Raw genomic sequence first — 57,467 nt, 5'->3', positions numbered from 1 at the left:
TAATCCTCTGCTGTCATTTTCCCCTGGAATGCGTCAAAATCGTCCATCAGTTCTTCATTCAAAACGTAATGCCCATTGACCTTTTCCAGTGTGATTCCTCTCGTCTGTGCATCTCTGGCCCACAGCATGCTCGCACCCGTTATGCCAAAGAGCCAGTGATTTTCTGGGATAGCATCCCATTCCGTTAAATTTTCACCCCTTTCCGCTCTTACAGCCTGTCTTATTTCATCATCATCCAAAGGCCATTCAGCATCCAGAGGTAAAGTATCTGATGGGTCATCGGGTCCTTCATGGGGTTTTCCTATCGACACCGTTGGGGACTGCAAGTCTACGGAACCACGCACATTATCTGAGGTATTCTCGGTACTCTCAAACACACTTTCGTTTGTAAATGCATCATTTGGGTTCAAGTGTGCAGCACCGATACTGGGACTGTCTGCCTGATGCTGGGCTTCTTCAAGGCTCGTGTAATGTAGTTCAAAGAGGTGTCCTAGTAGGAGTCTTGGGCACTGAGTAGTTTCAGCAGAAGGGTGGATGGTAACAGGACGATCAGATACGCTCGAAATTACCACAATTTGCATTTTCAACATCTCTGAAGCAGCGCGCAGAACTAAGTGGTCTCCCCATGTACCTTGGCGGCTCATTCGACTCAGGTACTCCTCCCAACTGTTGTCACCACTCACAAACGAGAATAATTCGGTGCCATCTGACATCCTTGGGTTGCGTCGTAAAAACTCTACGATGTTTAGTCTTAGCGTTCCTCGGGTTAAAATCGTTTATGCCGACGCGTTCCAACTGGTCGACGAGAGCTGCGAACATGCAGTTCCCATCGCCTTCAATTTCTCGTCTAACCTGGAGACCATGGTTGGTGATGGTTGCGAAGAATCGCTCTTGCATGCTATTTCTTGACTGGTGTTCCAATCTTGAGCATTCAATTGCTTGGTTGAGTTCAATGAATTCCAACATTGCCTCCACAGATGAGAAAGACGCTGTATTCTTTATATACTCCTCAAATAGATATTCCTCTGTTGTCTTTGCAGTTCTCGGTCGGCGTTTCGCTTCTTCTTCACGCGTCATAGACGTGATATCGCTCACCGAAAACCATCCTTCATTTTCGGCATCATCTAGGATGTATTTTACCCTGTAACGGTACTTTTGTTTCCGAGCCTTTGTAACGACCCCCTCGACTGCCTTTGGTGCCTTCACCTTCTTTCCACTTTTCCGCTGTTCTGTACCTTGAATCCGCACCAACACTTTATCCCCAACTGCGTATACACTTGGAGGTGATTTGCCAAGCTTTTTGTTAACCATCTTCTGTGCGTATTTCTTCGAAGTCTTTCTGACCTCTTCTCTAATTTCATCGGCAGCTGCTTTGAAAGCTTGAACATCTTCCAGGGTTGCACTGTTCTCTTTTGTATCCACCTGAAAAAGACGGGAAAACATTGAGAGTATGAGACAAACAACGGGAGAGATTTTACTTTCCATGTGCGGGTCATTCTATGCCAAAACAACACCCCCCTTCCAATTTGGCTCATCTTCAGCACACATAGGGCCCATCGAGGAAAATATCACATAGAAATATTCGAACCTACCACCTTCGTTTTTTTCGGAGCATTAAGTCGTGATTTCTCGCTCAGGTGTTCAACTATCTTGGAAGCTCAACACAGAAATTTCACCAGAACCTCTTTACTGATTTGTCACATGAAAGAGGAGCAAGCAAAAATAAACCCGCTTGACGAAGGATGACTGCATCCCGCATCTAGGAATTATCTATAAAGGATAATCACCCCCATTTCTTCTTCGTCCTCCTCCTCATGTTCGTCTTCGTCCTCGGTTGTTGTTCCATCGTCGCTCTTATTCTTTTCTTTACTGACAGGCAACCAAGGCGCTCGGGCGAAGTACGACTCAAAAGGACAATATTTATCTGAAAAAAGGTACACATGAAAAGTCGCCGGGCAATTTTCCATTGCTTTGTGGTACATGTACCTGACTTTTGTCTTCCCCAAAATATTTTTCTGTCCATCTGATCACAGACGAAAACTTTCATGTCCTAATAGGAATTCCTAGGGGTAATAATTCAGAGGTGGGTATCAGGAGGGGGCAAGATTTGATGGCGGATCCTGAAGATCTCCAAGTACTGTAGTCTCCTCGGATCATAAAAACCTTTAGATGTGTACTTACTCTTAAAAGCTTCGTGCGGGGAGTTGTTGTACAGTCTTGCGTAGGACGGCAATCCTCCAACCCAATTATGAGCCTTGCCCGTTTGCACAAATTGTGAAATGTCAAACGCGAGTTTCTCTTTCCACGTTCTTTGTACCCTTTCAACCTGAAAACAAAGAACAGGATTATTATTGTCCGTTAAGATTTATTCACAAGCACGAATTTCATATCTGCGGGACGTATAATTTTATGGAGGAGTTCATGGGTTGCAGTAACAACAGGCGATAAATATAAAGTGACGATTTGGATATAAATTTATTCACTGACAGTCGGACCTACCATTGGAACTACATATGTCTCCAAGACCCTGAGTTAAATTCATTTTCCCGGGGGTCCATTGAAACAAATTCCAATCTGTCCTACTGTACCTGCATTTTTTTAACATTTAAGCGCATTGAAACTAACCCTTCCTTGGGTCTGGGGATGATACGGCCGACCCTTGATGATTTTTACGTTTAACCTCTCTGCTAGTCCGCTAACCATCTTTTTGAATTCTCCGCCGTTATCGCAATGGATTATTTTGGGGCAGCCGTGTTCCATAAATATTTCACACAGCTTTTCAGCCACCCCAGGCGACCCTTTGTCGCAAAGTGGCCTCAGCCAAAGATATCTTGAGAAGATGTCGAGCACTGAGAGAACGTAACAGTACTTCATGTCGTCTATTTCTACGGGCATGTTTAAGAAGTTCACAAGGTCCATTTGGATCCGGGCCATCACTGATTTTGCCAGAACAGGCCGAAGCGGAGCTTTGTTGGAGAAGAGAGGTTTTCGGCTCTGACTCTCTTTCATTCTTGCAAGATATCGACGCACAAGCTTTTCTCCCATCGCACAGTATTGCCTGGATATAACGGCGGATAGTTTCTTGGCAGCGAGTCCTTTATATTGGCCAAAGAAATACCTGACTATAGGCTCAATTTCTGATACCCTCGGAACTATCCTATGTCCACCGACTTCCACAATTCTTTCCTCGTCGTTCCCATTTAGCGGATTGGTTTTTCTCATGATTCGGTACCTGCCAGAAATCTTCTTCTGGTATGCTTTCATTTCCACAGGCATTGAAAGTTCCCGCCATCGTACGTCTTCCGACAGAAAACGATACAACTCCTTGTAAACGTCATCATCGATCAGGTAAACAGACGAACTCCGAGGCTGCTTTGCACTGTCCTGAAAAAGCGATGAAAAAGCTAAAGCAGTTGAAAATGCTCCGTGAAAGGAAAACTTCCCATCCATCTCATCATTGAGCTGTATCTGCCCTGCAAATTAAGGGGTCGGATGTATTGGTTATGGCAGTGTAAAGTGCCGTATTCGAATGAAATGGACAGGGCCATTGTGCATACCACTCGTCAGACAGACACATCAGCGAAGTATTTGACCACGGTGGCCTTGGAAAGTAGGTCAAATTGGTCAAAATTGGACTGAGGTGATGTGTAGCCTTATTACATACCGATGATGAAAGTTTTGCAAAGATCCAGCCATACTTATTAGTTCAGCAGATATAGCCCTTTTTACCGTTTTCGGTTTAAACCACCTGGTGGCCAAACGAATAATCAGACCACACCGAAATTTGGTGTCCAAGGTCATTTCACTAAGAGGTACAATTGTACCAAGTTTCAAGTCAATAGCATCATTAGTTGCGAAATGTGCCAATAACGGTTATTTTACGCTATTTGACCTCAGCTGTGACCTTGAAAAGTAGGTCAACTCAAAAACCCGTGTGATATGTCATGTATCGTCATTAGATGTACCTTTGATAAAAATTTGGCGATGATCGAGCCCTCATTTAAGGAGATATAGCACTTTTTGTGTTTTCGGTTTAAGCCACCTTGTGGCCAAACGAAGAATCAGACCGGACCGAAATTTTGTCTTTAAGGTCCCATTACATAGGGGTACAGATGTACCAAGTCAATGGCTCCAGTAGTTACGAAACGTGCCCTGCTAAGAGACGACGGACGACGACGGACGACGGACGCTTCGCCAATGCAAAAGCTTACCTCTCTGAGAGGTAAGAAAATGCATCTCGGTTGTTTAGGCCTCAGGATCAACCTTAGGCCTATAGAGCCTAAGGGCCGAACTTATAAAGCGTGTTTTTCTTTTGTTTAACTTGGACCTGTTTAAGCCTAAACATTTGTAAGACTAGAGGTAGACATGTCCTACAAAACACTGGTGTTCATCGGAAATTTGAACCACAGAAGGACGTCTGTCCAGCTAGACTAGTCCAGCTGGTGATGCAATGTGAAGCATAGATCGCATTTCCTTTGTTCAGACGATCATGTAATACTTGGTGAATGGGGTTGACCTTAACTGAACTCCTTTGCACAGCATTCAGCCCATAGGCCGTAAAGTGACGTACATCGCTCGGCAATGTTGGGAAGAAAGAGAAGTGAGAATTTCACTCCGGACCAGCGGAGAGCTCTAATTGAGCTGGTAAGAGCTCATGAAGATATCGTTGAAGACAAGCGAACGGATGTCCAGGCAAACAAGAGAAAACAGGCAGCATGGGAGAAGATAGCAGGGGAAATGAATGCCTCATTTCCCGAACGTCCACAGGACCTGAAAGACCTTTGGAGACGAATGAAGATCAAGGCCAAGGCCGTAGCCCGTGAGAAAAAGATCGACCTTGGTAAAACTGGAGGGGGGACGGCCACTGTAGGGGAGGTGGATGACGAAATCCTTGCCATTCTGAATATCACACCTGGGGATCTGCAACAACTACATAATCCTGTGGATGACGATGCCCCTTCCGTTCCTGTAGTTGCTGATGACGTCATTGATGAACCCTTACCATCAACAAGCGCTGACGATCTGGGAAGGTAAATATTGGTCATCTGTTTGAATTAACTTTCATAAAAAACAGGCAAAGGTATATGCAGCAAAAACGAAGTGAGATTTACTTATACTGAAATACTATCCAAATGACATCAACTCATCCCTTGAAAAATAAACTACTTTCCGAAATAGAAAAGAAATAAAATAACAATGCGAAAAGTGATTAGTTATCATGATACTTTATTATGACATTCTATTGGGTTGTTATTAGGCCCGCCATTCTCCACAGTCGTTATAAAAATAAAAGATATCCTTCATTATTTTTCAGCTGCACTCCAGCCGCGGAAACATTCCTGAAAGATGTGGATGGGGAAGTTGAATATACTGGAGGTAACTACGATCTTCACAACAGCTCTGCCGCAACCCCCAGGAAACCACGTTCTAGTAAAAGGTAAGCAGTGAATGGAATACAACGATGTATCAGTCAAATCTAATCACTTTACACTATGGACCTCCAACACTTTGGAGTTCCTGACCACACGCGTTGCTAAATTACTTTGCATTCTTCTTTCCAGCCTTGAGAAGAGGGCTACCATGTCCGATGAATCTCCTGTCTTAAAGAAGGCCGACCAAACACTTGCCTACCTGAAAGATGAACATGAACAAAAAATGAGTTTGCTTAATTTGCAGCAGGAGGCAGCAAAATTTAAGAAGCGTGCCTACGAGGCGAAGATGGACTACTACAAGGAAAAAATTCGAAAACTCCGCATTGACCTGTAGCCTATGGATGTATCCTATATGACATGATGAATGAAATAAAGGTTATAAAAACTTACTGGAAGTGTTGTCTTATGAATCTTTGGCGAAATAAGTTGCCTCGTAGGTTAGCTTCATGATGATGCGCTTCCTCTGCTGGCTCTCGGCGCATCAGTATTGGCATCACCATGATAATCATCTGGAAGTGGATCGTTTCTGCGAATGGCCAAGGTGTGGAGACATGCTGTAGCGATGATTATGGCCATATTGTGCTGCAACTAAAAAAATCATGCCAGTTAGTATAACCGATCGCGAACTGGTATCCAAGCAGATAAAAAGGTTCATCCCCATTTCGCCTACACCCATTTCGCCTACAAAATTTACCCGTTTCGCCTACTCACCATTTCGCCTACTCACCGTTTCGCCTACACCCATTTCGCCTACTCACTGTTTCGCCTACACCCATTTCGCCTATTCACCATTTCGCCTATTACCCATTTTGCCTACATCATTTCAAATGTTTTATGATAGTGACTTCAAATTCAAAAGATGTTTCAGCCTTCTAGTCTAATTTGAAATGTCTATTGGTGCCAGAATTTTGTAACGCTTTTAGAAATATGCAGTTTATCCAACTAAATACCAACTAAATACTATCAGACGAACTGAGTAGGGTCATGAGTAGGGTCATGATTTGGCTGAAAACAGTGGAAATATCATGGTCTCTCAAATTTGTCCAATTTGAAGAAAAAACATTTGTGGACAACCACCAGTTTTAATAAAATTTCACCATTTACTCGCCTGACTGTCTGGAATGTCATATCCAAATTTCAGATTCACAACCCGAAGCATTATTTGATGCAAGGCGGTCAAACTGTGACAATTTAACTGGAAAAAGGCTTAAAAAATCAATTGTGGTCTTGTCTCAAGAGGCCGGGTTGGAATGATAAAGTATGGTAAAGTTTAACTGGGAAATATGCTATAATATGAAGGAAAAAAACCAAGCTCAACAATTCGTAAAATTGTTCAAATGTCCAGCGCACACCACTCTTTTCCTTTTTAGTAGGCGAAATGGTGAGTAGGCGTAATGGTGAGTAGGCGAAATGGGTGTAGGCGAAATGGTGAATAGGCGAAATGGGGGTAGGCGAAATGGGGGTAGGCGAAATGGGGGTAGGCGAAATGGGTAATAGGCGAAATGGGTGTAGGCGAAATGGGTGTAGGCGAAATGGGGGTACACCGATAAAAATTCAGGGTTCACCATTCTGTTGGAAGCCATTACACTGTAAAAAAACGGTATTAGCCCGGCACCGAAAAATTGTATTGACCAGGTCTGAATATCGTAATTTGGTATTCCAAAATGGTACCGGAAATTCTGAATACCATTTATTTGTATTCACTCAAATGTCAATACCAGTTTTTGGTACTGACAGATTCAATACCATTTAATGGTACCAGCTCAGTACCAAATTATAGTATCGCCCCAGTACCAAATTATGGTGTTGAGGAAGTCAACACCAAAAAACGGTATAGGTCCTTAATGAATACAAAATTTTGGTGTTGAACCCAGCACCATTTTTTAGTATTCAGACGGTACCGTTTTTTCAACAATGTAGGCCAATCGGAGTCCTATGGTGTGGTTCAGGTTAGGTGAGGCTTGTAAGCATGAGGTCGATGTCAAATATAGGTGAGTGGTGGGGTGAAATTTTTTAAATCTCCTGGATTTACTTACTGAACATCGAAGGGTATTTCCCCTACCAACAGCGTGGAATCGTCTTTTCCAAACCCCAAACGCTCTCTCGATGACCCCTCTTGTCCTCCTTTGGGCTTGAATGTAATTCCGCTCTGCAACGTTTCTTGGTTCACGAACCGGAGTCAACATATATCTGGTGCACGTGTATGCTGGGTCACCCAGCAAAATACCCTGGAGCTCTCCTGCTCTGAATCTTTGGCAAAGTCGTGATTCCTCAAAGATTCTGGAATCGTGCGCAGAGCCGTACCATCTGGAGACGACATTGGTGAAGCATAACTCATGGTCACAAACAAGTTGGCAGTTCAGGCTATAGTAACCCTTTCGATTCATGAAACGCTGGGCATTAATTCCTCTTGGGTTTGCGATGGGAACGTGCGAACCATCGAGAGCACCAATTACACCTGGGAATTGCGCAATATCGCGGAATCCTTGCTGCACCCTTAGTCGTTCCGCCTGGGTTTCGGGAAAAGTTATAAAATTTCCCTTTCTATCACATATTTCCCTTGTGACTCGATGGATAGCTTCGCCGCAGGCCCATTGTGACACACCACAGGTATCTCCAGTGACATGTTGAAATGCACCATTTGCATAAAAACGAAGAGCAATCGCCAGTTGCAAAAGTGGTGTAAGTGCTTGGTTTCGCCGAGTTGGCCGACGTAGGTCTTCACTGATGAGATCGAGTAGCCATCGAAATGTTTCTTTAGAAATTCGAAAGCGCCTCAAGAACTTCGGGTCTGACAGTTCCTCTAAAGGATTTTCTCTGTCCCTGAACACCCTCATGCGTCTTCTCTGAATTTCATTTTCATGCTCCTCTCGTTCGTCTTGTGCAAATTCAAGTATAGCAAGAGCATCCATTCTGCCGACCACACGCCGTAACCTCCTCTACATGTATGAATCATAAGCTTAAACAGCTGCAAAACAAGCCCCCAGGTATGTTTTTCAATTCCTTTGTTATTTAGACACCCTAGTCTATCTTGGATGACAGTTTTAGACACGTCCAAACTAAACATCCTTCTGTAGTAGCTGTTCATGCTAAACGATAGATTAAGACTTGTCTAGGCGATTTAGACTTGTCTAAGAGAAAAACACCTTTTATAAGTTCGGGCCTAAATGTTTAGAGAAATTAAAAAGACTCCTTCCCCGGAGAACCTTTGCGGGTGGCTCTTTTCAGGTGAATTTCAGCCCTCCCCTTTCCAGGCAGACTTTTTTAATAGAATTTTTGAAAATACATGTAGGCCTATGTACCCTCTCCCGTGACAAGTGTCTGAAGATGACTACCTTTTTTTCCAGGAGGCCCAGCGTCGATTTATTAACATCAACCTCTAGCAGTAGGCCTAGGCCGGGGCTTGGACTGCTCCAACACTGCCTATCCAGCCTAGCATGGGATAGCGCATTTACCTTCGGCCCTATCTGCTGTCAAAAAGCGTGTATTTTGTGCCACCTTGCACGAGCACAGAGACTGTGCAGAGTACACCTTACCCGGTTACAGGTACAGATCAATGTATGTCACTGACCCAAGCACATCAATGTGGCCATTGAGGGTATCATCAGCAACTCATTTTGCTAAGTCAACGAACTTCTTAGAACAGACGCATTAGATTAATCAGTGAACCAATGCATGTACGTACCGTGTCGGAACCGGCCAACCCCAATTCACAATGACAAAAGATAACCGGAGAAAGTATAAGGAATGATCGCAACATCTTGACTCGCACGTGTATCGAAACTGTATACAAAGTTTCGCTTTCAAAGTTGGCATATTAGACTTGGAACAAACCGTTCACCCGGTAGAGACATCTTGCGGCTGAATACTTATCTATCTCCATCAGAGTTGGCATATTGAAGTTGGAATCATGTCCATCAGAGTTGGCACTATTATAGAGTTGGAGCGTAACAACCACCACCAAGCGATCTCGCTATCCAGCGGCGGCCTGTACTGACAACGCTGTTGACCTGGAGTCGAGGTTTCTAGTGTTGAATGTACAGGTTCTGAAGACTTCTAAGGTAAATGGGGTCAAGGTTTCAAGCTTTTGTCACATGATTTAGCTAGAAAATGGTGGCGGCAAGCAAACTTGACATGCTTGATGAAAAAAGGCAAAAAACGTCGGATTTTCATGGATTTTTAATATCAACAACTCGTTCCCAGTGGGAATAACGTCATTCTGAGTGAGTAATTTTGTCTCTTTTTGATAGAAAAAGTGCACAAAGGTCTTATATCGTTCGTAGTAGCTAATTTGATACATAAATCCTGGAGTATTTCAACTTTGAAAATTGATCTGGGGATGCTAATGACTTTGCTCTGATTTCGAGAAGAGAGGTGATTTTCGACCTTAGGTCAGCCCACTATACACAGTTAATTCCTTGGTTGTATGCAGCTCGGTGGTCTTGCCAAACTGTTAAAAGTGCACAAAACTCACAAATAATTTCAACAAAATAAGTTGTATCAATCAAAAAATATTGGCTATTTTATGCAATTTAAGGCTCCATACGATCTGGATCTTTAAAAAAAAGTGGTTGTGGACGCAATTTGATACTATTTTTGTAATGCTGTAATGAGTTTTCCATTACCAATCGGCTCCATATTCTCCTTACTGTATTCAGCCAATGGGAAGCAATGTCGCTCATTTCCAGTGATGTATACGCCCGAAATTACAACAATAGCATAGGCCGCCTATGATATTGCAGAGAGCAAAATTGTGTGTGTAGGCCTATGGTGGTGGTGGTGGTGGTGGGGGGGGGGGTCAGGAGTAGCCAACGCAACAACAGGAGAGGAGTTTTGGGATCCACGGGAATCATTATTTTACGCCGAGCCGGTGCGGCATATTTACGATCTGAGAGCATCTCATGGTTCCTAGCGAGTCCCCTTACCACTCCTTGACCCTCATTGTTGTATTGCTCAGCAGCTTGGCTAGCCGACTGAATAAAGAAATAAACAAACACATTTTTAATTTTAATATTGCTGATTTTTCTAAGAGTAGGCTACCCCCGGGAGGCTACCGTAGTCGACTGGTTAGCACGGCCACGGGCACTGCCTTACTCTTTGTTTTCACAAATTGGCCCCTGGATTTGTGCGTAAATTACTTTGCCAATTTCTTCAAAGATTGGGGGGGGGGCCGACGATTTGGCTCATTTCAGTAGCCATGGTTACGAAATAGGCCCGGCCAGCTCCAGTGTAGCCTAGACCTCATACACGATAGGCCTACTCGACGTGCGCGGCCCTAATCGAGTTGCATTGCTTATGATGCCTCCCCGCTGTATCATGCTGTAGTGTAGGCCCTAGCCCGGTGTCTAGGCCTTCTACGAAAGACCTACTGCTTATTTTGACTTTGTCTCGATTACTTTCGATGGAATCTGGTTACCTAGTTTTATCTACCGGTAGGGCCTAGGCCCTGTTAATTTCGATGGAATCTGAGAGGGTAGGCCCTACCTAGTTTTATATCGGTATAAGGCCCTGTAATGTCGCCTATCGTAGGCATGTCTCTCGGCAACGTCCAAATTTCATTGGAACGTCTAAAAACGGCAGTGGTCTTCATCACTTTAAGCGCTGGCGAAGACTATAATAATTCAAACTTCCCGCACAACACATCCCGCTGACGATGCCTGAGCTAAAAATAGCCACATACAATTCATCGACACTGTCAATGAAACTTCAGGTAAATTGCCAAATCGTTGAGCGTGCTGCGCGGTTCGCGGGTCCAGGAGGATGAGCTGATGAACAGAATGTCTCAATCATGTGGTTATTGTGAAGAAAATGAGAGTGCCATTGAACTCAGTAAAAAAAGAAAACCCGTTAGCCCTATCAAATTGCCGCACTGTGGCTCTTGGTGGAAAGAAAGGCATGTAAATTCTATACTGCTTTTTTATACTTTGGCTCCGGCCATTTCTGAAAGCACACCAACAGTGCATGTCCAGCAGCCTCGTGTATTTCCTGGACATGGCCGTCCTGCGCCGGATGATGATACACATGTATGCAGCCGCACTGCCAGTGCCAGTAATATCGCTTCATGTAGTACTAGCAGGCCTAGTACCGGTGCTATTAGTGTTTTGAAAAGTGCGACCACTGGACATAATGCTGGACGTCTAACTCTGCTGCTGTATCCGACGGCAAATGTGTCCCTGATGATTTTTGTAAACTGAAGGATTTTTCACATGTTTTGAACTAATACGCTTATATATTTTTCAAAGTTGCGGATATTAATGCCGATGAAATGGGAATGTTTATGTCACCAAACCTTAGAAACTGAAAGATGTTTTCTCGTCGCAGTTTCTGTTCGACATGAGGCATGCTGGGAACTCCTTTAAAACTGCAATGGAAACTTTAGAGAGTCCGAACTTGAAGAAGATGAGAAGTCCATCCTGGATCAAGTTGAAAAGTCTCTATCGGAACAACTGCATAGTGTGACTCATAAGCACTCAATGCTTCGATCAGGTTCACTTGGCCCGGATAGCCCAACAACATATAGATATACATGGTAAGGGGCCTTGTCCAAATTATTCGCCGAAATTCACCGGCGAATTTCTGGCGAATTTACGGCGAATTTTTACAAGTTCGCCAAAATTCGCCAAAAACCTCCTCAAAAATCGTCAAAAATTCGCCGGAAAGTTCAACAAAAAACCGCCTAGAATTCGCCATAAAATCGCCATAAATTCGCCGAGAATTCGCCATAAAATCGCCACAAATTCGCCGGAAAATTGCCACAAATTCGCCGGAAAGTTCAACAGAAATCGCCTATAATTTGCCATAAAATCGCCATAAATTCGCCGAGAATTCGCCATAAAATTGCCACAAATTCGTCAGAAAATCGCCAAAAATTCGCCGATAATTCGCCATAAATTCGCCGAAATTCGCCTTCAAAATCGCCCAAACTTCGCCAAACATCGTCAGAACTTCGCCAAAATTCGCCGGAGACTTTCGGCGAATTTAAGGCGAATTTGTGGCGTTTTTGGGGCGAATTACGGCGAATTTCGGCGAATAATTTGGACAAGGCCCCTAAGTTCTACACTTTTGTCGGTTTTGAACGGTCATCCTAAACAGCATCCACCAATGTCCAGTAGCGTCCACCAAGGTTAAAGTTGGATATAAAGTCATCCAAATTAATCACAAACGAAATAAATAAACCATAAGACGCCTTTCTTGAAAATTTCATGACATTTGGGTGTATAAAGATAAGGGAGACTTTGTTAATAAAAACTGATCGGTCATTTTTCGTACTTTGCAGTTCACTGAAAAGTGAGTAATCTAGACCACACCAACATGACCAATGATCATGAGGATAATGGAAAGCATGTTACCAATAAGAGATAGATCATGAATTTTAAAAAGAATTTTTTTTTCTTTCAGCATGGGCGGAATCATAAAATTTTTGGATCAAATGAAGAAGATGCTGCGGAGATGCTCAGAGATGGGTATTGCACCCAATGAACGAAATTTTGTTAGTTTATTCCAGTCGTTGCTGATATCTTTGGAATACAATTTGAGTAAGTACATTCTAGAATTCTAAGAAGATCTATCTGAATGTGATCTATTGTACTGACATTTTACTGTACGTGGGGATTCAGACAGTGTCAACTAGCAACGATTCTGCGTCATGTCTGGCTCCTGACGTTTTTTTCTTTTGCGTCTTTTGCATTGTGGTGCTGATCCGGTGACTCGGACTGATCACTCAGTCGGTTTTCTTATTGTATCAACTGTTCTGATTGTATGAGAATGAGAATGAAGGCATTTTTAAAAAGTGTCATATTGCTTGTTTATTGCAGTGAAGGAAGATCAACTACAAGTACGATATGTGGGCAGAAGGTTGAAAGTATCCCTGATCTACTCTGTGAAAAGACACAGAAAACTAACAACCAGCCTGGTATATCAGTTGTGACTGTGGCAGAGGTAAGATGACAATGAGACCAGAGACTGATACATGTAGCGGGATATAGGCATACATTTGTTGCCTGTATGAACAGGTCAAACTGACAACATCCTTTCATCAAACTATATACTTTGATTGTTAACGTAATAAGTCTGGTCAACATATCCTAATGCAAAATGTCTCCTGTTAGTTGAGGCAGCAGGATTCCACATGTTCATGGAGTCTTGGATTTGGTGGATGAAACACATCCGGGGCAGTTTCGATGAGGTTGATCATGACAAGGTTTTAGGATAAGCTAACCGCAGTTGTAAATGTTTGAATGGTAATAGACCAATAAAGAAGCTGGTAATGCATGAAGTCAAGTGTTAAAAAAGCTGTTCACTGCTAAATCTTAACCCTTTTGCTGGCAAATTCGGACCATCTTGATCTCCCGTCCACTTGTGGAGTATCGACTCCCTCATTCAGAAGCTCTGACATATACATGTAATCAGAAAGAGCTGGGCATACAATCTTGAAAGATTGGCTGTGAGTACGTTCATCCTTAGCAGAATTCTTATCCATGGAAATGGGCTTAAAGTGTAAATGCAAATTCCATTTTCCTGAAACTCTGGACATATTTTTAGGTTAAAAAGAGAGGGTTCAAGGAAAAAGAGGAGGTAGACAATAAGCCATGGACACGTGCATACAGCAAACGTCGTCGTATAGCACATTTAGAAAATGATAAAGAAGTTACTGACCTCAGCAGACATTGTCGGAGAGGTTATGTTGATGATGTGAAAGATAAGGATGAAGAGTCGGAGGAGGAAAAAGAAGATAAAGATAGCGAGTCAGACGTTGCCAATGATAATGACCTCCCTTCTGAATTAAAAGGACAACATGCCTCCCAGCTGCTCAGGAAGCTGCCATATTCATGTCTTGGGAAAAACATATTCGATCGACAGAGAATCATGGGACTTATTATCCAAGGAACCCATGTATGTATACAGCTCTTTAGCTCTCCTATAATATGATACTGCATCCTAAACCTTATGGTATTATACTGCCTTTGAACATATGACGATACGGTGGCTTCCGTCTTTTGTTAGCAAAACACAATATGTAACAGCTGGGGCTAGATGGCTGAAATATGGCATGGTGGTAGCTATGGGCAGAATACCGAAACCCTAGTATTGATCTTTTTTTGCAATTTGACTGACTTTTTCCCTCTAGTACAAGTAGCCATCTTGTATGTCCTTAGTTATTCTTACCAAGTCTAGCATTGTGCAAGAAGCATTTTGACCAGACCTAATTTTCATGGTGAAGGAGGCCAACTCTACAATTTAAAAGCTTCACAAACGTTTTGGTCAATGTGACGGAAGAAACATTCACTCAATCACTGTGCTTATCCAATGCACCTCTCATTGAGTACTTGTAACCCAATCACGGCTTACATTGGGTGAGGTCAAATATCAAAGAAAGCTGTGGCAAGCCAAGTTGTTAACAATAGTTCCATTAATCCCTGAATTGACCTCCCACTGTGAGTTGAGTTAACCCTGAAGTTTACACTTTTAAACTCTTTTCCCTTTGGAATATGTTCCGCAAAACACATTAAAAACAGATTTGATTGAGAAAAAAAACTTCAAGACATCAAATATGACCCAGGCAAGCACCCCATTGCATTGGTCACCAAATTTATGTGTATTGTTTTCCCGTACAGTATAAAACAGAAAACATTTGGGCACCTTTGCGGTTTGACTGTAAACAGATTGCGTAAACGGAGAGCGAAGTGTCCAATCCGATGTTGTCCGTTCGCATGTATTTCCTGATTGTTGGATGAATGTGTTCCTTTTCAGGCAAGGTTGAGAGAGGACTGCTCCATCCCGGCGAAAAAGGAAAGTTTTTTGCATGCGGAGTCCATCGGTCGGACCGTCGCACCCGCCGGTTGAATATTTTTTTTTTTGCTGGGCATGCGTTTTGTTCAGAAATCGTGCATTCTTCCTCCTGTACTTGTTCGTTCATGTTCATAGATATCCTATGGACATGGATTGAGGCTTGACCACTACCAGACCTGCAGCGGACGAACAGGACAAGTACCGCATCTGCCTCGGTTGATTACTTGATTAGGAATGAAGGGAACTGACGATTAGTGAATGTGTGACGGGTCCACTGGGCAAAACGGACGACTTCAGGATTTGTGCTCAAACTGCATAAGTGCAAGTAATTGTCCGAGGAAGATGTAACGCATCTTCACCGGGTCTGAGGCAGACACCAAAAAACATCCTTGACCCTGATTATAAAATTTCTGTGGGCCAACGTTTTATTTGCGAAATACTTCGTTTTGTTCTTCACGTGACCTTTATCAATCAATACATTCAGAAAAATTTCATCAGTTTCTTTCCCACGGTGATGTGCATTACACTCTTATAGTATGGCGGTGATTGTGCGATTTGTCCATTAAGTATAAGTTAGTCATCCTTCCGAAGTGCCTTGAGTACCTAGTACCACCTAGTACCCTTCTTTCACTCTAGCGTCCATTAACACAATCCGCAATAGTGGTACCATCCAGAAAATCCCGCCCTCGAAAGTCTTTCAGAGACAACATGAATTTACTGACTGGACCGTTTGTAGAAATTCCATCAGGAAAAAAAAGCTCTGTTCCTAGTCGGATAATGTCTGACCTTTGAGCTTGTTTTCTTATTCTAGTGTGTCTCGTGCCCCCACCATTACTACTCCGAACCTGTCTGTACACATCATCAGAGTGTCTGTAGTGCGTCCAACCCAACTCAATTGCCCGGTCCGGCTTGCCATGGCAAGTTGATGTCGTATCGTATTCGGCATCTGCCGAGGTCTTCATTTTCTTTCTTAATTTGGTGAGTAGTTTCCACCTTCTTGTGTTTGAAGATTTCGTAGGCTTAGTGTTGGATGCTGATGTGGACGACGTCTCCATCAGCTTGTTGCAGAAGGCGATTGTACTATTTGTAGCAAGTCTATCACCAAATATTGGGATGTACACCCCGAGCTGTTCACTGACCATCAGTAGTATGGTGTGGGCGTCGATCTGGAAAGAATTGTTTTCAAAATCTTATAAGATTCCACATCAACCAGGATAATCGAGTGGACTTGGTGCAATTGGGAACTGTTGACATGGCCGCGATAAAAGCACTGAACTTAGCTGTCCTAACGCATCTTCAAATGGAGAAAAAAATTGACCACCTTGCTGCATGTATCTGTTATCGTTATGACATCAATGCACCCCTGATACTATAGTGACCAATGTATATTTCCGAGGGGATCGTCACTGAAAGTATCTGATTTGGAGATACTACTCTGTAAATATCAGTGAGTGGCGGCCGTGAGTTTTTTCAACACACTCTGTCTTTAAACATGTCGTCATTGATGCAATAAAAAGTACATACCTTCTCGTTCCGAATCTTTTCCACCATTACTTCTTCCATCAGCCGGTCATTGAGGAGGAAGTCATAGAGCTTCTTTTCCTGAAATAAAATCAATAATATTATTATCGTATCAGACGCAGACCTGCCAACCCTAAATTTTGGCAAGTAGTATTTTCCACCCAATTTATAGTATTTTGAGAGTGTCAAATAGTATTTTTTAGAGGGGGTAGGTTTTCATTAAATAATGCTCGTAATGACCTTAAATAAAGCTTATACATTTCGCTGGTGGTTCCCGAATATCTCCCTCGAATTCATCTTCGCTGTCCGTTTCATGAACCCGCCTCATTTTGTCAATTGAACATGGAATTGGCATGCAAACATGACAAAAAACATGAAAAATTTCGCAGCAAAAATTTTCAGTTTGACAGCGCCATCTTGCATCACGTGATATCGAACTGACTGACTCGGGTAAGCGAACGCATACATGTTCAGTCGCAAACTTCACTAGTACGCTGATCGCTCACTCGGGTATATTGGTTTACCCGAGTACGTAGAACGGATTCTTCGAACGGTGAAATGACGACGCGGGGAATTATACAGGGTGCCGAAAAAAATAAACACATTTTTTCAAAAATCGTATTTTAATGATCTAAGTCGCAAACTTCACTAGTACGCTGATCGCTCACTCGGGTATATTGGTTTACCCGAGTACGTAGAACGGATTCTTCGAACGGTGAAATGACGACGCGGGGAATTATACAGGGTGCCGAAAAAAATAAACACATTTTTTCAAAAATCGTATTTTAATGATCTAAGATCGTATTATCGTATTGGACCCGGAATTTCGACAAAAAATCGTATGAATACGCCAAAATCGTACTTGTTGGCAGCCCTGCAGATGGTAGTAACAGAACTTATACGAATTAAGAAATTGATACCAAACTGGAGGTTCTGACCACCCTCTGACTGCAGTCAAAATTAAATCAAATGACGAAGCATGCATGGCCATCTACAGCAATATGGCTGGGATAGATATAATTGTTTATTCCTCCTATTACAGAAGACAAAAGAACAGATTAATATTTACAAGTCTCTAAACAGCAACAGAATCCTGGAAAAACACAACATAAGCGATTTTGAGTCCAAACTAACCGAATTAATGCTCTGGAACCATTATAACGTTCTGCACTAATCATCATTGTCACATCTTAAACAATGTCACATCCTAAACTAGTGGCGCCTCCTGGCATAACGAATATCAATTAAAAGACCGCATCCTAAAACTGGTGGCGCTTACTGGCGTACTGAGTACCAACTAAAATATTGCAAAAGTCATCAAGTCATTAAAACGTGCCAAACACAGGCCTAATTAATAGCCCAACTATTAATCAACGCATTTCAATTATCTGTATGCTTTATACTGCATAATTACCTCTCTCCTCATTACAATAAGCCACATTTGGCTTAGAATTTCCAGTTTGAGACGAGGATTAATTTGCAAATCGATTAAAGAAGAAATATCTCATGTTGGCGTGTGCGACCGATTCCGCCTATGCCGGGTGAGGTGCCGAAGACAAACTAGCCGCAGTATATGGCGGCAACATTCTCCCCCCTAAATGCGACACTTCTCAGGTATAGCATTTACCAACACATATCATACACATCCTATAGAATGAGTAGCCGACAAGAGTAAGAGTCCAAACGAGTACATGTAAGGTCCATAAGAACAACGTATCAGTCCTTTGCAAAGTTCTCAGAAACTGCTTCCAATAAGCAGAGTTTATCCACTGGCCGAACTACACTGTCTGACCGAGCAGTCTTTAACTGCACCGAACGAACCAAACCATCCTTGGCAGTGTTAACTCTGACAACACAACCTAATGGCCAATGGGCACGAGGAAGAGAGTCATCTAGAATCAGCACAACGTATACAAGGTATAAAGCATATATTGGTAGGTGTTTCCACGAGATGGAAGATATTTCACTTATGAATTCAATACATTAAGGCACATTTCATGAGAACTAAATCTCTAGTCACACAATATTATGTATTCTTTGCATAGAAGAAACTCAATCACTGCTTCACTAAATGTAAACAAAACACAGCTGATCTACGGTTGTTATGACAATGCATGTCACAGTGACATTGACCGGGGCCACGGGGACGTAGTTATTGATTAATGTTCACCTGTTGATGATTCAGAATCGAATAATCTTACGTCATTACTTGACGCCTTTTATACTGAAACGCGACATCGCGTCGTGCTCTCTGAACCAATGACACATTTCGTAACAAAATGTAACGCCACAGAGTGTGCCGCTGATTGGCGCGTCAAGACGGCGATCAAAACTTCGGTAAATTTACAACATGTCAAGTTCTCCTAACTTTGGATTACAAAATCTTTGGAAATATACAAGCTTTCGTAAAACCATGAATACAGTTTCTTTATAAGGTAATCAGGCATCATTATTAAAACTTTCAGTTGATTTCATAAACATTTAGTAGGCGCGCGGCCCGAAGTTTCAAAAAAATACCCCTTCGCCTCGTGTTTTCAAGAATCTCACAGCTGATTCAGCGTTACGAAAGTTCGGACCAAAGTCATTTTGGAGGTAGATAGATGGCTCAAAGGTCCATATATACATTATATTTGATTAGATACATTTGGGAAAATACCTTGACTCTCATACACATTAATTTTTGAATAGTTTGGTTCGTATATCTTTTCAATACGAGACGTTGATGCACCAGAGCAAACACGATATCGCAACAAATTCCCGATCACAAATGCGATGACGTCATCACGAAACAGGCAGTATCGTGTCAAACTCTTTTCAAAAGCATCTTATGGAAATGATAAAGCACCTGTATGTGGATAACGGATTTATATGAAAGATTGACCCAATGCCGAAAACCGCACTTGTAAGATCGAAATCAACGACGGCCCGCTCGATCGCAAGGTCGTTGACCTCACACAAAAATGTACGTGAAGCGCGCCACAGTATTACGGGCATAGCGCAAAGTAAAAGGTAAACAACTTTGTACAGGACCATAGCCCATGTATTTGTACAGAAATGTACAGCGTACATTCCAACGGCGAAACCAGCTGAGATCAAAGGATTTTGAGCAAACTTGTTATGATCATTTAAGCTGACCCTAGATCGTTTTCTGAGATAACTTGTTTTGAAACAAGTTCTTGAACATACTTCTTTTTACCTAACTTACTTTTTGAACTATATAAATCCTCAATTCTTTGCTAAATTGTCAAAATACTATCTTCTTAACGATCCCACGACGATACAGAGTATTGAAGAGGTGATGGAAAGACCAGGTTTCAAATTTTGAAGATGATGATAGGTTGTCATCGAAAAATATAACTCAAACAATTTTGATCATAAAAACTCTAGGCAAAATCTCCACAAAGCCCCCAACCAAAATTCAAACCAGTTTGAATTTGAAACACGAGATTTTGATAGAAGTCAAATTTTACAACAGGATTCTCCCATCTACGACACCAAAGTTACTATACCCATGAGTAAACTTACTCTTTTCCGATCCCTTTTAAATTTTGAAACCTTTTTACAAACATATGTACATTAAACATGAAACACCAATATAAATTTTCTTTAATATATAACAGTTCAAGAGTTCTGTTCATCTGTACTTTCAAATTCTTCTCCAGGATTAACCCTCTACAGTTTTTCCATTCCATCTAACAGGAGACTTGGTTTTATCCATTATATTCTAGTTCATAACATATCTCACATAACGCTAGACGTCACAGAATGATCACGTTGATATTCGAAACCGATCCCCTATGAGTGGCGAGCGCCGTAAATTTTGTTTAGATATCGTAACGGCCAAATTTTATAAACACATAGTATTTTGATATGTATACAGTAACAATGTCACGACGTCACGAGGTCGTAGTATGGGCGATACTCATTCTGATTTTATATAATTCTTAATTTCCAGGCATTTTACAACATGGAGTAATCCGATGATTAATAACGTCATGACGTGATTCGATGACGATGTCGTAGCATGGGCGATATACATTCTGATTTTATTATTTTACGTAACGGCCGGGCCTTTCACAAATACAGAGTCATCCGATTTCACTCTTCGTTACTTGGTTTTCCGTACCTCCATATTCTGATTTCCGTTATCGTAGTACCGTCCGGCTTTGTTGTGATTGTAACTTTCTTAAACTCCCAGGGTATGAAATTGTCTAGTGAGGGCAGGTGATTCTGTGTTGTAATTTTCTTCGAGTTCAATGTGGTATGTCTGGGGTCCTTCGGCTCCTCACCAGGTACGGGTTCGAGAGGTATCATTTTCGGTGGCGATGTTGTTGCTGCCTTAATTGGCGTCGGCGTATACGAAACTGGCGTAACTAAAGATGCAATCGGCGCGGGAACATATTCTTCGTCAGCGGTTTTACTATGAAGATATTCTTCGTTCACAGGTACTGAGAGTGCATTCACCGCCTGTACATATTCCTCTTCTGCGGGTACATAAGTACCAAGGCCGGGATTAGAGTTCACAGTCATATTAGCTATCATTTGTGCCGACTCATATCCATTTGACATTTCAGTGTTCTCATCATCAGAGATAGGTGACAGTTTCATATTTGCAATGTATGACGAGCACAGTTCGTCTTGCACGGGTGTCGAGTTAGTTGTATCCATCGACTCGTGCGGGTTCGTTTCAGTCATAAATTCTGTGTCAAAAATATGGTCGCGGAATACATCAGCAAGTAATTGCCGATGTCTCTTGCTGTTTGCTTGAAATCGTAAAGGGGACTCCTTGAAGCTGTCCTCGCTTGATTCGATCACTGTGACGACGGGTGATTGGGACATTTTCTCTCTTTTAACTACCAGTGGCTTATCTGTTACATTCATCTTTGTTAAACAACTCAATGCGTGTTTTTCCGCTTTCTTATCAGTCGTAAAAACTTTCCCACAGCCGTATATACAGAATGCTGTTCGATCAAACTTCGCGATTCGTTTACACTTCGATAGATGTTTCCTTAGCAGGGATTCTTTTTTGGTAAACTGTCTCTGGCATCTCTCACATACACTAAACTTCTTCATAGCAAATGGCATCTATGTAAATGTAAAGAAGATAATATGAGTGAACATATAACGTAATCATTTTTTATAATTTTTGTTTTATAGAGGCGTAGAGCGCATTTAACAACTTTCGATCAGTCGTTTCGGTTTTCGTGGTTGTCTCTTTTCCGTTTCGGTTACAGCGTTCCAATTGTGGTCGACATTGGTCTTCTCATCTGGATGGTGGCTTTCGTCACCGTTCGTGACATTTGGGCCCGTATGCACCAGAGAGGATCAACCCAAGTTGTAGCTCAGATCAACGTTGATCTGGATTAAGTTTGAGATCAAATAAATTTTGGTATGCACCACTGAGGATCAACTTCACTTTCTGCTCAAACAGATCCAAAACTCAAACCTGGTCACTGGCAGGTTTAACTTTCGGATCAAGCTTGATCAGAGTTGTTCACCATGGCGGAGTGGCTAGACATGCTTGATATCATGGAGGTTTTAGAAGAAAATAATCCAATAATGCCTGTTCCCAGACTTATACGAGATCGTAAAAATCCGTTCCAGGAATATCGTGATGAGGAATTTCGCATAAGGTACCGTTTCAGGAAGGATAGCGTGTTGAATTTCCTTGATTTAATAACGGCCGATATTGAACACCCGACAGACAAGAATAGTGCAATACCTGCATATCTCCAGTTGCTAGTAGCACTGCGTTTCTTTGCCACTGGTAAATTCCAAGGAGAAGATGGAGACCTGGTAGGAGTTCACCAGTCATCAGTAAGCCGGATAGTGAACAGAGTATCCAGAGCTATTGCAAGCAGGCGTCCTGAGTTCATTGCATTTCCTGATGCTGATGCTGCCCAAGATGTCCACCGCCAGTTTTATGAAGTCGCTGGGTTTCCAGGTGTGATTGGATTAATTGATGGTATACACGTACCGATTTCTTGTCCGAGTATAGAAGATGCCGAGATTTTCAGGAACAGGAAGCGTATATTTTCAATAAACGTTCAAGGAATTTCAGGTCCAGACATGGAATTCACTAATATTGTTGCTAGATGGCCAGGGTCCACACACGATAGTAGAATCTTTGAAAATAGTGCAGTATGCATGAAATACGAGAACGGACAAATCGGGAATGGCTTGCTTCTTGGCGACAGAGGATATCCATGCATACGGTATTTGTTGACCCCATTCCACAATCCAGTTGATGCTGCCAGCATACGATACAATGACGCCCATATAGCGACACGATCTGCAGTCGAACGGGTGTGTGGTATTTGGAAAAGATTTCCTTGCTTGAAAATGGGTCTTCGTGTCAAGCTTGAAAGAAGTTTGGTGATAGCCACAGCAGCCACAATAGCCACAGCAGTTCTTCACAACTACGCAAGGAGACAACAGGAGGTGCCATTCGATGGTGATGATGTAGACGACGATGACGAAATAGAGGAACTGCCGCCAGAGCGCCAAGGCCTAGTTTTCCGAACAGCCTTCGTACGACAGCATTTTGGAGGAGATGTCTAAAGGAAGGGGATGATACTCAAAACAGCCCAGATAGCAAGCCAACGTTTGGCCAATGTTGGAACAACGTCGGCTTGGACGTTCGCCCAACGTTGGCAGCTGACGTTGGGCCTTCATCAAAGCTTGAACCAAAAAAATATTTGAAATAAAAAAATCGTCGAAAAAGTTGGTCATACAAATTAATGGGCTTTGGACACCAGGTTCACCAATGCATTCTGCAATGCTGAATCTGGCATGCACAGGGACACTAGACCATTATTTTCATAAAATCCATGTAGACAGCAATAACAATGTGTAAAACATTCATGATAATGAATCGAAAATTTTAATAACAATCAATACTTCTTTCAATAGGTCAGACTTTACCATTTTTGGGATTTTCTACCATCTTGCATCAAATAAGTCCTACAAATTTTCCCGCCGTTTGATTGTTTAAATTTTTGACCATCCAGCACAGTTATTTATGCATGGTCTCCGATCACTCGATGACAAATAACAATGATCACTGATATGAATACATAAAAGAAAAATAGCAGGATTTCAATTTTAGGATAGGATATCCCAAAACGTAAACAACCAAACGGCGGGACACTCCCTTTAAAATACAAGACAAATGTAAGGACAAATGAAGAGCAAGTCCAGGATGGGTTGTCTTTTTCAGATACAACCTACATTTTGACACACTGGTCCAGAATGTAAACAAGTTTTCTCTTTTGCTGTAGGGTTTGGATAAAAAACTAATCAGTGCAATTCCACGTAAAAATAAGCGAGTAATGAAATACATGTATTTAAATAAAGTCTTGCTTTTAGCCAACTGGCACAAAACATCGGCGAAAATCATGGATGGATGTCCATACTCCGATTAACAGTTAACAAGTGCACCTCACTATCGGCCTATAATCAGTAGCCGACAACATCATCTGTCAAAATTTTATTTAACATTCAACCAAGATACCACTGGCGATAAATGCAAACGGGTATGCTTATCGTGTCTCCCATCAATGAGTTCCGTACTTTGGTCGACACACTCATTTCCCTGAACCCTGTCAAACATATCAGTCTGTTTCTTCTACGTTTCCATTTTGGCATCATGCTCTTTTTGGGCGAAATCGATTTTCATCCTCCAGTATTTCATCTTTAGCTCGTGCTCTGCTTTGGCAAATGTAATCAGTTGCTCTTTCCCAGTTGAACGTATTTCAGAGGTACAGGCATCATCCGTAACAGTTGCTTCACTGTTGTTCCTTCTGTTATAATTGCAGGCCGTGGAGTTTGACACCCTCGAACTAGTGGCAGATAATGCGTCGGACAATTGAAGTAACGATTTAGCACTCCCGAACGCAGCTGACGGTAATGTACGTTGTGTTGCAGGAGAATCCGAGGACGAAATTCTGGATGCAGCTTTTCCCCCAGTAGTTCCGGATTGCAGAGAAAGCGTTTGGAGGCTATGTGATGATGGGTGTGATGAGGTAGAAGAGTTTTCAACTCTTTCAGGAATGTCGAAATTATCATCATCATCCATTTCAACATCATCATCGAATGGGTTCAGAAGCGGCCGTATCTGCTGAGGAATCATCGACGAGACTCGTTCCGTCATGCTGTCAACAGTTGAGGGATCTTTCCCACCCCCTTTTGCCATCCTTTCACGCTTTTCTTCAGCAATGTCCTTCTTTGCTCTCATTTTAACATTTTTCCAAAACGTCTTGAGCTGTGCTTTATCTCGATGGTGTACATTTGTTCCGAGTTGTACTTTCTAGTAACACTGTCCCACGCAAGTTCCTTTTTCTTTGAAACCTTGGAATCATGCTTTTTGTTTTCAATAATGTCTTTGTAATCGTCGATAAGTTCCAATAAAACAGCTTTTTCCACTTCAGAATACGGTTTGCTTCGTTTTTTACTCATTGTAGATGGAGCCTGATCTGCCATGATGTACGCACAGCGGCATCAAACTAACAACTAGCAGTTTAACACAGGGACATAGGCCTTCCCCAAACGAGTTCATCATTACCAATCCTATTCAAACCAGGAAATTGACAACTAGGTCACTGCCCTGAAGGATCAAGTTCCAGCTCAGCTCCACTGAGCCGGATCAGTAAAACTAAAGCTGATCTTCTCAGGTGCATACCAGTTATGGCTCAGAATTTGAGACTGACTTAATGGAGTCGTACTCAAGCCTTGATCTGATCTTCTCTGGTGCATACGGGCCAATGGGTCATACACTGAGCTGGTGATCTTCAGCACACCACGTCTTGTTATGATCGGATCCCTTGGACGAATCTTGATGCCAAACGTGTCGGGTTGGGTGTTCCAACTAACACCAAGAGCTCTCTCTGTTGGCAGTATTGCAGAATCAAGGTTCCCCAGCAATCTCACTTCCTTAGCACGATCCTCAGGAGCAACAGGTTGTATCACTTTCTTGCTATTCGAAGTCCACTTGGTGAGTCTGAATCCTCCCTTCGCCAGCAGGCTGCAAAGTCCTTTCACAAGGTTAATGGCAGCTGGAACTGTATTCAGCGATCGTAAGGCATCATCTACGTAAAACGATTTCATAACGGTGTCTACTGCATCTAGGCTGTGTCCACTCTTGTTATCTTCTGCTGTATGGCGTAAGGCGAACCCAGCACAGCTTGGGCTCCAGATTCCCCCAAAGGGATGGGTGGTGATTCTATACACATCCCGACCATAGGAAACGTAATGCATCACGATGAGGAGGAGAGACTTTCACCTGGTGGAACATAGGTTCTATGTCTCCCATAACAGCAATCTGTCCCTCACGGAATCGAAGGAGGACCCCAATGAGGTCGTTCGTTGTATCTGGCCCTTGAAGCACCTGTTTGTTGAGGGATGTGTTGGGGAACTCAGCAGCACAGTCAAATAATATACGAAATTTTTTAGGCTTTTTTGGATTCTTAACATTGTGGTGTGGTAGGTACCATTCGGGCATCATGGCTGGCTGTTCTGTCATCTCAGGTACAGGCTCGGCAAAGCCTTTCTGGATGAAGTCTTCCATGCAGGCCACATACTTCTGGTGCAAGTCTGGATCCTTGGAAAGCTTCCTCCCTAGGTACTGTAGACGCTTTTCAGCCAATAATCTATTGTTCGGAAGGTTTGGTTGGTTCTCTTTAACCTTCCATCTTGATGGACTTTTCCCAAATGTTGAAAACTTGTTTATCATCTCTGGACATCATTGGTAAACCATCTGCAATCGCTGGACTGGAGTCGAGTTTCCAAAACCTCTCAACTTGAGCCTCCAACCGTTGGTCAGCATCGGAATAGACAAAATTACAGACAGCAGTATATGGCGGCAACAGCACTCATCCACCACCCGCTCCCAAAACTGTTCGCGGTTCGCACTAAATCCGCTGCACTCACCAAAGAAATGGACGTGCGGATCATTGAAAGACTTTAGACAGCGTGAGCACTCAGCACTTATTGCTGTAGGGGTGCTTAGTGTGTTAAGGGGGGAGACTGGTCGAAAATGTTAAAAAAATTATTTCTAGATAGTTATTGGGAGGGTAGGAATGAAACTTACAGGTTATGTTTCGGGCCTTGAGAGGATTATCCTGGCAAATTTTTTTGGAGTTCCGCCAATGGTAATTATGGTAACGGCGGCCATCTTGAATTTCCATATATGGGCAATTTGGTAAAAATGATTCTCACAGATCAGAAGTCAAAATTACCTTTTTATTGAACAGAATAACCTAGGAAACAAAGTTATATCCCATGTTTTGTGAAGTTACAAAGAATTATCATGGAGGGTGACTAGACCCCCCCCCCCGCCCCCGAAAAACAGATCATCAGACGTTGTTTCACCTCACCAAAAGAGAACTTCTGGTTTACCTAGAGCAGTGAAACTTGGTATTATTGTAGATTACTTTGTCCTAAACAAGCCCTGAAAATGTCAGCCCATTATCCTCAATAGTTACTGAGAACCATTTGTTCAAGTTTCATAAAACGTGAAAAATTTTCATTTTCAGAAAACGCAACCTAAAGTTTATCTTTACCAAAGTAGCCTCAATAACATCTAGAACTGTCCAGATTTGTACCCTTGCTTTTCTTTTTGTTCCACCCTGTCCTTCTTCTTTTCACGCTTTCTGGCCTTTTTGGCTGCTTTTGAGAGTGTCTGTGCCTCCTTTTGGGCTTTTTTGATGCGGAAAGTGTCAGTCTTTTGAGCAGAATGTGCTGCTATTGAACCGGGAGCTATCCCAAGATGTTCCAAGGTATCTAAGATACTGGAGGCCCCTTTGTTCCACTGTCCTACACCAAGGGACACACCAGACTACAGTTTTTCTTCTTGCAAATTTGACCTTGGGAACTCGACTCCAAATGACAGCATGAAGGGATTCATTCGCATTTTGCGTCTGATTCCCCGTGCACCTTTTCAACAACTCCGGATCAGAAAGGCGTTTGAAGAGAGGTAGAACCAACTCCCCTATTTCTGTAGGCAATGGAGGATCAATCTCCTTCTTCTTGCTCACTTCATCAAAAGGTCTACCCTCCTTTTGAGCTATCTTATACCAACACCAACTATTGCCGCAATGACTGTGATGGGGATCCTCCATTGACGACACAGTGTGAAACAGAATTGCCTACACTGCATTCCTCATTTTTTCAATGTCTGGACTATTTTTCACAAGCGCATTCCGATAGTAGTTACTCCATCGCTTCATCCTGTCTCCAGTCATCCGATTCCGTCCACGATATGCAACCTGCTTTTGTTTTGCAGCACTTGTCAGATTATCAAGACCACTGTACATGCGCTTGTGGACATGATTTATGCACTCTTCTTTAGTTACCTGTACCCCCTCCCCATAGACCTGATTGTCATTTAGAGTTTTCAAAGTACTTGAATCCCCATCACCAATCATTTCGGTGTATCTCAAACCACAAGATTCCACAGACCGGCCCCATAGAGTGAGGGCAATGTGAGACTCCATGTTTCCAGAAGCCCCTTCATAGTTTATGTCACAGTCGTCAGCGTGTGCCTCCTGCCATATCTTCCGATCCTCCTCATCCTCGATTTTTTTCCCCACCAATTCACACTGAGCGTAATATTTACAACAGACATGATAGTCCAGAATCAGCCCACTCAGAATCTCGATGACAAAACCCACTCCATATTTAGATGTGTGTCCTCTTTTTTGCCATGAACCGTCAAAGCTTACTGCAATGTCCAAAACATCTTGGCCCTCCAAACTCGGGTCCAATCCGATGTAGAGATTTCTAACCGCGAGACAGGCTTCCGTCAAAACATCCAATGAGTTAGAGTTACGGATGGAAGTATGAACAGAAGAAGATGAAATTCCAGTGAATGTTTTACGTTGCAGACCACCGTAAATGTTCATGACCCCTGTCAATTTGTTAAGCTGTGTACTGGTGATGCCAATTTCATGCGCTGCCAAGACAGCCCTACGATTTATTTCATACGGAGATCTACTAGAATTAGGTTCGATGTTGAGAAGTTGAGGACTGGTCCATTCTTCGGCCTTGACATTGGAGCAGTTGCTGCAGAAAATACGAAGCTGTGTTGCATAGCCTAAGCATCTTCCCGTTTCCAAGTCCATTTTGTGCTGCAGATGCTTCTTTTGGCATGCATTACACCTAACGTTGCACTTATCAAGAAGTTTCTGTAGCTGGGCCAGCTGAACAATGCAATACTCCCTACCCTTTGGCTTGGGTTTGGGGCCTACCATTGCAGTGAGAAGCTGATCTACAGGGGCACCATAGAAAGTCAGTTTCCTCTTAGTTGCACTGATGACTTCCTCTGCATCGGAATCTGATGAATCTTCAACAGGAATAGGAGTAACAAGGGCTGGGGTAGCGGCCCCTGATGTAGAAGAAACAGGTTCTGGGGTAGTCGCAGCATCCATAGTGGCATCACAGGTCCCAGCAGTGTCAACATCAGCAGTGTCTGTATTTTCATTTTGAAAATTTGTCTTGGGTTTTCTACCCCTAGTCTCAACATTCCGGCGCCTTTTACCGCTAAACGAAGCTTTGGTAGCTTGCTTTCGTTTTCCCATCACTCTATGAATTGATTTTGATCCGAAAATTAGCTTGTGAGAATGGTTTTGTTAGCAAAAACAGCTGATGACGACTCAAAAACGCAAAGTTTGTTTACAGTCGGATATAGGCTCTGCACATGCGCACACAAAGGATTGTGGGAGGGCATTTAATTTTCTGACCAATCAAAGCGCCGTTAGAGCATGCCTGGTATCCCCGTTGACGTCATATCAGATGAGAACCAATCAGGTTCGTCGATAGCGTTTTTAGTTGCTGGGAAATACGCTTTGATTCCCTTCAGATATTGACCCCTCATGGATAAATTAGGTAACCTGGTTGCATATGATTATGTCTCGTTGATAGTCGGCAATCTCCGTGATCATTTGAGACCAGGATGAAATGAAAACATGGCGGATTACCGGTAGTCCAGTCAATTTAGTATTCAACCTAGAAGAAATTGGAAAAGAATTTCTGTTTGCTGATTCTGATTCTATAGGTTCTCAGGATTGTATATATATAAAATCCACCAAAATCCGACCCCGGGAAAGGGTCTAATTAGCCTAATTAAAGATGGCCGCCAAAATTCACTTTGAGGGCTCAATTTCTCCAATACTGTTGGTTTTAGACCCATATAATGTATTATAAGTAGATAGGAAAGTGATACCAAGGAGTTGATATTTGATGTTAAAACATTCTATGACGTCACCATGACGTAGTATTGCATAATCAGTACTTATGATGACGTCATAATGACATCAACTCTAAATATTAATGTTAGACCCATATAATAGTAGAAGTAATTAGAAAAGTGATACCAAAGAGTTTACATTTGATGCCAAAAACTTTATATGACGCCCCCATGACGTAGTATTGCATAATCAGTGCAGGCAATGAACCACTGGGAAATTATGCAGTCTCCTTGACACTGGCATCGAATTATCTTCAGTATAGAAGGTGGAGCAGGTGGCAAGTCCATAGTCCATGGCACTAGTCTGTCATTGTCGAGTTTCCACCCCAAATCTTCCGGTTTCATGCTCTCTCTGGCTTCCTCCCCCATCCACGCCTTGACCTGATGGAAAACACGAAAACTATGATACTTTGCTGCATCTGATGTAGGTGGTAAACCTTGTATTTGCACACAAGCAGCACTTTTGGCCACTTTGTCACGGAATTTCTGAAGCCACAGTGTTTCCAATGTGTCCTGTTCCTTTCCACCATACAGACAAACCAGAGCCTTTTCTCCAGCAAGCTGAATGTCCTCCTTCGTGGTTGCTCTACAAAAGTCTGCAGCGTGCCTTTTGAAATGGGTAGCCGACTGCATCTTTTGGAGAGGAACACCCTTGCCTATCCCAAACAAGCGTGACGTTGTATAACAGCAAGCTATTGCATGGATGAAGGGTAGATGGCAAGCAACACAATCACCCAAACCTGTTCGGAGTTGGTTGACATCCCAATGACCAGCAGTCTTGTCTTGCTTTGGTTTGTCGGATCTGTAGATAAGACTGTAGAGGTCTGCTTTGGCATGGTGTACGAGAAGAACCAAAATGTCAGTGTCCTCGCCAATAACGTGGGTTGCACCCATTTTGGCACACTCGATCCCGGTCATTGCCACGAGAACGTCTGCATCGCCATCAGCATTCAAAGTTCTAATGTTCTTTTCTTGAAGTTTGTCGCATAAGAGATCTATGAACGCTTGTTTATTGTCAATGTTGGCCAAGAAATTCTCTTTCTTGGATTTTAATGACGTGTTGCTGGAGAACAGAACCTTTGGCCCGACTGCTCCCTTCGACCTTCTCTGATGGGTTGCGTCTTTGGTTGAAGATCCACACTTGTATCCATCAAAGACAACGGTTGGTTTACTAAACTTCAAAACGTAATCCACATACATCTTGATGATGTCACCAAAAGTGTCTCCTTTCTTCCATTGATATTTCTTTGCATTGCATTATTAGCCGTAAATAGTGTTTGCAGTTCTGGTGGATATGGTGGCAAAGGTGGTAGTGAAACTTTCCCATTATGGCAACAGTTGCGGTTTTCTTTGGAGAAACAAAGTGAATGGCAAAAGTCGCAAACAGTGTTCATTGGACCTATGGTGAAAGTGTCTACTTGTGGTGGGAATTGTCTGGCAATGAATCGCTGAAGTGGTCCCATTTGGTTTGGTGGTATGGGTTCTGGTTGAAGTTGTTGAATGGGATGAGGTTGTTCATAGGCTGCATGGTGTGGAATGGGTTCGGGTTGTTCATTGCCTGCTTGGTCTGGAATGGGTTCGGGTTGTGGCTCATTGGGTGCTTGGTTCGTTTCATGCTGTTGTTGCCGTTGGAGTCTCCTGGATATTCTCCTTTTGTCCCGGGTGTTTTCATGATCCAGGCGTCTTTTACGTGGGGTTGGCATGATGTTGTCTACCTTTGTTGTACTGGCTGTAATTCCGAAAATTGAAGCGTTCAGGGTTTGAGACAAAATTGGGAGGGGGGGGGGGGGGAGTACTGTGAAGTCAGAATTATTTGCGTTCCTTTATTTTCAAGTTTACTGAAGTGATAATCACTAAAATATACTGTCGCAAAGAAGAAAATGTAATTGAAATTACTATTAAGTAACGGCCAAGTTGCAATTTCACGAAAGTTTAAATGAAATGGCCGCGAATATTTCTGTGTTTACAGTACATTGCTGGAGGTGGTAAGTAACCCAAAATATTATGTCATCTTATACTTGGAATGCTTGGTCACTCAATGGCAAATAACATAAGAATGGCGTTATTTGTATGTATTTAAAATGTAGGTTTATTCCGGGGTAGGAAATATATAAGATTACAGCAGTTTGTTGTCAGTAGGCGGCCATAAGTAGGAAGATTTTCAAGTGATATGCATGATGGAAAGTTGTTTTGATATGGTTAGCTGTCTGGAGTCACTGAAAAAAGTTCGACGTTGTGACACTTGTGGGGCCTAAATCAGTGTTTTTGTAAGAATTTATTGAGTTTCATCGTCAGAGAGCACTTTCATTGCTTCTTCCTCTGTAAGATTTTCATGAGCGTTTGGTTCTGGTTGTTTATTTTCTGTGGCCTGTGGCTCGTTGGGGGCATCTGGCTGGGGTTTGGGCTGAGCTGACTCGAGTGTGGCCTCAGGTTTAGGATCTGCTTCCGTGTCTGCCGGCTTCTCGTTTGGAGTGGTCGTCTGTTTTGGGGTACTGGTCATGGATTCATCTAGGGATTCGTCTAGGAATTGCGTTAAAGTGTAGTCATCGAGCTCCATTGATATGTTTGGAGAGGAGTTGTATGCAGCTGAGGTGGTTGGTGTTGGCGATCAGTAGGTTTTCTTGATCGAGGCCCTGGCAGCTGATTTGGAAGGGGACGACATGGGTGAGCCTCGACTTTCCAGGCGTTTCACTTTTGCTTGCAAGTTTTTTTTGGCCATGAACTGGAATGTCACCTCTTTTTTCAATGCAGTCATCTGCATTATCAGATGATTGAATTTATGGTCTGTCGTTTCCCTTGCTGACTGGAATTTACTCATTGCCCTTGGAAGTTTGTTTTCAGCGACATTTACCTGAAGAACAGCAAGGTCACTTTCTGTCTTCATCCTTGAGTTTGGAAAGGATATCGTCAGCAACTTCTGGTGGCGTAAGGAACTTTTGGGGGGAAGGTTGTGTTGCCATCTGAAAAGAAATTAGGAAGACAAAGTGAATAATGCATAAAGATTTTTGATTGAAAAGAGGACCTTGGTTTGGTTAGTTGTTCTTGTTGTTGCTGTGTAATGACATTGTTGAAGTGGGGTCTTTCAAAAGGAGTGATAGTCGTTGTTTACAATTGAACTGTTTGATTTGTTTACAATTGACATGTTTGAGCTGGACTGTATATCTTTTGAACAGACTTGATTGTGAATTTGAATGGAAAGGCTGAAAGAAGATAGTTAGAAGATGTTGCACTTACTTCACTTAATTAGAGGTCTCAAACTGTGGATGAATGATAATGGTGTGGGTTCGTGTGTGTACCGGTAGTTGGATCTGAAGATAAATGGAATTGATTAGAAGGTTGAAAGATATGGAATGATAGATAGTTGGGCAGTGAGAAAGTGAGTTGATTGGTATGAATATTTTGCCATGGTCTGCTGGCATTATTTGTTTACTTTGGAACATAATGTTTTTCATCCAGAAGTATTAAGGTAGCAGGAAGGGTTGAGCGTTTGTGGTTTCTGAGTCTGAGGGGGTTGGTGTCTGTTGACTGTGCTTTAAGAGAGACTAGGCATGGCGCTAGTCTCTCTTAAAGCACAGTCAACAGGCATTTGGTCTCAGTATTTGGGTTTTGATTGCCATGACTGTACCCCTGTAAAAGTCAGAGGAGGAGAAGTTTGGAATGATGAAAGCATTGAAGAAGAAATGTTATTATTGAGGAAAGCAAAATTTATTATGAGACTAGAAGGCAGTGTCCTGACTTGATTATTTTGAAAATGGCGGTGTGAACACATTAAAAGGTGGAACATGGCATTTTATCGACTTTGAAGTGTTCCGCAGTTAAAGGGAGACTATAGGCAGCAGCTAGGTAGGCAAGATAAAGTCATACAAATTTGCCAATAGGGGTCAATCATATCTCTAGGCATGGCGCCAGTCTCTCTTAAAGCACAGTCAACAGGCATTTGGTCTTAGTATTTGGGTAAGTACAGAATCAAGGCAGCTCAGAGAGCAATGATTGAACGATGCTGTGAACAAGTCCAAGGATACTGCATCAGTCACGACCAACTTCTCATCAGAAAGTGTCACCACCAGCATATTCAATGTTCAGTTCCAACCTGTACCAGTCCAATGCACGCCTGTCATGGTCAGCAGTGGTCAGCTTAGCGCGATATGGAACATTCTTCCGAAACTCATGCGAGGGAAGTCTGCTCATTAGCCTATCTCGCGCACTGCTCCTTCTTGTCAAACATCGTAGTGAAATCGTGGTACAGTGGGGCGTCCTCGAGGATTGCAGCTGGTCGGACAGACGTGAGGTGGAATGTGGGCGGCTGCACTTCTTCGTTGATGTGCGATGGCAGATAGCACAGTTGTTGCGTTGCATGACAGCTGAAAGTGAATGTGATATCATAGAACTGAGGCGTTTGCAATGAGACTATAGGTGAAGTAGAAGCAAGGAGTGAAATGGGCCATCTTCCAGTGACTAATATACAGAGTAAGGGCACTGGGTGTTGTTAGATTCAGCATTGAATGTATTCCTCGTACAAGCGTGAATAGTGTGGAACCTTTATAATCCTAGTTGGATAACCACTGAGTAGATGATTTGAAGAGTGCTCTGTGGATGTGTGCCTGTAATGTCAATGAAAGTATGATGAGGTGATGACGATAGTGGAATGACGAAATATTGGAAAGAGATATATTCCTAGAAGAACATATGTCCTGTTTTGACTAGGTGGCGCATTTTAGAATCAGCAGTGAGCACTGTGTGTAACATGGTGGAGGCAGCGGAGATAATAACTGTGTCGAAAGTATTGTTAAGGGCCTTCCCTAGGCCCATGGGGTTAAATTTACAATCCACGATTGAAAAGACGTAGTTTGATCGCATTCAACTATAAATCCATTGAACAGTTGTGTTGCTTTAGTCAACCGATGACCTTTTGTTGGGCCATGATCGGGGATTGTAAACTGTAAATGTATTATGGACTGGGAGAGGGGGGAAACACAAGTGAAATAGACCAAAACAAGTGATTTTGGGGCTTTGGTTTAGACGCATGCCCCACATGCGCCATGCGGGATTATACGGTTCATGTGAACTTGTTGACATCTACATGATCTAGTGCTGTTATGGTCATGGTACATGGTAGGCCTAATCATCATGGCTATATGTTTCAGGAAAAGCTCGGAGTAAAATGAACTGCCGATGAATAATGATGTTGTTCATGTTTACCATGTTTACTAGTACATAGCCATAGGGTATGCACTGGCCAGTACACTTTCTGCACGTCGTCATGGTCATGTACGTGATACCTTGCATATTTTGTTTTTTGAATGCGCATGCTTTTTGGGCAAAATCACTTGTACCAACACTAATGAATAATGTCTTCTTATCCCTATGACTCCATACACAGTGAGGGCATTGTCCCATTCCCATCAAATGGTAACTTATTGTACCGTATTAGGGTGGAAGTTGGGGAGCAGATACCTACCGTTGCACGCCTGTCATAATCAGCAGTGATGAGCTTAGCGCGATATGGAACATTCTTCAGAAACTCAAGCGAGGGAAGTCTGCTCATTAGCATATCTCACGCACTGCTCCTTCTTGTCAAACATCGTAGTGAAATCGTAGTGGAAAACGTCTGGCTTTGCGCCAGACGTTGAGACTAATAAGTGAAGAACTAATAGGTAAAGAACTTCTACTTGCGCGAGACTGCTCTGATAAAATTATCATTGCAGAGACTACGGTGACGTACACATATATTTTTTACAGTCAAAAATGCCCTCAAAAGACGACATGGAATGATTATTTTATTGATATTTCCTACTATATACCTTCCAATTATCACTTTATACAAATAGATCGGCGTTAGGTCGCATGCTTTTCTTTCCTGGTGACACTATAAAGCAAAATAGTTGCAACCCCGTAAATGCGCTATAAGTCCAATAATAAGTGACGGTGACCCGTTATAAATGTTTCGCCAGCTTCGCTTTTTTGCCGCTACGCGGCGCGTTGGGCCCTTGCGTCAAGATTAAATGACGCCTCCTGGAATGTTTTTTACTCTGTAACCACATCAATTGGTTAACAAATGGTGATAGTTTACATCTCAAATCATGAGATTTGTATTTTGACAATAAAAGAAACTTTTTCCCTTAAATTTCATCCTCTGATGATAGTTTACTTACGTGTATAGGTTAGCTTGATTTGTTGATGTACTGGTGGTATACTTGTGTTGATTCAATGAAGTCAGCAGAATGGCTTGGAAAATGTTGACCTGGGGAATGAAATGAAGTGGATAGTGAGCATGATGACAATCTGGGCAAAATTACTTTGGGGACATTGAATTGAATCCATGAATCAGCGCTGTGATCAGTAGAAGTTGAAACGTAATTTCCTGATTTATACCTTAGTTACCTTGGTTTATACTATTCAATGTGCATGCGCAACACTTACTGGAGGCAAATTCTTGAAATGTAGTTTTAACTTCTGCCGAAGACTGTAGGAATGCTCTGGTAGGCAGTATTTTTTTGGAACATTTTTCATTAGTTGCCAATGAGACACCCTGTATAATTTCGAAACTGAAACGGACACAAACAGGACCCAGCTTACAGAAGACCATAATAGGCTACTTCCATGAGAAGACCTTGCCTCTAGACTTCTTATTCTTGAGGGTTGGCAGTGGGACACCGGCCTGTATGCGAGACACCCTGTATTTGTTGGGAGTTCTCTGTATGTAGTACATACAATACATGTACTACATATGTATGGTTTACATATCGGTGCAGTTGAAGGCATCATACTGTCTTATACCGTACAGTGCTTTATCAGCTTCATCAGCAGTGCTGGCTCGGCTAGTAGGCCTATAGCAACCAAATTTAAATACACTTCTTGGTTACTCGGTGTAGGCCCTGGTCTATTATTGGACAAACCACACCACAAACCACAACAAAGGAAAATGTGCTCCAGCCGGCCTGGGTCAAATTCATCATCCCGTTTTACGGGGATGATTTATTTGTTTATGTAGCCGACTTCGTCATGTTTGTAAAAGGTAAAAGAGAGATAGATATGGGGTATTGTTGGAGCTTAGTTTTTAGCTTACCAATGCAAACTTTAGGTAAAAGAAGTCGAGATTTGAAGTCTAATCGGGAAAACAAAGAAACTTTGAGAGCACATGGAAATTGCCTCGAAAACTGACCCAAACCATGTCTTCTTTTTTTCAAGCACAAAATATAGTTATTTATCACCAGAAGTGAACTAAATATGCAAAATTTTTGGGCACATTGCTTCTCTCACGGTCTATTATGGAATGTTGAGGGCCGCCATGTCAAGAAGATGTCTGAACTGCTTTTTGTAATATTTCTTCAAGCGCTTTCTAGCTGAAGGGTAGGCATGCAAGTATGCATCAATCAAGTCCACTCCACCCATGGTGTTATTGTAATCACAACAGACCTTAGGCTTGACTTTAGCCTCCTGTGCCCTTCTGGCAGGGATCTCTACAGTCCTGGCATCATGATAGGTACTCAACATGTGCACGTCCTTCTTATCCTTCCACTTTAGGGCCATCAGCTTACCACAGTACAGTGCAGCGATTTCCCCCTTTTTCAGTCTCTTTCCAGTCAGTTGCTTGGGTACTTCCTTTCTATTAGCCCTGAGTGTGCCAACAGCATCAGTGTTGCTCTCACAAAGTTTATCATACAGCTGAGGGGCGCTAAAAAAGTTGTCCATGTTCACCGTGTACCCCTTGCCAAGAAGATTGTGTGCCAGAGTAAGGACCACTTTAGCACCCATGGAGTCCATCTGCCTGTACTCCTGCCTGTATTCTGTGTCCTTCCCAGTGTACACAAAGAAGTCCCAAATATAACCAGAAGAGGATTCACATATCTCAAAAGACTTGATTTCGTAACGGGCACGCTTGGAAGGAATATACTGTTTCCAGGAAAGTCTCCCTTTCCATAACATAAGGCTCTCGTCTACTGCCACGTCACGTTCTGGTATGTAGACTGAAGAAAATTTCTCCTTCAGATGGTTCAAAATGGGTAACAGTTTGTACAGTTTATTGGGCACATCAGGATCCCTTTGTTCGTTGTCCGAAAAGTGCAGGAACTTGCAAATCAAACCTCTCCCTCTGAATTGTCTTGGCAAAAATGGGGGTAACCGTAGTTTCTTTCTTGGAGAAGTACATTCTATTTGTGGGCTTGTGAACCACCCCTTTCAGGAACAACAGTGCAAAATAGGTCCTCATCTCAGCTGAATTGGTGGGAACCCATTTCTTAGCTACAGCTCTACGTTTTAGGGTAGGCCCTTTCTCCTGAAGATACCGTGTAGCAAATAAGTTTGTCTGCTCCACAATATGGTCCACTATCTGGTCATCAAAATACACTTCAAACCAGTGCATGGGGTTCTGGGGGTCATCAACATTCACTTTGATGCCATGATCACCAGTAAAATCAAACGTTGGCCTTCCCTGCCCATTGAACCTCCAAACACGTGGTTGGGCATCGTTCCCACCATCATCACTGGAGTCGTCATGTATAACATTATCACTTCCTACCTGACTGTCAACATCATCATTTGAGTCTAAATCAGAAGCCCCAACCATGTACACTGTAAAAAGTGAGAACACCTAGAACATGTTCAAAATCAGAACACCTCGATTTGAACCCATTTTTTGAACACGTTCTGAGAACATGTTCTTCATATTTCTGGTGTTCTAGTCCTAGAACACGTTCACAATACAAGGTGTTCTACCAAGGAACACGTTCTACAATGGGACACGTTCCAGAACACGTTCTCAAGTCAAAAGAACATGTTCTAGTATTTCAGAACCTGTTCCTGAAAACATGGGGTTTTCTGAACATTTTAAAAACAAAGATTATCTCTCTTTTTACAATTTTTATTTCAAAATACAAAAATAAACTGACATGTACATGTTATCTTGCCTCAGGAAGCTTCCTGACATTTGGGATACTGGCCCTTTTAATAGGTTTCCAGACAGGTACTATTTTTCACTAGTCCCTACCAGCACCTACCAGGAAGACCCAGAGAGGCTGACAAAAACACAAGAAGTCTTTGAACACGTTGATGATTCTCATCCCTACAGAACAATCATCGACTCTAATTAACACAATTCCACTCTGTCAACGCCTTGGTTGTCACATGGACCAAAACGTCAAATTGTACTACAAGTAATTGTACTACAGATTACACAGTCAGAACACAACACTCGGTTCAGCAAAACAAATCCTTGGAAATGGAAACACTCCCAGCAAGTTAACAGATTAACAGAATTACCAGTGACTAAGCTGACAATGACTAATTAAAACTATTTTAAACAAAGCACACCAAATGATACACCACCTGGCACAAAATATTTCATTTTGATTCAAAACAATGAAGTGATCTCTTCAAAAATTGAGGAATAATATAATGAGTGCAAGAAGAGTAGTGAAACAAAATAGAATAGGGCTTCGGTGATGAATATATTATTGCAACAGTCCTTGTCAAATGTTTTCTATCCAGTGGCAGTGTTAGCAATAGGCCCTACTATTCAATCAGATTGACCACAGCAGTGTTTCATGAAGGAAGTAAGAACACAGGAGACAGGCGACCAAGTCTGACCAGTGAACAACGTAAATGTGCATCACACTGTACACATACAAAATCTTCCATACACCGACTTTAATTACTGGATAATTTGCTATAGGAGCGGCTAATAAGTACGCAGACAGTATTTGGCAATACCACTATCGAAGGGGCCCATCACTGGCCAGATCAATCTCCAAAAAGGGCATCGGGGACAGGCGCTATGATAATTGATAGTAGGCCTACCTTAGGACCCTATCAATAATGGTACTGCCGAAACATCAGGATAACCTATGATGGCTCCTAGTCGATACCCCAGTATTTTTGTGAATGAACATGAATGATCACATGATTAATACTCATATCAACTAAAAATGATGAACTGATGTGAGGAAATTAGTACTGTCGAAATACTCCAAGATGAAAAAGGACTTCTAAGGCGACCGACCATTCATGTTCATTTATGCACAGAAGCACATCAAACAACCACAGTGTCCAAGTCCTTTTTCATCTTGGAGTATTTCGGCAGTTTTTCGAGGTTGTCCTCCAAACCGAAACATAGTTCTTGTATGAGACCAAGGATCTGTGAAACACAGAGAGGGTAGCAACAGTCGAGTACATGAAATAAGGCAATGAAGGAGAAGACCGCATGCTCAATAGTATCAACTCCCAGGTCGATCCAGGTGGTGCCGAATCCTATGAAGGCATTGTTGATTACGGCGCCAGGGGCATCTGTTATTATGTATAGAATAGTATATGCCTGCGTTTTCTTCTTCTGCATGACACCTTTCAGTTTCTTAGGCTGAAAAAAAAGTCAAAGCTGTTCAGACTACATTTTAAAGAGATGGGAGTGATCACTCCAGCTCCCGTAAACTCCTGTAAAATACTTTGCCGGAGTAGTAGGTAACTCCTGTGGGCATCTGTGGGAGATAGAGAGCCGAAGATTCAAGTGACGTCTAGGACCGTTTATTGATGGCATACAACATCGACATGCAGTGACGTACAGCAACAATGACGACGGTTTTCTGAAAGTATACAAAGTTGTACCCATTCCAAGAAACTGAATAATAATACCAGTATAACATAGCAAATTGTTACGATCCTTATTATATCTGATCCTTATTATATCCGAGGCCTCACTTTTCGCAGGTAACAGAAAAAACATCCATTGATAGCCCGTTTGGCTACCATCCTGGCTTTAAATGGCCAATACTGTTGTCTCATTTCGGCAATGATATGTTCTTGCCCTCCATGCCACAGTTTGTTGTGAATGTCCGCAGCAATAAGACGAGTGACATGATGCATGGCAGGCAAAATAATCTGGAACTTAGCATCCCCTGGCATTGGTGCTTTCTGGAGTCGTCCCCCCACTCTAATGCATTGACTGTCCACATCATAAAATGGCATCAAATTGAAGAGCTGGCTTTTGGGGCTCAGGGGGTCCTCACGTTTTAGACTGTCCACTTCCTTGCTATATGTGTCATGCTGAGCTGCTCTGACCCAATGTAACGTGGCGTCTTCGTATTCTTGAGCGGTGATTTCAGGTTCCTTGCAAATGTGATGTCCCAGGCGGGGAACAGCGGAGGCAAAGTTACGCAAGGCACGTTGAATCCAGGCTGTTCGGCGTAACAGTGGTTTCAAAACGGGGTGAGATCATACTGTGGGCCTGGCTGGTCCGTTTTCTCAGGTTGATCTACTGCAAGGTTGTACATAGCGGCACGCAATGTCTCTGACTTTTTTACCTCTGGATCCTCAGGGTCAAGGTCATGTGATGGCTCAATATCAGAGTTGGGCCAATTTTCTTCAGCTTCCCTTAGGAAATTTGGGCCCTGGAACCACAAGCTTTCTGGTGTTAGTGATTTAACGGGCAAGCCTCTTGTACTGCAGTCCGCTGGGTTCAGATTGGTAGCGACATGACGCCAATCCGGCCCATCTGTTATATCCAATATCTCCGCGACCCTATTAGCCCCAAAAGGCTTGAAGCGTTTTGCCCCATTGTTGAGATACTTCAGGACTATTTCTGAGTCAGTCCAATGAATTTTTCTGTCAATGCGCAATTTCAGTTCATCCTCCAAGGTTTTTCCTAGGCGGGCGGCTAGCAGAGCTCCCTGTAACTCAAGTCTTGGAATGGAAAGAATTTTCAGCGGTGCTACACGCGATTTTGATGACAGAAATGAGCACACAATGATTCCATCCTCGATTTGATAGCGTAAGTAGGCCACAGCGGCAAAGGCAATTTCAGACGCGTCGCTGAATATGTGAAGTTCAACATCCTTGACGGTTGGAGAGAAATTTGGGTGGTGCCTAGGCAATTTGAAGACGGTCAAATTTACCAGTTTAGCTAACCATATGGACCATTTTTGCAAGAGTCCTTCAGGCAGGGGTTGGTCCCAACCTAATCCTTCCCTCCATAGCTCCTGGGCCAACAGCTTTGCCCGAACTGTAAAAGGTGTTATGTAACCACAGGGGTCAAATACCGAACTCATTGTGCTAACAAGGCCCCGTTTGGTCATAGGATTGTCCTTGGGCTGACAAACAAATACAAAAACATCGTCCTGGACATCCCAACACACTCCTAAAGTTCTTTGGATGGGATGTTCATCATGATTGAAGCTAACATCGCGGATTGCAAACTCCAAACTATCTAAAGCTGTCATTACTTCTCTGCTATTTGACAACCATTCATGTGACCCAAATCCCCCTCTAGACAGGAGTTGATCCACCTCTTTGGCAGTTGTAATTGTCAAAGGGACATCAGGCAGAGACTTGGCCACATCATCCATATAGGTATCATGCAATATGGTCTCCACAGCAGCCTGACTAAAGTCATTTGCTGTACGTTTGCTGTACGTATTGTCCTTTGCTGTACGTTTAAGCGCGTATAGTGCACAGGCTGGGGAGTCAGTAGCACCAAATATATGAGACAGCATTTGGTATGTATCTGGGGGTCCTGGTTGTCCCAGATTTTCCTTGAATAGAAATCGCAGAGAATCAGCATCCATTGGCGGCACATGGACCTGGTGATACATCGCACGGATATCAGTGATTAACGCTACCTGGTAGAGACGAAAACGCTGCAATACACCAAAGAGACTGTTCAGCAAGTCAGGGCCGGACATGAGCACTCCATTTAGCGAGTGGCCCCTATATGATGCAGCGGCATCAAACACAACTCGAACTTTACCCGGCTTGTTTGGATTGGTTACCCCGTGATGAGGCAAGTACCAGGTTCGCGGTGACGAGGTAGCAGCTTCCTCAGGCGACAGCATACGAGCATATCCCTGTGACACATAACCTTTCAAAGTCTCATGATACAATCTAGCATAATCGGGGTCCTGATTGAAGCGTTTCATGAGAAGATCAAATCGACGTTGAGCTGCAGGCAAGTTGTTTGGCAGGGTTGACTCTGGGTCCCTCCATAGCATTGTGACTTGGTAATGGCCATCGATCATAGTAGTAGTCTCCTCCAATATTTTCTGTGCTTGTCTGTCTTCAGTTGACGTTGGTTTGGTACAGTTATGGCTAACACCAAATGATTCAGTGCTCCAAAATTCCTGCATTTGCTGGTGCTCTTCTAGAAATAGTCTATTCACAGAGAGTGGATCAAATTTAGAGTCATGATGCCCATCTACTCCCATGAGAGACCAACCAAGATTAGTACGGACTGCGATGGGTTGATCTGGTAAGCCGCATCTAACCTCAAGTTGCACATGAGCATCGGGATTGTCTATTCCTATCAATATTTTCACATCACCAGGTTCAATTTTAGCAGGGAGGCCCAAATCCTTGCAATGCTGTCATTCTGGGCAACACATTTGAGTGGTACACTGAAACGCTCGAATGTCCAAAGCATAGGCACCATTGATGTGCATGCTTGCGCTAGATTTGGTGTTTCCAAGATTTTGAGACTTGATTTTGAATGAGACAAGCTGAGAGTTCATAACTGCAGTGGAGTTCATAGTATTTATGGTGAGGTCCTGTTTCTCTCCCTTGAGACAAAGTTCCTTCGCTAAAGATTGATGGATTATTGTCAATTGGCTAGCTGAGTCTAACATTGCCACGGCTGGTAGCGATCTCCCATTTGTGGAGACAAATACGGGTACTAGTTGAAAGTGAGGTCGACCTTTGCTAGGGTGACCCTCTTTCATCGAATAACATGTGCTTGACATCTGAGACCCCTTTGCCTCTTCCATTGGTGGAGTAACATCCCTGGCTGTTCTGTGAAGCAAGGTGTGGTGACTACCTCCACACCCCTGAACTCGGCATCTAACTGGAGATGTGCAACTTTTAGCCATGTGCGAAGCACGGAGACAATTATAACAGAGTCTGTTGGATTTCACATACTTATGTTTGTCTTCCAGGGACATATCCTGGAATTGTTTGCACTTGAAAAGACGATGGTCCCTTTTACAAAGTGGACATGAGAGCACATTTTCCCCTGACGTAGGTTGTGACTTAGTCTCAGGTGTAGCACAGGCACTTGTGTTGAGCATTGTACGCGAAGTTGGCGTTTCACTTGATTTGACTCGCGGTTTTGGAATTGGTCGCACGACTGGGGCAGGTTTTGATTGCAATGCCCCCTTTCCATACACAGGGTCCATGACTTTCCTAGCCTCTTTCAACACAAAGTCTACAAGAAGGGCAAAAGTAACAAGTTCACCCCTTTCCCGTACATTGAATGCTATGTTTCGCCACTTGTCGTGTAATCTGAACGGTAACTTAGCGACAAGAGCCTTTGGATCATCTGGCTTTATGGATGGCCAGTCTAGTGCCTTCATAATGTAACTTTGGGCAACAAAATTGGGGTCACCATAACGTCTTTGAAATTCCTGAATGGTTGCATCAAAACCAACCTTTGCATCAAGGTGGGCGAAGCCCTGTGCCACCTGATGCGCTTCCCCTGATGTAAACTGCAAAAGGTAACTCAGGTATTCATCATATGAGTCTGTATTGTTCACTTTTCGGGCATTAAATTGACGGCAAAGCTGTGTGTAACGTGTTGGGTCTCCGTCAAATTTGTCAATGTCAACAACAGGTTTTCGAAATTCTCGGGCAAGCTGAAGTGACGGTATCGGGTTGACAATGTCATGTCTAACTGGTGTAGCGGCATGACAGGTGAACTCACAGGCGTTCGGATTTAGACTAGGTCTAGATATAGGAGTAGGACTACAGGTGTCTGGTTTACACTGATTTGAACTCTGTCTTTGTGGTGGTGGTACGTAAGTAGCATTCCCATGTTGAGCTGGAGTGCTGGTGAACAACTGAGGTGATGTTGGGTACGAGATCAGCCTTTGCGGCGGAACAAACATAGGAGGTGGCGTTACTGGTCTCGGAATTCTTGGAGCCCTAGGTCTCGGAGTAGGCCTAGGTGGTGGCTCCGTCCGTGGCGACAGTGGTCGTTGTCTAGGAGCTAGCGTGAGTGCAGCTGGCGGTGTCACCTGCCTTGTCCTTGCATTCAGGCTTGCTTCAAGTTGACTGATTTCCTCTGTGACCTGTTCCACACGCTGTTCAATGTGGGTTGCCAGGGCATCAGCCAATAGAAGGAGTCCGTTTTCTTCAATGATGGACGTGTTGTCTGTAGATCTTATCGATCTAAAACTATGTGGGAGATAGAGAGCCGAAGATTCAAGTGACGTCTAGGACCGTTTATTGATGGCATACAACATCGACATGTAGTGACGTACAGCAACAATGACGACGGTTTTCTGAAAGTATACAAAGTTGTACTCATTCCAAGAAACTGAATAATAATACCAGTATAACATAGCAAATTGTTACGATCCTTATTAAAGTTATTTAATACAACCAAATGACACAGAGACACTATGCTCCAGTCTTAAAATTGTTTGAAACAGATTAAAACTCAATCACTAAATCCATACTGGGAAAAACACCACTGGATGGTGGCGGCGCATGGTGATTAAAACAGGAACTAAATGAGAGAATTTTTGGACAGCACCCGTTGCCTATTTTTAGGGCAGAAAATCGCGACACCGAGGTCATTCATGGGTAAGAATGCCACAGGTGTGTTTAAAGAACACTTAGACACGCTAGAATACACAATACGACAATCATTCAAAAGGGTATTTAGTTATTTATTTCAAGCCAATTTGGCCAGCGCTTCCAATCCGGAAGCGGCATATCATGTGGACGAAATCGCCTTCTAGACTCGCTCTAAAATGGTCTTGCTACAGCCAAGTTAGGATTTGTCATGACTTTTCATTACCACTTACAGATCGTTAATGGCTTTCCCTCTCATTTGAGCTCCCACAGGAGGTAATCATCAGTTGCATAAGATTTTCACCAAGCTCCCAATCGATGGAACTTGGTCGTTCATCCAAGATGGTGTAAGAGCACGATCTTGATCACGTGACAAACCCAGAACGGGAGACAACCGATATAAAGGGTGACCCAAAATAAACTGACTAAAGATTTCCAATCGATGACAGCATCCTTGATTTAAATTGAATTACTGTTCCATCACTCCCGTGGAATACCGGTGAGATCCAGCATTGGAGTGAATATACTACTCTTACACATACAAATTTCTCTCAGCCTTCACGGCATTACAGAAGGGATTAGTCGAGACTGAATTCGGGTGGAACTTTATTCTGACACAGCCGACTGCTACAATGTATCAGGATGAAAGGAATTTGCAGGCATCACAAGTATGGGCTGCCCTTACATACATGTACAGGAAGAAGCAACTAATAACACAAAGTAACATCATTCTCTTTGCAGGTCTTTGTCCTTACCTCAACTACTTCAAGGGCTGTTCTCTTGGATTTTCCAATGTTTATCTTGTCTTCAGTCCATTTGAGCAATTCGATCGTGCCAATATCAGTGCCACCAGCACCTGCGACCTGTAGAAAAAGAAAAACTTTTTTATACAGAAAACAGTGCCTTTTTACACATGTACATGGTCCTCCCTTGCTATACCACCAGCATGGAGACAATGACACTATTGGTGCTACAGTGAGTGTGGGGGGTCGAGCCAGGGAGGACTTACATGTATCTCAATGCTGAAGACGCCAAAAGCAGCAATTGCCTTCAGCTCGGGCAAAAGAAATGTATGTAATTTACATTTGTTATGTTCAATCAGAACTGAATAACAACCACACCTATGACCATGACGTACTTTCCACAAGTATTATTATTTTTGAAATTTCAACTTACATTCTCTAATTCCTGTGTTCTGAGGGCAGTCAATTTCTTGATTAACATCTTCCATCTTGGTTGGAACTCAGTAAACGCTGTCTTGTCAAGAAGCTCAAACTCCTTTCTAAGCTGAAATATAAGGTAGAATAATTGTATGAGAGGATGCAGAACGGAATTCAGATGAAAGTAAAATCAACCATCAGCTTGTCTCGGCAAGCCAATTTGTTATTTCCATGGCACTGCATCACAAATTGAAATTCAAATTGGAAAACAATATGTCGGTACATGAAAACATGTACAAGCTGGGCATTTAAAAAAACCGAAATGGTCCACCATGTTTTAATTTTTACCGATGCCATTTTGACAAAAATCGACTTACCAAGAAACCATTCGTGAAAAAAGGGAAGGATTTCATTGAGTTCGCCATGTCCTTTTTTCCAATTTCACGTCTTCTAGAGGCGAATGTTTGTTTTAGCAGTTTGGACATTTTGGCCACATCTTTGGGTTTGGAATTCCTTTCCTCAATCAACTGATTGGCACTGTCACTTGATACACTGGCCAATGAAGTCGAAGAGGTCAATTCATCCATTGAAGAGGTTCCTGTAATCAAGAAATCATGCTTATGGTGAAGTATTTCAAAACTTGGTCACCCATCCAACCCGCCAACACCCAAATCCACACACGTACGCACTCACTCTGTCCCATGACCTGTGATTGAAGGAGTGACACTGAGAGCTAGCAGCAGTGGTGCTAAGGCATTGATGTTTTTGCAGCTTAGCATGGTGTCCAAGCATCAAGTGAAGGTGAAGTTTATCTGTTTTACTGCTGGCATGAGCCAGAGGGAAGAAAATGAGTTCATGACAAGAATTAGTTTGAAATTCCTCACCTTCAGATCCAGTCGATACAGAGCACTTTTGACGTTTACATGGTGTCTCCACATCAGACAAAACTGAGGTAGTGGCAGAATCAAGTTTTCGCTTATCGTGTCTGATATGCCGAATTTTCTGTCCAAGCGACTTCTTGAGCTTCTTCTGAAAACAGAAACAAATCCGTATCAGTTTCTCAATCCCAATACCCTTCAACATAGCAAAGGTTTGTTGGGGCCAATTTGGTCATGGATATTGCCTTTTTACTGCGGGGCCTGAACACTGTTGTCCAGATGAACCAATGTTCTACCAAATACTGGAATTAGGATTTACAGCCACCAGGGTTGCCGGATGAGTTCCAAAAGTCTGAAAGGTCAGCTAGATGCTGAGCTGAGCCTTTGACGGCCTACTGTATATGTGATCTTACCCATGGAACCTTGTCTGTAGTATTCCCCATACATGGATACTTTCGGTATATGGCTCCACATATTTCATCATAGCGCTCTGTGTCTCTTGGGTCATCTTTGGCCAATACTGCATATGCAGTCTCTTCAACAAATTTTCCAAATACGGGTAAAATTGTTCCAGCTTCAAGATGATTGTGCACCTCTTCGCTATACTGTGGGATCTGAAAAACAATGGGCTAAATGTAGAAGTATACACAAGAGAGCAGACCCCCTCCCCCTCCCCTCCCCTCATTGAGTATGTAATATTTAATCGGCCCCATGGTAATTAGGTCGAAGATCTAGAACCTACAAGATGCTTTCATATTTCTTCGCATATATTCCAGATTGACTAATTCTGATATTTCATTGGCCTTTCAGGCTGCATTTACTCCGATAAAAGTAGTTGCCTCAGTTTTACCTCGTGGGTTTGAATTTCTCATGACTAATTTCATAAATCATCAAAATGTCAGTATAGTACGTACCTGAAAGGTTGTGAAAATATCCGAAAAAGATGAGATTTCTACGTGCAGGTCACTAGCATCACCGATTGTGTCAACTTCATCCTGGTCGTCTGGAATGGCTGGATTTTGGAATGATGGATATGGTACAGTGTTCCTAGAGAAAACACTGGATGCGCTTGTTGCTGGTTGCGGGCTACCCAAGCTGCTTAGATCTGAAAAAAAGCACAACTGAAATCTCTCTTCCACATCTAAACAAAGCCATTTAGAATTTTCACATATCAGACAATGCATTGCATTAGACTAGAGATCACCGGAATCTGTAACAACAGAGTGCACATGGCTGATCCTGGAAAAATCCAAAGACTAAACACTTTGAGTGCACAACATACAGTACTTAAAAAGAATTATGGACATGAGATTACTAATACTATTCAATATATTATTCACCATCTGTTATCAAGTAGGCATGCAGCGCTTTAAAGCCAGGAACATTGTAGAAAAAAAGGCAGATGGGATACATCTCACACTTACCTATATTGAGAACTGTACTAGAACTTTCCCATTTTTCTCCATCTCTAACAACCATTAACCCTTTGAACCTCGAATTGTCTGAGGGTAGTGCATACGCCACCCTGAGTTATCCAGCGGTAATGCATTATAATGCACTATAATGTACTACTCTTCATTTATCCTGTGTTATACATGGTTCTGTAAGAAAACATTCCTCTATAATGAATAATAAATGTGTCCTTCCTTTTCTTCAATTATAACCAGTATTTGACTTTGGTGTGCCAGTTTTGCCAGCAGTTAGAGCCAGGTTCCCCAATGCACAAGAAGACGTGACACGGGTTGCACCAATAAACAGTCTTTGACATTTTTGGCAAGTCCTTGTAGTTTGCATTTGGGTTGGCCTCCTTAGCTTTCTTGTGCTTCTGCATACAGACTGTACATCTGTTGTTAGAAGTAGCATGTTCAGGACGCTCAACCATGTGCTGCCCAACGTCAACCAGGCGTGCGTCAATGTCAACATCTGAACGACGTCTTCCAACCGAAGTGTTATTCCTCACCCCACCAACAAGTTCATTGCAGAGCTGCTCCAAGAACAAGTGAAATGTCAGTGTCCTCTTGTTGTTCACAGCATGAGGCCTATAGAATCCCTGAATCACATATGAATTGTACGCAGTCCACATAAAGAATTTTATGACCAACCTTCGTGGCCACTTGTAATGGCGTCTGGACTTGTGGAGGCGAGTCATCAGGTCATTCTTATCTGTCCCTCCCATAAACTGATTGTAACACTTCACTGCCATTGGGCACCTGACTGGAACTCTCCTGTGTTCCTGAGGATCATATCTTGGCACAGAGGTGATAGGACTGTCAACATATATTGAAGTAACAAAGTAGATGGGCCTTTTGTCCATCCACACAATGGCCGCGGCATTCCCATTGAAGAGAAGTTCAGAGTCCCCCTTTTCATTTGTCTGTTGGTCCTCTTGAGATATTTAGGGAAGGACCTTCTGTTAGTCATTGCAGTCCCACAAAGACCAATACCTTTAGTAAGCAAATATTCTGCCAGTTGAACAGTTGTGTAAAACCTGTCCGTGAATACACAATAGTTCTGATCACGATAGTCCTTGGTCATACGGACAACCAAGTTCCCAGGTTATCCACATCCTGATTATCAGCTCTCCTACCTGTGTACACCTCTGCATCTATTATGAATCCATTTTCACTGTCTGTGAGAAGGAAAGTTTTGATGCCCCACTTAATAGGTTTATCCTTTATGTATTGTCTTATTGACAAAGAGTTCTTGGTAGGGATCATCCCTTCATCCAGGGACAACTCTTGTTCGGGTGTGTAATGCCTCTTGAATCTCTCAAGGATGTAGTTGAAAATTGGCCTTGACTTGTATATCTTATCAGTTTTATCTAAAGCTGGGTCCTGTTCATCAACACAATGCAAGACTGACCAGATTGCCAAGAACCGATCACGACAAAACACTTTTGGGAACCCTGGTGTGACTGTCAACATGTTCTCTTTCACCTTCCAATACTGTTCATACCTGTCTTTATGGATAAGCATTTCCATAGCCACCCTACAGCCAAAGAAGGCTTTCATTTCAATGACAGTACAATCTGTCCAGTTTTTAGCAACATAATTGTTAGGCTTAGCAGTTTTTAGATGGGCAGCCTGCCTGTTCGTCTCGGTTACTAACAGTTCCCAAAGAACGTCATCCCAAAACAATGAGAAGAACTGTAGTGGGGTACTTTCATCATTTATATTATCAGGAATAGCAGTAGGCCCAGGATCTCTCCTTGGATTGAAATCAGTTGCAGTAAAGCTAGCAGTATCCCTAGTCCAGGGGGGTGGAATAACCATATCCGGAGCTCCCCTAATGCCACCACCTCTTCCACGACCACGGGCGGGCCGCCCCCTAGCAGCAGGTGGCGGTGGAGGACCCTGTGCATGTAATACAGGCTGTGCATCATGTACATCATCACCGCTACTGTCACCATCACTCGCCCCACTTTCCGACTCATTCTCACTCTCAAAATCACTATTGTGACCGTAGTCACTTTCATCTAACTCCTCATCGTCACTTTCTAACACCTGTGCCAAGACTTCCTCAGCACTCACCCTTTTTCGGGCCATTTATCCCTTTTTTCTAGCGAAATCGGTTCGATTTTGGTTCATCCGGGAGTCTCAGAAGGATGCTACCGAACGCTGATGAAAGCCGGCTTCTGATTGGCTGCTGCATCGCTATTATTGGCAGTTGTCAACAAGACCATGTGGATGCCGGTTTTCCGGCATTTCGGGTATATACGCTATAGGGAAAATGCCGGTTATCCGGCATTTCGGGTTCAAAGGGTTAATATCGTCTCTGCAGGTAACAAGTCAAAGGTGTCTTCATCATGAACCTCAGTACCATCATTTGTCATCACCAACTGGAAGCCTGTCTCGACCAATCTGAACTTTTGCTTCACTGGAAAGAAAATTGTTGATATACTTTAGTAGATCTCCCGTTGGTTGATTGATGAGGCCATTATAGGCCTATATGTAGTCAATGACTACTTGCCTATGCATGGGGGTCATATTCTATGAATGCACACTGAAGAAACACACACTGCCAGAAATGTTATTGGTGACTAATGCACCTTACACATGTTACACCAGTAAATACTATACTTACCTTGCTCTTTCAAAGTAGCCAGACTGTCAGCTGTAACACATTTTTTAGTGGTTCCTGTCAAGTCCCATACTTTTATGATCTTCTTCACTCCCACAGCAGCCAAGGCAGTCTAACAAATAAGCAAATAAAATGCAATAACTAACAAACAAATAAATTTTAATGCTGAAGCATCCTTAAGTATGCCAGGGCAAAGATCCCAAAAATTTGCATAATAATATACTCTAATCTCCCACTTACCTGTCCCATTTCCAAACCCTATCGCAAGTGACTAAGTCCGAATATTGCTAATTTTGGTTGGGGCAGAGCTCAATTTATGGAACAGCCTGGAGTAGTGACATGACAATGGACACTGTAAGGCTTTACGACAATCTTGCCTAGTCACGTAGTCGTTTACGTGAACTGCGGCTGGGCGACCGGGGCAAATAGGGTCACGGTTTCGTAACAGCTCAAGATCACTGTGGCGATTCGTTCACCATTTAACACACTGTATTTACACAATGGGAGCTACTACAACCGATCAATTGCCCAATGGAATAAGGGTGATTATAGAAGAGTCCTGGCTATTCTGCAGTTAAGCAGTGAAGTGGTCTAGGAACACCCACAAGGAGTCTTTAAACTGTGATCGGGCCTGATTGTTGATTTCATCACCTGTAGTTAAAAAGAGTGGCCTCGTCTTTGACATGGAAGGGTAAAGTCACTAGATTGGAACTGGGACGAAAGAACAGGGTGATCTACTGCCTGATAATGGGCATTAAAGAAAAAATTGAACAGAAGATTAACATTCTGATAAGGTTTTATTCATCATGAAAGTCAACATCAGCGTCATCAGGGTCAAACTCAAGCTCATCATTAACCTCTTCAAGTTCCCCATCTGCTGGATGCGGCATCACTGGGTTGTCATTCCCGTCCGGAAGAAGTCCACTTAGTCTCCACCCACTGACTATCACTTGGAATGCCACTCTTTCCCAGGCGAGACTGATAATAAGTACTACTTCCTGGCGGGAAATCTGATCACAGTGTCCATCATCTTCGGTATGTCCAATCTTCCAGGCTTTCCACACCAATCTGAGATGACATTTAAAACTGCGATTTACAGTTAAGTCCAAAGGTTGCAAAATTGAAGTGCATCGTCCAGGAATGAACGAATCCTGTCCATTTTGCCGCGGAATTTCCTCCGTAAACAGATGATGTCTATGGGCAGGGTAGCGATCCAAGATGAGGAGAAAGGTTGCTCCGGCAATAAATGGCACAACAATGGCTTGCAACCATTCGATCAATGACTGATGTCTTGCCCAGCCATTCGGAGTACCTGTAACCTAAGATTAAAACGTTTCGTTTAGAAATAAAGAATAAATCGGTGCAATTCATGAAAATGTATGACTCATTCTCCGATTGTATTGTTGCTCAGCCAGCTGATAGCTTTGGGAAATGGTTTCAAAGATCAACGTACTGCAATGATTCTAAAAATAGAACAGGATTCGTAAAAAGACCATTAAACACGAGGAGCAGGCAGATCATAGAGCTAGCTCCATTGGCAGTTGAAGATGATATGGTCATCTAACAGCTAATAAACCAGGATTAGTTAATGAAAAGGTTTACTTACTCGCACGTTCTGGGGAGCATGGGCTCGCAGTTCTGCAATAACTTCGCCTTCAGCATCCAAGCCCCTAAAGTTGACCTCAGCTGGTAGTTTTCGTCCATCGCTGGAGACGGCCAAGGTTACCGTGCATCCAATCTTCCCGTTCCCTCTTGAGGATCTGATGTCGATCGAATGTGATCCTGTTGTAGCCATTGTGGTTTTCGGCACCATGTCAAAGTTGACAAATGTTTCATCCATGTTGATGATCACATGGAAATTTCCATTTTGGATGATTTGAGACGTTTCCCTACGATAGACGGCCGCTATTTCCATAGCGTTGTCGGGGAGGGTTCGCGTGTCCTTATTCTTTCTTCGATGGCTTATTCTTTTTCTGAAAGGAAAAGGAGACCACTTTTAGCTTTGAAAAACATAGCTTACTCCCCCATTACTGTCCATTTCTTGGTCATTGGGCCCATTATTCCATTATGGCAGAACAAAAGTTGTGAGAGAACCCAACCCAAGTGAGATACCAATTTACGAAATGGCTTCGTTGTTTTTACCTTTCTTTGAATCGGGTCAGCCAGTGATCTGACGCTCGGAAATCCTGATTGCGAGGCCTTTGCGCTCTCGTCTGCTGCCTTTGTTCCTCCGTCAGATTAGTCCACCATTGTCTGTATTCTCTGGCTGCTTGTGACTGGAGATCGATCCCGGATACTGGAATTCCACGCTGGCGGCGTTGAATAAACCAGTCGTTGAGCTGATTTTCCATGTCTGCCCAAAACGCTGAAAAGGACAAACGGTAGGCCTATCAAGCAGACGGTGAAGGGATGAATCGGAGGGGGAGAAGAGTAGAGTATGCCTGAAATCTAAGAAGAGTCCCTGAATAATGTCGAACTATGGATAAAACCTCATTTCACAGTGAAAGCCTGAACTCACTGTCGCGCTTTTGCGCCGCGTTTTCACCGAGGCGCGGATATCAATTGTTATTCATTAGGTGAACAAAGGATTCCCCGCCCGGCGGTGAAAATGCGGCGGAAAAACGCGTCAGTGAGTACAGGCCTTAATCTTATGGGCCTACTTCACTTAAAATTGTACATCTTTCGTAAATTCCTGACAAAAATGAGTTACCTTGTTCATCATTGCCATGCTGCCGAATCCTCCGCTGTCTCCTCTCAATTTGGGTGCACCTGTCACGGCGTTCCGACATCTCTTCATACTGGTCTAGCCATCTTGAGAATGTCCTTGGATGGATGCGGTGATGTACGGCAAAAGAACGACAAGACCGGGCATGCGCAATGCCCATCGCATGGTGCAGCCTAAAAGTATCCACGTAGTCCAAACGCTGATTCAAGCTGTAGCCATGAAGATGTCTCCTTTCTTGGCCTTCGTTAGCCGCACCATTATTACCTCCGTCGTCACCACCATCACCATGCCCACCATTACCGCCACCATCACCGTCGTCACCGTTATCCATCGAATTCACGACCCAAAATCCAATGGCAAAGCAAAAAATCCAAAACAAACGCATCTCGTTGATTAACAAATCGAACCTCTGACAAAAACATCAATGAGTACACAAGAACTGTCCAACTTCTCTTGTACTGTTTTGGAGAATACGTAATTGTTATGTCACTGAGGTCATCCGTAACCTCACCCGATTAGGCCTAGTGTAATTCTTTGCCAGGCTCTGGGGTGTGACAAGGAAGTCGACAGAACAATTATAATATTGATCCAGGGCATTCTGTTTCCGACCATACCCCACCCCATTTTATTGGACTTAGGATTTTCTGATGATTTTCCGGGTTCAGGAATGGGACAGGTAAGTGGGAGATTAGAGTACTTGAATGGCCTTCTCTCCTGACAAAAAAACTGAGACTGGTCAAATATCTTGCTAAAATTTATGCGATTTAGTAAAGAAGAGATAATTGTGAAGATATAATTCCAGATAAAGGCAGATGTATGAACCAGAATGGCATGTACCGGTATCTACACAGGTGCACACTTTCCTGTATTCGACAACACAGCAAATTGCCTTCCATTAAAAGAATGCACAGGGAGAGGCCAAGGATACTGCAGCTCATCAATCAGCCGGTATGCCCTGTTTGCACCAAATTGGAGGGCATAACCACAGACATGATCATCATATAGGACCACCTTCATATCAACACAGCACAAGAGCTTGTGATGTTTGATAACAAGAATCTCAGAAATACACCAGAAGCAAGGAAATTCATCACCATCAAACCCTTTCACTAGAATAGTGCCAGGGTTATAGATGAGGCCATCCACAACCACCTTTTTAGCACTGTAAATCACATAGGAAGGATTCACATTCTGAAGACCCAACTTTCTCTGCAATAGAATACAAACTTCTTCATCGGTTCTACGGGACCATCAATTCGAACCTCATCACCAAGGGAGAGATAATTAATGGCACGTGTACCATTTGGACCCAACTGCATCAGGCACATCCATCTCTGGTGGAGAGTAGCAATACTCAGGGGGACATTCTTGAAGTTTTTCCATTTCCTTTGTTTCAGCATGGCATGCTTTGCCTCAAAGCGCATGCAGGAATGAAATCGGATTGGCCCAAACATCTCGATCTGCTTCGGAAAATGGGTGAGGTAGTGCATTTTTGGAGTGAATACACCCGGGTATAGCTCTTTGAACACATGAAGGTATGTGGCAATCAAGTGCTGCAGAGAGAAAATGGTATCTTCATCTGCCACTGGGGAGAAGCACAGCAACATGATTTCTCGCAATCGTAAGAAATTCTTCCAGTGAGGATCACCTTCAGGAATCTTGTCACCAAGAAGGAATGGAAAAATGACCATGAGATTCTTCATATTTTCAGATGACTGACCAAGCTTCCCAGTTGCTGGAGAAGACAAGATGTTCTCATTGAATACAACTGGCTTGTCAAGCATTCTGAGTACTCAAAATGCTCAATCCTTCCATTTATCTCCTTCAGCTGAACATACCCTTGTGTTGTGACCAATTCCTTTTTTATATATATGTAAATTTATTAATCAATCTTATGATTAAGAGGAGGCATAAAAAAAGCAATATGCTTAACGCTTATGCCCCCTCATTACACTCTTTACAAATTACATAAAACACAAGATGGACAACTGTAATTGACCAAGGTCAGATATCACAAGATATAATGTGCAGAGATATCAGCGAGTAAATCTGCGTGTTCTTTTAATGTAAGTTTGAACTACTGAAAATATAGATATATTTGTATCATGGGAGTAAGCCTCGTTACCAAAAAGAAAATCCTGTACAGTATACGGTAAAATTCTAGGTGGAGGAAATCTATCCTCGAGTTCAAGTACCAACTGATGTCTCTGCGCAGTATACCGAGTGCAGTGAAAAAAGTAATGATATGGATTCTCAACTGGCTTGTCGAAACAATAATTACAAGACGGGTCAGCAATGACATGATTTATAAATAAATGATAATTCAACCCGCTGCAACCAGTCCTTAATCTACAGTGATATATATTCCTCTCTCTCGTTGTACCAAAGAAGTACCAGGCTGGGGGTTTAGGTTGACAAAACAAATGACACAACATTTTTTTGAATATTCCAATTGAGGGCGCATTTCTAACTTCGCTTGGTAGACTATTCCAATCCCTGGTTGTAGCGGGAAAAAATGATCGATAATAATACTCAGTCCGGCACAGAAATGGTATAAAGTCATCTTGATTACGAAGATTGTATACACGATTATCACCCACCCTGGGAGGTAATAACTGTCTCAAATAGGTTGGTGTTTCGCCATGAATGATTTTGTAAAACATAACTAATCTATGAATCTTTCGACGATGAATAAGCATGGTGTAACCCGATTCTAAATAAAGATCTTCACTGGAGCAACTCACGGTAGCTCCAGTGATGATACGTAAGGCACTGACCTGCACCTTTTCCAAATTAGTAGCTAGGTAATCAGGAAGACCATCCCATACGACGTTGGCGTATTCTAAAATTGGTCTAATATAAGAGTGATACATTTTTTCTAATTTTTTTCTCTGTACTTTATATTTCTAATTCCAATTCCTTCAACATAAGATGAAAATTCAAAGGAGCAACTCCTTCTAGAATGACATGCATAGGATCATGAAAAAGGCATTTTGTGACATCAAATCCAGTCAAAGAATCTAGAACACTACGGCAATTCATACCGTACTCCCGTGACCAGTACTTTCTAGTCTGCTTCGTGGAAGGCGT

General features: G+C 42.7%; 4 protein-coding genes across 4 annotated transcripts; 2 read left to right on the top strand and 2 right to left on the bottom strand.

Annotated features, from left to right (window-relative positions):
- The first annotated feature begins 4,581 nt into the window (after window positions 1-4,581).
- On the top strand, window positions 4,582-5,766 carry LOC135496102 (uncharacterized). The gene is made up of 3 exons (XM_064785237.1): window positions 4,582-5,030; window positions 5,315-5,437; window positions 5,562-5,766. The coding sequence occupies exons 1-3, from the start codon at window positions 4,582-4,584 to the stop codon at window positions 5,764-5,766; spliced, it is 777 nt and encodes a 258-aa protein (XP_064641307.1).
- Window positions 5,767-5,828: 62 nt separating this feature from the next.
- LOC135496379 (putative nuclease HARBI1) lies at window positions 5,829-8,472 on the bottom strand. Its single transcript, XM_064785677.1, has 2 exons — window positions 7,469-8,472; window positions 5,829-6,020 (listed from the first exon to the last, which is right to left on the bottom strand). Exons 1-2 carry the CDS (start codon window positions 8,342-8,344, stop codon window positions 5,877-5,879), a joined length of 1,020 nt encoding a protein of 339 aa, XP_064641747.1. The 5' UTR covers window positions 8,345-8,472; the 3' UTR covers window positions 5,829-5,876.
- Window positions 8,473-11,085: 2,613 nt separating this feature from the next.
- Window positions 11,086-25,090, top strand: LOC135496100 (uncharacterized). The gene is made up of 6 exons (XM_064785234.1): window positions 11,086-11,142; window positions 12,831-12,895; window positions 13,247-13,370; window positions 13,974-14,324; window positions 16,033-16,199; window positions 24,560-25,090. The coding sequence occupies exons 1-6, from the start codon at window positions 11,086-11,088 to the stop codon at window positions 24,585-24,587; spliced, it is 792 nt and encodes a 263-aa protein (XP_064641304.1). The 3' UTR covers window positions 24,588-25,090.
- A 12,161-nt stretch (window positions 25,091-37,251) lies between these two features.
- LOC135496099 (piggyBac transposable element-derived protein 4-like) lies at window positions 37,252-37,911 on the bottom strand. Its single transcript, XM_064785233.1, has one exon. The coding sequence runs from the start codon at window positions 37,909-37,911 to the stop codon at window positions 37,252-37,254; it is 660 nt and encodes a 219-aa protein (XP_064641303.1).
- Window positions 37,912-57,467: the final 19,556 nt, after the last annotated feature.

This window comes from Lineus longissimus, chromosome 11 (genome assembly GCF_910592395.1).
Source record: "Lineus longissimus chromosome 11, tnLinLong1.2, whole genome shotgun sequence".
In the NCBI taxonomy this organism is placed as follows: domain Eukaryota; kingdom Metazoa; phylum Nemertea; class Pilidiophora; order Heteronemertea; family Lineidae; genus Lineus; species Lineus longissimus.
The sequence above is the reverse complement of the archived record's forward strand: the minus strand, read 5'-3'. Positions and strand labels throughout refer to the sequence as shown.

Excerpts from the sequence above, each read along its gene's own strand:
- LOC135496099 (XM_064785233.1), bottom strand. The coding sequence starts at position 37,911 with ATGTTATGGAAAGGGAGACTTTCCTGGAAACAGTATATTCCTTCCAAG.
- LOC135496379 (XM_064785677.1), bottom strand. The coding sequence starts at position 8,344 with ATGGATGCTCTTGCTATACTTGAATTTGCACAAGACGAACGAGAGGAG. Across the intron at positions 6,021-7,468 it reads GAAATACCCTTCGATGTTCA|TTGCAGCACAATATGGCCAT; the intron begins GTAAGTAAATCC and ends TGATTTTTTTAG.
- LOC135496100 (XM_064785234.1), top strand. The coding sequence starts at position 11,086 with ATGCCTGAGCTAAAAATAGCCACATACAATTCATCGACACTGTCAATG. Across the intron at positions 13,371-13,973 it reads CAGTTGTGACTGTGGCAGAG|GTTAAAAAGAGAGGGTTCAA; the intron begins GTAAGATGACAA and ends ACATATTTTTAG. Across the intron at positions 16,200-24,559 it reads TCATTTTCTTTCTTAATTTG|GCCGTGGAGTTTGACACCCT; the intron begins GTGAGTAGTTTC and ends TTATAATTGCAG.
- LOC135496102 (XM_064785237.1), top strand. The coding sequence starts at position 4,582 with ATGTTGGGAAGAAAGAGAAGTGAGAATTTCACTCCGGACCAGCGGAGA. Across the intron at positions 5,031-5,314 it reads AGCGCTGACGATCTGGGAAG|CTGCACTCCAGCCGCGGAAA; the intron begins GTAAATATTGGT and ends ATTATTTTTCAG. Across the intron at positions 5,438-5,561 it reads AAACCACGTTCTAGTAAAAG|CCTTGAGAAGAGGGCTACCA; the intron begins GTAAGCAGTGAA and ends TCTTCTTTCCAG.